The following is a 72,089-nucleotide window of genomic DNA, read 5'->3' as shown; positions in this document are numbered from 1 at the left end:
ATCACGAAACAGCACAACACCGATGACAATGAAGAATAAGGGCGTTAGTATAAGAAAGGGGACTGCGGTGACTTGAAGAATTACAGGCCGATCAGCTTGCTCTCCGTTGTATGCAAGTTCTTTACAAAGGTAATTGCTAACAGAATTACGACAACATTGGAACACAATCAATCAAAGAATCAAACAGGATTTCGTACAGGCTACTCAACAATCTACCATATTCATACTAGCAATCAGTTGATAAAGAAATGCTCGGAATACACCCAACCACTATATAGCCTCCATAGATCATGAGAAGGCAGAGAAGGCATTCGATTCAGTAGAAATATCAGCAGTCAAGCAGACACAGCGGAATCATGGCGCCGATGAAGCGTATACAAACATTCTGGAAGAAATCTACAGCGGATCAACTGCCACCATTGTGCTTCATAAAGAAAGTGACAGAATACCAATATATGAGGGTGTAAAAGAAGGCGTCAATATCATCTCTCCGATACTAATTACCATGTGCTTGCAGGAGGGTTTCAGAGGCCTAGAATGGGAACAGTAAGAACAGTAAGATAAATGTAGAGTACCTCAGTAGCATGCGCTTCACCGATGACATTGCGTTGCTGAGTAACTCAGTGGAAGAATTGCAATTCATGAGTAGTGAATTAGACAAGGAGAGCAGAAAGGTAGGTCTTAAAATTAATCTTAAAAAAACGAACGTAATTTACAAGAACCTCGGAAGAGAACAGTCCTTCGAGACAGGTAGCAGTGCACTTGAAGTTGTAAAGGAGTAAGTCTACTCAGAGGACAGGTTGTAACGGCGAAGCCGAACCTTAAAATCAAAGCAACTGATTGATTGATATGTGGGATTTAACGTCCCAAAACCACCGTATGATTATGAATGTAAAGTCTGGCGTTGCAGGCCAAGGGGGGTGAGTATTCTTTGTCGTAATAGGGCATGCGTCCCATAAAGTCAATTCTCGGGAGACGATAATCTCGGCGTAAAGACGCCCGTTCTGGCAAGAAGACCGCGGTCCGTCGCCGCTTTTGACAACTGGTCCCTGGCCAGCGAAGTGCCGGCGGGCGACGTGAAGACAGCCGGTGTATAAGCACCCATCCATCAGGATTAGAGTCCGTGGGACGGCTGTCACGCTGGACAGCGTAGTCATCTCGCAGTAATGGCAGGGGGCCCGCAGCCGGACGGCAACAAATGTGTTTAGTCTGGCCAATAAACAGACTGAATTGTTTTGGTTGGCCATGAGGAGAATTGGGAGTGGTCACCGAGGGGTCAAAACCTGGCTCCCATTTCCTCATGGTCGTTCTGGTCGCAGCAAAGAGTGCTCTGCGCTATCGGCTCTGCCGAAGCAACATGCGACGGTTCCAACGGTGAAAGAGTCTTGTAAATATGTACATAATTGTTCCTGTACATAAAGTCGAGTTGTTGCAACGTATCGAAACGCGCTGGTCTCCATCCTTTACACGCAGCAGCAGCTACGACAAGACAAGACGGACACCAAGCAACAAACCTTCCACTCCCTTCTTTAGCAACAGCCGCTACGCAGCTGAGAGCGCTCTGCTCAAGGGATCAAAGGGAGTGGGTGGAAGGCTGAGTTTTACTATGAGAGACGCCGTAGTGGAGGGCTCCGGAAATTTCGACCACCTGGAATTCTCTAACGGGCGCCCCAATTTGAGCACACGGGCCTACAACATTTCCGCCGCCATCGTAAATGTTACCGGAACTCGATCTCGCGACCTGCGGGTCAGCAGCCGAGTACCTCAGCCAATAGACCACCGTGGTGGGGAGAGATCAAAGCAAATAGAAGCTGAATAACGGGGTGAAGCACATACGGCAAGCATTCTCAAATAATGACTGGTAGGTTACCACTATCCCTCAAGAGGAAGATATATAACTGCGTCTTACCGGTACTTACCTACGGAGCAGAAACCTGGAGGGTCACAGAGAGTTCTACCTAAGTTGAGGACGTCGCAGCGAGCAGTGGAAAGAAAAGTGATAGCTGTAACTCTAAGGGACAAGAACGGAGCAGAGTGTTCCAGGGAACAAACGGGTGTTAAGGATATGATAGTCGTAATCAAGAATAAGAAATCGTCATGTGCAGGACACGTAGCGTGTAGGCAGGATAACCGCTGGTCATTTTGAATCGCAGACTGAATTCCAAGAGAAGGCAAGCGGGTGAAGGGGAGACAGAACGTTATAGATCGGAAGATGACATTAGGAAGTTTGCGGGTATAAGTTGGCAGCAGCAAGCCCAGGAACGAATTGACAGGCAAAACATAAGTGATGCTTTGTCCTGCACTGGACGTAGTTTGGCGGATGATGATGATCTATATGTCTATCTAACGTCCTAAGTAGGTGTAGATGTAGATGTAGATCCTTAACTTGTGGCTCACACCCACCATGAGGGATCGGTCAAGAATCTGGTAGCTTAACAAAAACAAAAAAGAATGTATATATTTAAATACTGGCGAAATAAAATTAACAGAAATAATTTATTTTATGTATATTATCTTGACAAAAATTTAGATGAATTAGTTCCAACTGAATGAGCAATATGTGATTGATATCAAAGAAAATTTGTCTATAGCCTATATTGGTTAACTGAGAACCTTTTGGTATTGAGGTTATTAATTAAATCCCTTAGATGGTACAATGAAATCTTGCACGGCCTCGAACACTTTCCCGTTGCTGTGCCCTAGGGTATGTGCACCTAGGGACAGTAAATTTGACCTTGTCAAAACTAAGCCAAGAATTCATAACGGTATTTCTAGTGATACCTTTCTTAATGTTCAAAACTTTCTATAAGAAATCAAAAAGTGCTCCACAGTTTCCTCTTCTCCACAAAAACAACAAAGTGGGGAAGGAGTCAAGCCTGCTCCAAACAAATAAAAATTTAATGGAGAAATACGACAGCGTTATCAAGTGATTAAAATTTCCAAGCATTGGTTATGACATGAGGAAGTTTTCCAGGGTGTCATTAGATGGTTGAAATCCAGAGAACTTTTGAAGATGGTGTAAAGAATTCTCGCATTATCATTTGCTTCCGAAATCTAGAAGCTACTATAAAGGCTGTTGCAGGGGTAATATTGTTAGCTGGTCCGTCTAACGCTGCTTTCGCTAGTGTATAAGCTGTTTAACTTAGAGTTCCCCGGCACTCATACTAATCGCACCTGGGTTAAGTGATTCGGTATTAAGGAGTTGAATTCACCTAATCCTTTCGAATCACCGGATGCTGTGAGCGCACTGCTGACCGACAAGGAGTCTGTTATTATTACGGCGGAATTCATTATGGTTGGCCGTTTTCGAAGGGCCAATACTACAGCTAAAAATTCTGCAATAAAGATAGGTGTGTAATCTGGGATTCGGAGGGGAAAAGACCAGTCTATAAAACAGGGCAGAAAATACCGATTCCACTCTTTTTATCTCTCTGGGAAGCGTCCTTCGCAATGATGACATGTTCTCGCATTCCTATCGGGTAGTCCTATAAAGTAGCTCTTAACAAATTACTCGGCAGGTGTTTAGCACCATTAGAGAAAATGTAATCAACGTATATTTGGAGAAAACTTGTCGAGCTACAAATTGGCTGAACCTGCCTTATTTTGCGCGGATAGTGGGTCGAGAAGAGTCTGTACAAACTTTACTGGAGGTGTGTGAAATCTAGGCCAATGACCTATAAAAAACAAACCAGGTTGCGCAATAAAAACTTTCTTTCCGCCTTAAAGGTGATACACGTGCCCTTAAGTACGTTTGTACAGTCAATATTCTGAATCTGGTGAGGAGTGAGGGAATTTTGGCTTCCATATATAAAACGTTATTCACTACAAATTGAGGTAGCCCTAAGCACATGCGCTACACCTGCTTCTTCAGAAGAAGAGGACGCAGCTTATAGGCAGATGCTCCGGAGTATAAGACACAACCAAATTCTAGAACCGGCCTCACATACGTGTGATATATTGATAATAACGAGGCTCTGCGCATTGCTGATCTACTGTTGCTTATCCTCCGTAATAAGCCGACTGCCCGAACTCCTTTTGCAGCAATATATTCGATGTGGTTTCGCCATACTAGAGAGTTGTCGTATATCACTCCTGGATATTTGATGTTTTAACTTGTGGAATGGTATTAGTTTTGTAAGAGAGAGATATATGTACTGGGTCTTTTATTGTAAATACTAATAATATGCACTTGTTTACGTTTAGAGATACACGAATAACGTCGAGCCAGTGCTCTATTCCAGATAAGTACATTTTGAGGTTTTGATAGAGGGCATGAATGTCATGAGCTGACAAAAATAACGCAATATGATCAGCATATACATACGTCTGAACATTCTCATTACACGGGATTCAGCTTATTAAAATATTGAATAGTACCGGAGACAGAACAGCGCCCTGCGCTACTCATTTTTCCTGTTTATAAGTACTTGACGAAACACCAACTAGCGAACAGTAAAACGCTCTATTTCCTAAAAATTCCGCAATCCACGCTTCTAAATAATCCGGCAAATTGATTTCTCTCAGACGACTGACTAGTACAGTACGCTCGACACTATCATGCGCTTTTGTTATGTCCAGGGTAACTAGAGCTGTGTGCTGCCCTTGACGCCGCGCCAGGTGTATGCCACTCTCTTGGACGATATGCGCTGTCGTATGGAACATCCCTGCCTGAATCCAATTTGACATGGGCGAATAACCCTTTCTCTCTCTGCAAATTTCATTATGCGAACGTGCACTACTCTTTCTCTTACATTTACAAGATTGGACGTTAGTGCAATTGGCCTGATATTGTCTAAAACGTAACCTTCACCTGGTTTCTTTTTAGAACAGGTATGATTTTTGTGATTTTCTATTCAGATGGAATCTAAGCTTCTCTTATCGAATAATTTAGTACCTTAAGTATATCCTATACCATGACTCATTGAATAAAATTTTCAGCATTGCTGAAGTGACTTTATCCGGGCCTGGAGCCGCCGTCGGAAGTTTTCTCATGACCTCTGACACTTCCTCCATCGATATTTCGATGAAACTGTCAGTTGATTGTGAGATTACTGAAAGAGATAAACATTATTTGAAAACCGCTTTTCCAAACCTTCAGCTATGTTTCCCAATGACTGCTTCAATTCCTGAGGTGATAAAATTATATATTCAGTATTTACAGCTTGAGGAATTAGTTTCTTATGTCCCACAAATCCAAATAAAGCTGTTTTGTTATTGAATTTTGAATGAAGTGCAAAATGCTTTTAAAATACTCGGCCTTTGCTTTAGCCACCATATTGAAACGCGCTAGCGAAGATTCGACGAAGAGGAGGAAGAGACTCGACTGGCTCGCGAGCGACGCTGTGGATCCTTGGCTGAGCTACACCTCTGCATTACCCATATTGTAAATAAACGCGTTCCATCGTCACAATTGTGGTGGAGGTGCTGGGTAAGCTAGCTACTACCAAGTGATACCGGAGAGGCACCGTCCCCTAACGACGGAACCGCTACACGAGCTTCGCCGCAGCCGTCGACTAGCGGGCTTGGCACCATTACCTCAAGAAATGAACTCGGACGGAGACAACCAGCAACCAGCCGCAAGGACGTCGCCCTACCACTACAGGGAGCCGCGAACCTTCACAGGGAAACCCGGCGATGACGTGGACGAATGGCTAAGCCACTATCAGCGGGTGAGCCGTTCGAACGGTTGGAATGCGGCTAGCAAGCTGTCTCACGTGGGGCTCTTCCTCGATTTCACGGCGCTGGTATGGCTTGAGAACCATGAAGACACATTGACAACCTGGGACCAGTTTGTGGATGAAATTAAGAAATGCTTTGGAGATCCAGCAACGAAGAAGAAACGTGCCGAGCAGACGTTGTCGCAGAGGGCTCAAGTCACCGGTGAGACATGCAGAACCTACATTGAAGAGATTCTGAAGTTGTGCAAGTCGGTGGATGCCCACATGACGGAAGAAGACAAAGTGGGCCATATACTCAAGGGCATCGCCGATGACGTCTACCACTTCCTCATTGGCAAGGAGAGCCTGGAATGCGTGGCCGACGTGATTAACCACTGCCGAACCTTCGAGGCTCTTAAAACTCGTCGCATCACATCGAAGTTCGGACGTCTGGCCAACGTCACGACTGTTGCCACCGTCGATGTCTGCCAGAATTCTCTACCTGCCGACCTTTCCTCCACCATTCGTCAGATTGTACGGGAGGAACTGCGTCGCCATGTCTCTGTTCCCATGCAAGCTGGAGACCCGCAGTGTGATACTCTATCCCCAAGCATCAATGCTGCGAGTTTCGACGAGCGCAGTTACTCCACCCGCAGTCCACGGCTGAGGGCTCCGCCACCACAGGCTACTTACGTCGAGTCGTCTTATGCACCCCGCAGCAGTTATAGCTACGACAGCCAACCGCCTCCGTTTGTGTCCGAGTGGCAACAGTTCCCTGAGCATCCTCTCCACACCGCAGCATTCAATGTGCCTCGGGAACGCCCCGTGTGCTACCAGTGCGGTGTTCGCGGACATATCGCCCGGTTTTGCCCATCGCGACGTCGCCCACGCACGACGTTTTTTGACCGACCAGCGATGCTTGCACGGCGAAGTCAACAGCCCGATTACGCCTACTGGCCTTCGGATTCAACTGCCCAGAAGCACGGGCACCGGCCGAACATCCGCAGTGACTCGCCTGCCTCTGTGAGGAGCTTGACGCCACCTACCACGCGCCAGCGACGGTCCCCATCTCCCCGTCCCCGGCCGCGGCTTTCCTCTCCGCCACCGGGAAACTAGCCGGCGCGGCCGATGGAGGCGAGGTCGCTGGACGTACCGCTTTGCACACAAGTATGCCTCCATTAGTTCACATGCTTCACAACAAGGTTCATGTATTCATTGACGATGTTCCCACGATGGCTCTGGTAGACACCGGTGCAACAGTTTCTGTAATGAGTTTAGTTTTCAAGGAGAGACTTGGCCGCAAGGTTATGTTTTATTGGGATAAATCTTCTACTTTTCGAGCAGTCAGCGGCACGGCTTTGTGTCCAGTAGGTGTGTGCACTGTGTCTGTTCGTGTTGCTGGCAAAGCGTACAAGGCAGAATTCGCAGTGCTCGCTCATTCCACGCATGACGTTATCCTTGGAATTGACTTCTTGCAAGAGTGCCGTGCGACTGTAGACTGCGGGGCAGGCGAGGTTCTGTTGTCCGCCCTCGCCCAGCAGCCTCAGCGTAGCGGAGACGACAAACTCGTTGTAGTTAAAGACACTATTCTACCAGCATGGTCTACTGCCAGCGTGCCCGTTGCTGCTTCGAATGCCGACTCGAGTTTCAGTTCTCCTGATATTGTGATTGAGCCGTTGCCTTTGCCTTGCATGAAGAAAAACATCTTTCTGCCGCGCTGCGTTGTGTCTCTCACCGAGGGAAAAACTAAATTATGGGTAGTTAACTGCTCATCCGAGTCTGTTGTACTACCAGAGGGAATGCGCCTTGCCATGTTTGAAGGGCAGTGCAGTATCTGCATAGGAGCTCTCAGCAATGCGGCAAATTTGAACTATGCTGATGTATCCGGCACGGAATACGAATTTTATAAGATGGTTAGCAAGTCTATTCCCTCGCATAAGCGCAAAGTGTTGGTTACACTGCTGGCCAGGCACGCTAAAGTATTTGATTTTGCACGGAAGTCGCATAGATCTCAGACGCCCAGCACACGCACTCGTCACAAGATCGACACTGGATCTGCGCACCCCCTCAGACAGAAACCTTATCGAGTTTCCGCGTCAGAGCGCAAGGTAATTTCAGAGCAAGTCAGCGAGATGCTAACCTCTGGCGTAATTCAAGAATCGTCAAGTCCCTGGGCCGCGCCTGTTATCTTGGTCAAGAAAAAAAATGGGTCCTGGAGGTTCTGCGTTGACTACCGACGTCTCAACTCTATAACTAAGAAGGACGTGTACCCGCTTCCTCGCATCGATGATGTCATCGACTGCCTGCATTCAGCGTCCTATTTTTCATTGGTGGACTTGCGATCCGGGTATTGGCAGATCCCCATGGATCCGGCTGACAAAGAAAAGACGGCCTTTGTTACACCCGACGGTCTGTTTGAGTTTAATGTTATGCCATTCGGCTTGTGCAATGCCCCCGCCACATTTGAAAGATATATGGACACCGTTTTACGGGGCCTCAAATGGGAAATTTGCCTGTGTTACCTGGACGATGTCGTGATTTTTGGCCGAACATTTGAAGAACATAATCATTGCCTTGACCTCGTTCTAACCTGTCTCGAGGAAGCTGCGCTTACACTGAACTCAAAAAAATGTCGCTTTGGAGAACGTGAAACCTTGGTTCTGGGACACCTGGTGGATAAAAATGGCGTGAGACCGGACCCGCAGAAAGTCGCCGCTGTCAGCAATTTCAAGCAGCCGCAGTCCCCCAGGGAGTTGCGTAGCTTCCTGGGCCTGTGTTCTTACTTTCGTCGATTTGTTCCGAATTTCGCTGATAAAGCACAACCACTGACCGACTTGCTGCAAAAGGATGTCCCTTTCCACTGGACACCGGATTGCGAAGCAGCCTTTAAGCAGCTTCGGTTCATACTGACTTCAGGACCGGTACTACGCCATTTCGATCCTTCTGCTGAAACGGAAATTCACACAGATGCCAGTGGAATCGGCCTTGGTGCAGTGCTCGTTCAGCGCCATGACAATGCTGAACACGTGGTCGCTTACGCGAGTCGTTCGTTGAGCAAGGCAGAACGAAATTACACAGTCACAGAACAGGAGTGCCTCGCAGTTGTTTTCGCCGTGCACAAGTTTCGCCCATACATCTACGGTCGTCGCTTCTCGGTAATCACCGACCATCATTCTCTATGCTGGTTGGTAGGCCTCCGAGACCCATCTGGACGACTGGCGCGATGGGCTTTGCGCTTACAGGAGTTCGACTTCACAGTACGCTACAAGAGCGGTAACCGGCACGCAGACGGAGTGCGATGACGGAGTGCGATGACGGAGTGCGACGCTGACAACTTCGACCAGTATATCGGCGCTATTGCCTCTGAGTTCCCTGATCTCGCGACTTTCCGGACAGCCCAACAAGAGGACCGCTCCTTAGATTCTCTATTCGCCTCCGCAAATGAACACGCAAACCCAAGCTCTTTTGTGGTTCATGACGGCGTCCTTTACAAGAAGAATTATTCCGGACAAGGCGCCCGTCTGCTTCTAGTTGTTCCACGCACTTTACGGGCTCACGTCTTTCGGTCCTTACACGACGACGCAACCTGCGGCCACATGGGCTTCGCCAGAACGCTTCAACGAATCCAGCAAAGGTTCTATTGGCCCAAGATGCGACACGACACGGAAAAATACGTTGCTGGATGCGAACAATGCCAACGACACAAACGTCCCACGGCTACGCCGCCAGGACTTCTCCATCCTGTTCCACCTCCTAACTCTCCCTTCGAGACTGTTGGTGTCGATCTGCTCGGTCCATTTCCACGATCGAGCAGTAACAATCGATGGGTCGTCGTCTGTGTTGACCACCTAACGCGCTACGCAGAAACTGCTGCAATACCTGCTGCAACGGCCATGCACGTGTCGCAGTTTATGCTTCGTTGTGTAATTCTCCGCCATGGTCCTCCACGCGTTGTCATTAGCGACCACGGACGTCAGTTCGTTGCCGACGTCGTTGAAGAGATCCTGCGTCTGTCTGCCTGCAATTTCCGCCATGCCACACCATATCACCCGCAGACCAATGGTCTCGTAGAGCGCACGAACCGGACTCTCACGAACATGCTGTCTATTTATGTCGATTCTAAGCACAAAAACTGGGACGAAGTGCTACCTTACATCACGTACGCGTACAATACCGCGAAGCATGAGACTACAGGTTACTCTCCATTTTACCTGCTGTACGCTCGCTCCCCACGATTTTGTCTCGACACTATACTACCTTTTACACTAGACGTGGAAACCTCGACAGCCGAGACGCTCTGCCGCGCAGAAGAAGCCCGTCGCATCGCACGCCTCCGAACCTTGGCATCCCAGCAGCGTTCTAAGAAACGTTACGACGCCTGCCATCGCTCCGTATCTTATAGCAAGGGCGATCTTGTGTGGTTATGGACACCAGTCCGCAAACGTGGTTTGTGCCAAAAGTTCTTGGCTCACTATTCCGGTCCATTCGTCATTCTTGACCGCCTCAGCGACGTCACGTACGTAATCTCGAGCGTCACAAGCAATGGTCGCCGCTCTAGCAAAACACAACTGACACACGTTGCGCGCCTTAAACCGTGCCATCATCAACCATCTGAGTGACTCGCCCAGAGGGCATCGTCTGCGAACCGGGAAGTGAAACGCGCTAGCGAAGATTCGACGAAGAGGAGGAAGAGACTCGACTGGCTCGCGAGCGACGCTGTGGATCCTTGGCTGAGCTACACCTCTGCATTACCCATATTGTAAATAAACGCGTTCCATCGTCACAATATGTTTAAAAGTACCTACAATGAATTTATAATCTGACCAGTTTTTTGGACACTGATTGTGTAATAGCTTCTTCCAGGTAGCTTTTCTACGCCTTAAATCCCCAGTACAGTTATCATTCCACCATTGTGACACAGATCTTTGTTCAACTGACTGAACCACAAATTCCGCTTTCCTACGCGACTCCTGTATATCTGAACAAATGCTCAATGTTTTCTGCTTTACTGTTGCTTCTGACAGAGACTCCATGAAGCCTCGCAAGTTCCTTTTAAAAGTACTGTAATTTATGCACGTTAGTCTTTTGGAAGGAACATATATTAGTGGACATACAATGTCAAATATCACTGGAATGTGATCGCTATTAGTCGAAGTGTTAGCAGTCGACCAAGATGAAATGCAAAGGCCTGATCCCGAAAAAGTAAAGTCTAAAGATGACGATGACATCCCACTAAAAAAGTGGGGATACCTCAGTTATGACAAGTGAGACTATTACCCTGAAACCAGTCCCATAATTGAGTACCGCACGAGTCGGTCCTTAAGCCCCAAGTTATCTGGTGAGAGTTGAAGTCTCCCGCCAATAGGACATAATTACTGCTAATAGAAATTACACTATCCAAAGAGTTTGTGTCATGAACCCCTGACGGATAATATATATTTGCTGTGTGAAATGTTCCACACGAAGGAAAACTCAAAGAAAGTACTAAAATTTCGTACTCTGGCAACAGAAGCTGCTGTGTTATTTTTGCCTTGTGGCAAAATCTGGTAGATACTAAAATAAGTAACCCACCCCCTCTTGAGAATCGATCTAGACGAAATGACCTATAAATTTTATAACAAAAATTTTGATCTGGAACTAAAAAAGTTTATTGTAACAATAATATATCTTTTTTTTCAGCAATGAGAAAGATAAATCTGTGGAAGCTGTAAAAATAGAACAATTCCATAGTAAGCATTTAAACGGCTCAGTAGTGAGATATACCAACAATCGAAACAACCTTCTCTAGTATGCTGGCCTTTACGATCTTGCTAGGCGGAGGGATCCCTTTTTGATTTTGTCTTGATTGATTGATATGTAGGGTTTAACGTCCCGAAACCACCATATGATTATGAGAGACGCCGTAGGGGAGGACTCCGCAAATTTTAACCACCTGGGGTTCTTTAATGTGCACCAAAATTTGAGCACAAGGGCCTACAGCATTTTCGCCCCCATCGAAAATGCAGCCGCCGCAGCGGCCGCAGCCGGCTGATCCCGCGACCTGTGGGTCAGCAGCCAAGTACTTTAGTCACAAAACCACCGCAGCAGTGCTTTTGTTTTTGTCTGAGACCACACGGAAGAAGGGTTTCAGGGAGATCGGCTACGTTTCTGGGCACGCGAGTCGATTTCAACGTCAGTGTTGACACTCCGATTTATGGCAGGGAGGTGATGTCTTTATGTAGGCTTATTAACCCCCCGAGTGTCTTCTGGGAGCACCCTATCGCCTCTTGTGCGGCACTTTGCTTCCTGCTGAGGTGTCAGCGTACAACTTGTCTGAGGAGGAGCTGCTGAGTTATACATCAGCTGAGTTATCTGAGCGCTCATTATCACATACAGGCATTCTGAGAGGCTGGTAAATAACCTGTCCATTGCTTTTGATACTGCCTTTTCTACTGCGGCCTCAATTGTTTGGGCAAAGCTAGCATGTTCTATTGCACTTTGTCGGTTGGCAATCCCAGCATATCCTTGTGTCCTTTTCTTGATAACTACCATTGCTTCTCTCCTTAAGCATCGTCGCCTCTCCATTACTTCCAACAGTTGTTTCTCTTGAAAGAGAGCGGAACAACTGGAATATATGCTTTATGAGCACCCTCACAGAGGCAGCACTTCTCAGCTTGGACCTTGCAATCAGCGGGTGAGTGACCCTCACCACAAATGCAACACCGTATTCCAGATATACACCCACCAGCGCTATGACCAGAATGCCAACAATTTTTACATTGCAAGGGACGCGATGCTAATGATTCCTCTCTGAATAATCTTTATGAACTGAAAGGAGTAATAAGAAGCGCCAAGATCAGTGTATGCACGTCAGCTTTCAGTTTTGGTATGAGTTTTTTTTTTCTACGAGATGGGGGGGGGGGAGTTAAATGTTAAAGAATTTTTTAATTGGTCATGTGACCATGGACAGCGTATATTTGAGCCCTACTTAAATATATTGATCGTTCAGCCGTTTTGCTGTAGTCTTTTGCATTTTCCTGCGATCATTTATTTTGGCTTGGTATATACTACTAAGTACAAAAGCCCCAGCCAACCGAACGTGTTTTACAAAAAACTGCCTTTCTTTGGAAGGGCGTGGGCTTCTATTCTTTATTTCGTAGCAAAAAAAAACAATGCACAATTCTCCGGCGAAAGTTGCGATGACTGGCTCGGTGGCTACCTTCACGTTGCCTACTACTTGATTGCACCGGTAGATAGCTATTACCCGAGCCAAGGAGATTTTCTCAAGCGTCTCTGATGGGCTTAGTTGCGAGTCAACTCCATGCACAAAGCCTATGGTGCATGAAAGATGGGGTGGGATATAAGCACTCAGCGAGATAGAGGCAAACGATGAGCATTTCAGAAGATCTGCTACACAATCTTTGTCTCGTGATCGGCACACGATACCTCCGCAGCCGAGCTGTCGTACCTCGGTGATGCTTTTATACTCAGAGGTTATCGCCCGCAGCTGCTCCATAACCACCTTAGGGTTGTTCAACAGGATTGATTCATTGCTCCGCCATGGTGGTCTAGTGGCTAAGGTAATCGGCTGCTGACTCGCAGGTCGCGGGATTGAATCGCGGCTGCAGCGGCTGCATTTCTGATGGAGGCAGAAATGCTGTAGGTCCGCGTGCTCAGATTTGGGCGCACGTTAAAGAGCCCCTGGTGGTCGCAATTTCCGGAGCCCTCCACTGTGGCGTCTCTCATAATTATATATGGTGGTTCTGGGACGTTAAACCCCACATATCAATCAATTGGATTGATCCATTCCCAAGGGCACCAGTGCAACGGAAATGCTGCTAACGCCGTTGCGTAGAAAGATATTTAGGGGTATCGCACCTGATCGAAGAGAGGCTGTCATTGCCAAACTGCCTTGCCCAGGAGAATTCCTGGGCACTGCTGCGATCCCTTGATGATCCCTGAAAGTAAACTAACACAAGATAACAGATACAAATAGCCTCAAAAGATACCAAGCTACCCGATCCTTAACAACCAAAACCACCAGAACGCAGTACCACGTCAGGCTACCAGGTCGAGGTGCCCTCGTATAATAGCCAAAATTTGTACCAAAGTTACTATGGGGGAGTAAGAAGGTTTGACAAGTATGTCTGGCTGGTTATGACATCAGTAACGTCAAAATCCTATTGTCTGCGTAGTCAGAGTCGACCCATTCACCCACGTACACAAGTGCCACATACCCGTATACCACGGACCGTGGTATGCGAGTATGTGCCACAAGTGATATACATTTTATATCTATCCTATTTCCGGCGGCACCAGACATTGGTAATTTAAATGCGAGAACGTTAAGAAAAACTTACGTCGACAGCGTTCATCTGAAAGGTCGCAGCAGGAATATAACACAAGCATTCTGCTTGGCGATCAAACGTTCTGCCACAATGTCACGACAGGTCTCGAAACTGCCTCGGAAGAACCGCCTATGCAGGCGTAATAATGGTGAAATGTCAATCGTGATTACAGTGCCAGCTATCTAATTCTATAAACTTTGCATATGTACTCCTAAGGTACGGCCGTCACGTCGGGTTAATGTCAATTTGATAGTTAAGTGTCATCCACTGAAGTTGGTCTACGTATATTCTAAAGCACAAAACGCTACATATGAGGTTACCGCTTCTGGTATACGTAATAAATACCCATCTTGCCGTTGGCGTCAATACACAACTATAAACGACCTGTTATATAAAAGATACGTGACTGTTAAATGCCTTCCTGTGCGTACAAAATATGTAGATGTATTAAGCGTAATTTCGTAACGTTTCGCTCAATAAAAATTACACCCCACTCACGTTCTCTACGATGGTGCGTAAAATCTGCCGAAATTCTCGCTCAAAACTACACTAACGTCAAAGCGAGAGCGTCATCAATTCACTTAAATATAATGCTAACTCTTATCACATTCATGATAATGCTATCTGATGAAAATCGCTCAACATTTATTATAGCTTTATTAAAAACCAGGTGACAAAGTACGACCTTCAGTACTGCAGTCAGTGATATATTTCAGCCTGCAGTTACAGAATATTTGAAGACTTTAGCTGCAGCTCTATACGATCTTGTGTCAGTTCTATTAATTGTGGCATTTATGTAGTTAAAAGCAATAGCAAATTTTCTTTTGTTAAAGCTTGCGAATATTTGATTTAAACAGTATGTTATGAATTTCTCCGACATTCTTGAGAATCGTTACCTTTGCAGTCTGCGGCCGCTTTGAAAATTGGTCAAACAAGCTTAACGCTCGAAAACTATTTGAACACCATTTATTCTTATTCGTATTTGAGGTGGTTCTAAGTTTCACTATTCACACACCTTTGTTATATACTAATACGATACAAATTATTTTTTTAGTGTCCGTTTGAGAAATATAGTAAGTAGGCTAACAGCTGAGAAATATTTAAAGCGCGAACCATTAATGCTGCATTTCACAAACCATTCCAAACTTCTTTGTAACGCAAGTGATTCGCAGTCATATGGCACAAGGGAGAGATATGAAGGAACCTTCATTGCTAGCACACACATATTGTGTGTTTATAGGAACACTGTAAACTAACATTAGTCGTGAAAATAAATCGCTGATCTATAGTCAAGGCAGCTGGTGGGAAATACTGGTTGCCACAGAAGGAGAACGTTCGTGAGGTAAGATTAGTGAAGAAGACCATCCACTTGTAATCGTTACCTACTGTATTTTTTTACACGTATTCCTTGGGAAATGCTTACGTTAGATAGAATCTTCCTTTCTTTCTTTGGTGGGTTGTTGTTGTTGTTGTTGTTGTTGTTGTTGATGTTATTGTTGTTGTTGTTGTTGTTGTTGTTGTTGTTAAAGTATTGACACTCCTGGGCTTCTTCGTGGCAAGCATCGATGTGTGGTTTGTGAGCAAGTGACTGCAGAAACACATCGTTGCTAACTCATTTACAAACACTTTGGTAAAATAGCTGACAAAAAGAAACAGTAAACTGGCCGGTTTCTAAGCATTTACCCACTCATTATCATGGAGCCATAATATGCTAATGAGAAGTCCCCCATCTCTTCTCTCCCTCTACTTCTCCGTGCTCTAGCACGTACGACAAATGGACGCGTGTATGGATAAAAAAAATTCGTTTGGCAGTACACGAACAGTCCCTCGGCAACTCAGAACACGACGCCCGCGACGTGAATCCAGCCTATCGTTGAATGAAAGCGCCATCCCATGCCCGGAAAGCCAATCGAATGGTTTTCCAGTTCCTTCTCATCTCACGGGTGGCAGCACAAACTGCCGCTAGTCTGTCTGCAGGAAAAAAAAGTCTTTTCCTGAGCATCTGAGCCATGGTTACTTAATCAATTGCACGTAAGTAAAATAAATTTATTCATAAATTTGTATTCTGCTGAGTTGTAGTTGATAGTTGATGCATTGGCACAAAACGTACAGTGCCAAGAAGACTATATATATATATATATATATATATATATATATATATATATATATATATATATATATATATATATATATATATATATATATATATATATATATATATATATATATATATAGTGGGAGTAATAATTCAATGGGTCAGTTAGTCTTCGTGAAGGTATGGGATATGGCACAACGGGAGCGTTGTCAACAAGGATAAATATATTTATTTCCCAACAGTTTCGGGAGGGGACCCTCCCGAAGCTGTTGGGAAATAAATATATTTATCCTTGTTGACAACGCTCCCGTTGTGCCATATCCCATATATATATATATATATATATATATATATATATATATATATATATATATATATAGAGAGAGAGAGAGAGAGGAAGCGTATATCTAAGGGATCGTTTTTCCGTGTTTTTACACAATAATAATGAGATCTAACAGACAATAATGCCAAGGAAAGTATAGGGGAAGATATTAGACCAAATTGTAATGTAAGTATGAAGAAAAGTGGGTGAAAAGATAACTTGCCGTGGGCAGGATCCGAACCTGCGACCTTCGAATGACGCGTTCGATGCTCTACCACTGAGCTACCACGCCAGCTATCCACTCAGCAACTTTATAGGGTTTATATGTGAATTAAGCGAAGCGTGGGAATGTCAGTCAGCGCCACCAGTAGCCATGGCGGCGAGTGCGGCACACTCTTTTGAGCCTGTTTGGCGTCACGTAGCACGTGAACTTGTTACGAGTGGGCAGCTGACCAATAGTCCCTCGTGTACAGCCTACCTAAAGGCACTAAGTCTGCCAGTACTATATATATATATATATATATATATATATATATATATATATATATATATATATATATATATATTACCGGAGTAAGAAGACGTTGACGTCCGTGTGTGGCTCATGCTTGCCGGGTTCCTGTCTGTACCAGCTTGTTGCGGCTAACGCTTCTTTAATAATAACAAGTGTTTTTTACGTGAACTCACTCGTTGTATTTGGTGGAAACGGGCTGGGTAACGTCCTGGAGCTCCGCAGCCGTAAGCTACCATCTGATTCTGCGATGACCGAGCGCGTCGATCCCCCACAAGCCTCTTCCACGCCACCGCCTGTCATGTGCCCTGGTGTACTTTGTCTGCGTGACCCACCAGTCTACAATGGCACTGAAGATCGTGATGTCGAGGACCGGCTGGCAGAGTACGAGCGTGCCAGCGCGATTAACAAGTGCGATGACCTGCGAAGCTGACTCACGTCATCTTCTACCTGACTGATTTGGCCAGCCTATGGTTCACCAACCACCAAGCCGACATCCCCTCCTGGTCGGTTTTCAAAGAGACCGTGACCTCGTTTTTCGGTCGTCCAGCCATGCGCAAGCTTCGCGCTGAATTTGGCCTGCGGGACGATTACAGAGAAAAGCCGTCCCCCAAACTTCTTGCCCAACATCCACTCACTTCATACATTCCAGTAACCAACTATTACAAGTAACCAGTTTCGGTTAATACGGTAAATCGGCCTTTCCCACCACTTCGAGCTCCTGTAAAATCTTGGCGTACTCCGGATGACTGACTCACCCGTCTTACAACTGCGATACTCCAGGACATGTCACACGCTACTGTCGTCGCCGTGGATTCTATTTTAATGATGCTCAGCATTCCGGCAACATCCCTCGGCAATCAGAATCGCATGTGGCACCTGATGCACCTGACTGCCGCTCACGTCGACCAGACTTCAGCCCACGTCGATCTCCTTCACCCTGTCTTCGGTCTCCTTCCCCCATGCTTCGCCGTTCCAACCACACCCAGGAGGAAAACTAACAGTCGCAGTTCCCGAGGCAAGAGCTGTGCCACCGACGAAATTTCCAAGGCCTCATCTTTCGCCCCCTAACGAGATTGCCGTGTTTGTGGACGGTTTCGCCACAACTGCTCTTGTCGACACAGGTGCCGCTATTTGTGTAATCAGTGAAGGGTTATGCCGCAAACTGAACAAAGTGACGACTCCACTGGTTGACATTTCTTTACGCACAGTGAATTCGCAGCACGTTTGGCCTTCTGCCACATTCACTGCTCATGTTGTGATTCAAGGAATGCTTTACATCGTTGAATTCGTCGTCCTTCTGCATGCGTCTCATGAAATCATCCTGGGATGGAACTTTCTTTCCGCTAATCATGCGGTTGTCGACTGAGCTCGTGCACAACTCATCATTTTTCCATTCAGCACGACATTCATAGATCGCCATTGCTTACCCAAAAAGGTGATCGTCACCGCTGACGTCGTCATCTCTGCTTTTTCGGTCGCCGTGGTCTCTATTTTGTGCAACTCCGTCCCCGATTCAACTGCCCTCTCTATGCCGTCGCAAGAATGCGCTCGTCGCCGGAACCTTGTCGTTCTGTTTGCCGTCATAGCACTTGCCGATGGCTCCAGTGCCGTGTACGTGTGCAATCCATTCACTTCTCCCGCTACCTTATTGCATGGCGAATGTATTGGGAGTCTTGACACTCACTTATGATGACATCTTTCCTTTCGATGCCAATTCGGATACGACGCCGGTGTGTGTGTGTGTGTGTGTGTGTGTGTGTGTGTGTGTGTGTGTGTGTGTGTGTGTGTGTGTGTGTGTGTGTGTGTGTGTGTGTGTGTGTGTGTGTGTGTGTGTGTGTGTGTGTGTGTGTGTGTGTTGGGGAGGGGGGTAACTACTCCTGTTGTGGTGCATGCGCTCCAATCGCAGATTTGGCGAGAGTGATCCCGCTCGGACCTGCGCACTCCGTTCACAATACAGAAGAGAGTCGACGATCTGTCATCGAAATCCGACATTATAGTGTTTCGTTAACCCACGTACCGGTACAATTAATTCTCATTTTGTGAGAGCTCTAGAGAATCATTACATGTTTTATTTCGAATATGGGCCATATTGCACGTGCATCAACATTTTTGCAAAGGTGTGAGGGCCCGCATCGATTGAAAGAAGCAGAAAAGTCATAACGTGAATTCATTCTTCTTTTTATGCAACTCGATGGGAGCAAAAAAAAAGAACACTCTATTCGATCTACAGTTCAATTTCCTTACTAGCTAATTTCCCTTTCAGTGTTGGCTATTGATGGTGAACCCGGATCTGAGTGTAAGGGTATCGCCTCGCCCATGTATGAGTACTGCGGTTCAACTTAGACCGTAGCAGTGTGATACATAACATGAGAAACGCACAGTAGGGCAAAGATAACAAATAATGGCAAGGCAGTTTGAACAAGATACAACACTCCAGATAAATGGCTCATCAAAGGATACCGGAAATTTGTGGATCGCAGCTTCGTTAGACAGCCGATTCAAATCGTTTATTGTGAGAAGAATAATACTTAATGAAACAAACTCATTGGAAGAAAGGCATCCTTGTTTGTAACTGTCTGATTCTAGTTGCGTAACGTGTACATAGAAGGAAGATGTGATATAGGTAAGTTTTGTAATTACGTTAGTTTTTTACTACATGATAAAAGAACTCATCTACAACAAACACAGTTTATTTCATTAACTGGTGGAAAATTACTGCTTTTTATCAACTCGCTAATAGTGCTAAATCTATGAGTTTTAAAAAGGTCTAATGCTGTTTACTGTTCTTTCCCTCACTTTTTACGTCTGAATATGTGAAGTGGTGCGGTATTATCACTACTTATACTCTTAAATCGAATTTGTGATTGAATTGTAGGCATTGATGATGAACTAATACGTGGGGTTTAACGTACTAAAACCACCATACGATTATGAGAGACGCCTTAGTGGAGGACTCCGGAAACTTCGACCACCTAGGGCTCTTTAACGTGCACCCAAATCTGAGCACACGGGCCGACAACATTTCCGCCTCCATCGGAAATGCAGCCGCCGCCGCCGAGATTTGATCCCGAGACCTGCGGGTCAGCAGCCGAGTACCTTAGCCACTGGACCACTGCGGTGAGGCAACTCCCTCAAGGAATTGGCTACAACATTATGAGTGCGCTGTAGAAAAGTTTGCCAGCAATCTGAAGTATTTATATTACTCGGCCTGGTAAATACCTTGATAGCCCGTAGAATACGTACAGGGCAGTGGTTTCTTTTTCTTAGTGATTCGCATAGAAGCAGATTTTTTTTTAATATTGATGAGCCAATGCTCACATCACAAAAAAATTATGGACCATGTCCGTGAAAGCAACCCTGATGGGGTGCGAAGCAGCAGCGGTGCGCACGGCGTTGACCCGGTTGAAACGGGCATCGACGCAGGTACTGGAAGAACTGTTTGAAGCGAAACTCGGTGTACCGTTTACTCAAGTAAACGTTTGTTTGAAACGCAAAACACGGGAGGTGGGTTGGATTTCGTAATGACGGTGTGCCTAAAAATGATGGTTAACGACTTAGAGCACTTAGTACTCTACAATTGGAGAGCATAAAGCCATCCCTCGTGCCTCATCCATCTCAGAGCAGGGCGTTGTGTTTTAAAAAAAAAAGTGGCTAACGATTTAGAGTACTATATATGTACTTTATGGGAGTACATAAAGCCGTCCAGTAGGCCACTTGCGCTGGTTTTGGTGATTAGGAAAAGTGGGTAACAATTTAGACCACTAGGTACTCTACTATGGGAGAGCAGAGGGCCGTTCCAGAATTTTACATGAAACGACCAGCCATTATCAACTGTTTCCTTTAAACGGCTAATTGCACAAAACTCATTAAGCCCAGGGGAGGGGGGAGTTAGATAACACCAGTACGAATTGCTAGCTTCGTAAGGAACCCAATTGAAAGACACACTGACAGTGATTTGAAAGATAAGCCTTTATTCAACTCCCCCTTTTCTTGTTCTTATTGTCTTCCTGTCCCTTCTCACTCATCTATATAGAGTAACAAACCTGGTACAACGTGGTTAACCTCCCTGGCTTTCCTTTTCTTTTATATGAAGACTAGTGGGAAGTAACTCCCTATTGATAATTTATCCTAGGTTCATAATATTCAAGCAGTTTCAATAGACAATAGGCATTTTGTTTCTTAAAGTCACAGAATTCGCCTTTTAGGTCAGTGTAAAGATATCAGTAGAATCAGCACGTGTTTCTCACCGAGAAAACGTCCTATCACTTCAATAATTGCTACGTAGTACCGAAGCAAAAAACATGTTTTTTAAAGTTTGCCAGAGAAATAGAGCCTTTTTTTTCGCTTTCAAGTAAAATAAAAGTGGTTTTAGTTAAGGACTAGCTTTGGCAATATTGCGTTTAGCCTCCACTATAATTTACTTGGAGTATTTGGCCAGACAGGGGAAGAAAAGCAGTGCAAATGTACGGGCTACTCCCTAAGTTTTTCGTGGCACCTAAGGCACTTAGGCCACATAAGCAATACTGGCCATCGATGGTTGACGTGTGTCGGTGCACACTGAACCATGCCTGTGTATTCAGGCATGTGTCTAACACTGAACCATGCCTGTGTATTCAGGCATGTCGGTGCACACTGAACCATGCCTGTGTATTCAGGCATGTGGGACGGCTTTAAGCTCTCCCCTAGTAGAGTACCCTGTGCTCTAAATCGTTACCCCCTTTTTCTAACCCCCCCCCCCTGTCGGATTTTTCATGTGCTGGCAGAGGTCTCAAGATTATTAAATGCGAAGCATTTCTTAGCGAACTTCGGCGACATTGGGCGTATCTATCTATCTATCTATCTATCTATCTATCTATCTATCTATCTATCTATCTATCTAGCCGCCTACGACTTTTAGCTCTCCTGGCCGGTTCGATAATGGTATCGATACCAAAATTGGTATGGCATATTATGACTGTATGACGAGCATAAGTGACAAGTCATAATGAAAATGACATGTATGTCATAAATGCCATGATTTACATTTCATGGTCTTGCTGCTCTTGCGGTGGTTTCGTTCACATGTAATGTTGCAAAACTATTATGGTATGACATGACTGCATGGCGAACACAAATGACAGACCCTCACATGAAAATCGAGACATGCGTATCATGAAACAACATGACTACATGCCACGCTCCTGATGCCCTCGCGGCCATTTCGCTAGCTTTGCATATACCAAGTCAGGTATTACGGGACGTGAATTGATGACGAATGTGACTAGTACAAACATGATAATCATGAGATGCGTGCCATGTAACAACATGACTACATGCTACGCTCATGATGCGCTCGCGGCCGTTTCGCTAGCTTCACATGTACCAAAATCGGTATTACGTCACGCAAACATACGACATAGGTAAATGACACGTCCAAACATGATAATAATGACATGCGTGTCATGCAACAACAAGACTACATGCGACACTCGAGATGCGCTGGCGGCCGTTTTGCTACTTTCACACATGCCAAATTTGGTATTACGTCACCTGAATGGATGACGAAGGTATGTGACTGGTGCCAACATGATAATAATGAAATGCGTGTCGTGTAAGAACATGACTTCACGCTACACTCAAGGCACCAATACACTTCGACGTGACCCGGTGCGCCTCACGCCGGTGGTGCCGCGCCAGGCGCCGAACTGCTTGCCATATACTCGCAGGCGCGTGCCGCGCTGCGTTGCTTTGACGCATGTGCGTTTGAGCACGCCTGGCGTTCCTCCGTCACGAGCAGACGCGGTGCTGTCTGGGTAACGTAATCTGCGCGAAATGCAACAGTCTGACTGTCGTGCCAAAACACATAGCCTAGCGGATAAAAAATTGACGGCAGATCCACGAGGTAAACGATGATGAGATTGGGTAAAGCTCCTGTAAGTAATACCGTGAAATTTTCTTCCGTTAATTCACCTGGCGATATGCGCACTTCCTCGCCGCTTCCCATTGTCGAAGGTTTTCAAGATCGGCTTCGCGACGTTGACGTGCTGCCTCGGCCTCTCGTTCCCGTACGGAAGGATCTTGCCGACGCTGATATGCCGCGGCAGCTTCTTGTTCCCGTACGGCGGGATCTTGCCTACGCTGCCTTGTTGATGTGGCTTCTTGTTCCCGTACAGCAGGATCTTGGCGGCGACGTCGCGCAGATGCCCGGCGCGCTTGTGCCTCGCGTGCCCTCACTTCAGGGTCCTGTCTGCGAGCGCGCGCCGCCGCTGCCCTGCGCGTCCGCCTTTCGGCATCCTTATCCATACGAGCACACACCGACGGCAACGAGCATCGGCAACTACAAACCTGTATCGATATGGTTTTGATTATAAAACCATTGCTTTAGAAAACACCTGGCGTCTTTCGTTAACAGCTGGCGCCTTCTTTTTGTTTTGCTTTAAAAACATCTGGCGTCTTTTCGTTTTGCTTTTAGAAAACATCTGACGGCTTTCGTTGGTTTATTTCACCAATCAACGGCGTTTTGAACAAAAAAATTTTTTGTTTAATCATGCACAGGAGAAATCTCACCAGGCACTACCTTGGAGGTAAACAATGACTGCTACTGGGAACGAGAGACAGCAGAAGTCGGCTTTTAACACTTTTACTTCTACTAACTTTTCCTACTGGAACATGCCAATGGCTGCTAATGAGGAATGAGAGACAGAAAAATTCGGCTTTTAGTTAACGCGCATGCTGCGATTTTTTTATTGTTCAACAAGGCACAGGAAAAATCTCCCACCGGCACCACCTTGGAGGCCAAAGCGTAAGACTGGTTACACACTACGACTACGACTACGAGGGACGAACGGGTGCCGCTATAAGGAGCTTCGCCCCTAAAAGGGCAACATTAAGACGGCGTCGATGAAAATGTAATGCGACACGTGCCTTGATTCTGTCGGCGGATTGTGGCGGGAATACCTGGGGGACGCGCGCACGCGTCTATTTTCTGCGTGCCCCTCACGGCGAACGTCCAAGACTTTGAGACGGGCAGTGTGAGCAACGCAGCACCCTCTGGTCAGTGTGTGGTGCGTATAGTGCCTAGTATATACTACACCAACGCCTCCTAGAGAAATTATGCCTGAAGCGTGAGCAGCGAACGTGCCGCCCTACCCTCTGATTTTACCCTCCCCCTCCGGTATGGAGGCGAACGCCTGAGGCGGTCGCCCCCTGCGAACACAGCAATGCTCTCACAGTTGCCTCCGAGCACCTGTGATGTCACGTGACAGAGCGATACGATAAAATCACATGATAGCGGTACATAGGCAAGCGGTCCCACGCGGCGGACGGTCACAACACGCAGTAGGAGGCATGGCCTCCAAGACTTTGTGCTGGCAGCAAACTCTCAATTGAAGAAAGCCACGTTCCAGGCACAGTTTTTCTAGGAGGCGTTGACTACACCGCCGAGCCGCGCCGACGGACGCTGGTCGCGTGGTCGCGTCTGGGTATACTAGCGTGGCGTCGCTGCGCCCAGCGTGCACGCGCATCAACGTTACGTCGTATTTTGGGTCCTTCATGATGCGCTCGCCGCCGTTTCGCTGGCTACACATATACCAATTTTGGTGTGACGCGACATCAATCGATGGCGAAGGTACATGACTTGTGCAAACATGATAATCATGACACGGGTGTCATGTAAGAACATGACAACATATTACGCTCATGATGCGCTCGTGGCCGTTTCGCTAGCTCCACATACTGAATTCGGTATAACGTGACGTGATTGGACGGCAAAGGTAAATGAAACGTCCAGACATAATAATTATGACAAGGAAGTCATGTACGGCATAATTTACTTCCGCCTCGCAATGTTGTGCTGACTTTAAAGTGACATATCAACCTTCCTCAAGCGTGCTTCGCATATCATCTATTGCCACTGTACGTGGGATCTGCCAATTTTTGCTGTTGTAAGCGGCACGACAAAGGATATTGTTGCATTCCTCTCTCGGGCCCTTCCACTTTGTGATGTGCGCTGCTTTTTTTTGTGCGCGACTTCGACAGTCAAGTGCGACAAAGGAAGTGCTGTGTGCCCCATTGTTGTGGATACTGCGACTCTGCTGCAGCAACTACGGCTACTTCTGTATGTATTGCTAACGCTTGCAGAGTCAGTGAATAGATACATCGTAATCTTCATCAGAGCACCGAAGATGCCGTGAATATTGTCACGTATTGTTTTGAGCTCGACATGCATTTTACTCTGCTCACTAAATCTTTTAGAGGATCACTTTGGGAGGTTCAAGCGCACTGCACGGGTTACAGTGTAGCGTATTTAGCAGGTATGCGCTCAGAAACGGAAACAAGCTTCACCAAAACACGCTGCCACAGACTGGCACGCTCGCTGAAAACCCAGATGACAATGACCAATATTGAAAGGGCATTTAAGAAGGAGGAAAAATACAGCGATCAGTCCGGAACATCGTTATTACTGGGCGAGCATTATCAAATCTAAAAGTCATTTTGCCAGTTTCGGCGTATGTGACGGCGTACGCAGTGCAAGTTACCCTCAAGAAGCGAAAATGTGACATTGTAAAAGATGTACTAATCGAGAATAGGGCACAAAATGTTTCACCTGCACTGCCGCTGTACAGCCTCGTAAGAAAATTATATGGAGAAGGCATTTATTTATTTATTTATTTATTTATTTATTTCTTATTTATTTATTTATTTATTTATTTATTTATTTATTTATTTATTTATTTGTTTATTTATTTATTTAGAATACATCGCATGGATTCCGAAGAAGCATTGAGTGAGGGGGTACAGAGCACTAAGTATATTAAGCACTAAGCACAGATAATTGAATACAAAAGTAAAGCACAGGCCAAAAGCTGTAAAGCAGTATCAAAAAGGTAATCATTACAAAGAATTAAAATTTCTATCTAGAAACTGATGGATATAAATTTTAAACAAGTGCTTTAAGATGTCTGTTGAGTTGTTCGCGAAAGATTTTACGATCGCAGATTGTGACAACGGCTTCTGGAAGATTATTCCATAGTGCAATGCAATGTCAGTTGTGAATACACTTGCGCAAAACTTTTTTGTTTTTTTTTGTTGCTTTGCTGTGGCGCTGCCACTGGGAGGCTGCACTCACAAGCGACGAGCTGGCCGACCAGCTTTGGGCCTTCCGGCAAGCTGAAGATGCCGCCCGGGTGCAAGGACTTCGAGCGGTCACCTGAGGCACCGCCATCATAACGGCGGAGAGTGGGAAGGGACAGGGGTTTAACCCCTCTTCCCCCACCGCACCCGGTAAGACTGCCGGACTTTAAATAAAGTTCATTCATTCATTCATTCATTCATTGTTGTTGTAGAACAACTTGCAACAGAGTCAGGGCTTTCAGAGACCAATGGCCAGTGCCAGATTGGTTGGTAACAACATTGTTGTGTAAACTTAAAACTTTTTTTAGTAGTCACGAAATTAACGCTGGACTTGCAGGCAGCTGAAGACTTTACAAAAGTTTGACTGCTGTGACTATGGACATGATAGCCAACGAGTGATCAAACATTCACTGTGAGGCAGCAAGATTCTTTGCTAAATAATTCGTATCGACTCCTGAATGACAAGGAACAAGAGGGAGAAAACGAGTTGAGAAAAAAAATGCCACCCGCATCTTCCCACAGGGGGAACTCAAGGAAATGCGTCGCAGAGTATCGCGCAAATGTTACGTAATTGGGTATGGTTTTGGTAAAGCTTAATGGTTATTTTATTTTTTATTATTCTTATTTATTGAATTAAGGAGATGCATTGCCTTCAACGTCAAGTGAAAGCAAGGTAAAGAAGCCCTTGACGACTGAATTCCGAACGTGCGATCCAATATCCAGTGAACGGTTGTGCAGAGTGAGCAGTCATTTTAGGGGCGAAGCTCCTTAAGGCGTGGGTTGGCCGTCACCTGTATGTGTGTACAAAATAATGAGATATTTAGTTACAACCTAATTAACTTTATTACTGAAACTGACACAAAACGACACATTTTCTTTGTTGAAATGTAATACTGAGTGCCTTAGAATCACGCGATGCGAATTCCACGTATTTATGACTGTCCATCCTAATGCCTGACTGAAGGTGTTTTAATTAAGCTGAAGGTGAAATGACAAAAACTATAAAACGTGACCACCCTAAACGCATACAGACACCTTTTAGACCCTGTATCCAAAAAAAAAAAACACCGGCATTCTCGAACACTCCTGGCGCCTTGCCTTCCCAACAAATCCACAACCGACCCACATGATCAAACAAGACAAAAATAAGTGCACAAACAGTGCAGATAGATAAATAGCATCAACTTCCGCAGCGACATCAACGCATAAGTCGAAAACGAAGGCTGGTCCCACGGGAGCCTCCGCCGTCCCACGCTGTGTCGCGATTGGCCCGTCTACTCGCTGGGCCCACCAATAAGCGACGCACTTTTTTTGAAGACGCGCGTGGCCGGATGTTGCGGATCGTGGCATGTGTCATCTCGTGTGTCCCTCGAAGCCCGTCTTCTGAAATCGGGCACTTTGGGACAACGAGCCTGACGGGATTTTTAATTTTTCTTCTCCGAGGTTAGTGAAAGCATTGAGGAGTGGCTGCTCGACAGACATGAGTTCATCACGACTCAGTCAACGTTAAGCCCAAAGTTGGCAAGCGTCTTTCAAAGAAGAAGACCTTGCTGAAGAAATTAACGCATCCAATTAGAAAAGTAGCGGTGAAATATTTAGAGATAATGTGGGAATCATCTGGCACCCCGGGCAAGACTTCTCGAGATGCCGCTGAGGTAAGCCAGGTTGAGTATTGAGATGCTCGTGTTTTCCCTAAGTAGAACAACCCCACCTGCATGATTCACGGATCGTCTTCTGAAAGAAAGATCGATGGATATTGTGAAGTCCTGTAATGTTCAGCACAAAAACTTGTTTCTAATTAGTTTTTACCACGCTGTGTTGCGTGTACAATAATATATGGGCACATTTATTCGAAATTGACTGATTTATGTGGTATCCTGTGACAATAATGATGAATTTTCAGTGAGAGAGTTCCTCGTTGATTTTTACCGCACTGCAATGCCTTATGTGTCACCAATATTTGAGTTTAAGGACATTTCTTCACCTTCCATGTTCGTCACCTTCCATGTTTCACCTTCAGGGCTCAGCAAGTTACGTTCAGACATATTGACATAGAAACATAAAGATTCGCTTAAAACTGTGACCACAGCGTAATCATAAATGGTATTACGCCGCCTTAACTGAACCAGAAGTTCTAGCTGTACGTCAAGGAAATGTTATAAAATGATTATTGTGATATAAATAATGGTTGATTTAAGGGGAGTCCGCTTTCCAGTCTCATTGCGAGTAGAAAAGAAAAAAAATAAGTGAATTCACGATTTCTTTTGCAAGTTATTTGCAATAATTTTATTATTTTTGTGTGTTTTTTTTTCTAAGAAGAATGGCAGGGTAAGTTTGATTGCTTTATTGTAAAACTATCAGAACAAGTTTGTTGGATGTATCGTAATCTGCTCACGGTATAATGCATAGCCACTAGGAGATGTATGAATTGAGATCCGACGCCCGTACTGAGCTAAACTCAAAGAACCAGGAACCTTGAACTCTTGACTATTTTTGCTCTAGAAACGTTGTAGCCAATAATCGGTCATGTTCCAATTCATCATTTAAAGAGCTCAAAAACACGCAAGGAGATTTCTTCTAGTTATCTAGGAACCAGTACCTATATAGTTCTGTATGTCATTTCATATCGGCGCACAAGATTATGTGACGAAGAAGCCAACAATTTTAGTATTTATCACGCAAGCAGCCCTTAAACCTAGCTCATATGATGAGCACTTATAACAGCATCAAGCAACTTTTTTCTTGTGATATAAAATCACCCGCTAGTTCAACTTAAAGACGCGTAGCGTGCGTCTTGTTCGTTCCTTCACTAAACATCTCCGCATCACCTTTGCCACGTGTAGATTTGGCACTCTCAACATGGCGTATAGACAGTATTCAAGGATTGAGACCACGGGAAAATAGGGCAAAATAGTTCAAATTCTTTCGTTTCTATTATCTGCAATTTGTGACGTATGAGCGCAATCTTGACTTAAATGAGAACAAAAACATCAGAACGCTTACATCAGAACAAACGTTACCTTTAGCAGCCAGATTTGTAGTGACATGACGCGGTTATGAGAAGACGCTTACAGCAGTTGTTACACTAAGGTTCCACATCGACTGGTCGTTTTTAAGCGCTCTTGGGGCTCTAAATAGTGTACGCAAAATAGCAACTAAGCACTACCACTAAAATAATAGGACAAATACATAATCAGAAAGAAGAGATATGACCGGCATACCCCCTTGTTCTCGTCGTAGAGACTAAAAGATGCCGTATTCACCATTCTCAAGCACAGTCAGAGCGCTCGCAAACGACCCCCCAAATCTACCGTAAAAAAATATTTCCCATTTTAATTCATGAGCATATACTGTACATTTACGGCATTTATGCATAAATCGTCACATTTGGTCTAGCTCGCTGGGCATACTAATATCTCAGTGCTGAGAAATGTGCGTAAATAGGAGTGACGTGTTTGATTCTAGACAGTTTCTTAGAGACGTCTAATCAGTTCTGTAACAACTTCCATGTCTTAGCCTTATATGTAGGCATACCTAGGCACTAGGTGAAGCAAAGCCTGCCAACCAGTCGTACAACTTGTTGTTTTGAACCGCGCAGATTAAGACCCACTTCAGCCATCCAGGGGTTTTCACTTCATGTCATATCAGCCCTACAGGTGAGTTGTCTCATACTTGAAGATTACACAACGTAGTCACGCGGATACGGCATCAATGCGTATGAAAGTCTTTGGCAAAATGTGCAGAAACGACGAGTGTTTGATGGTCGGATCGTTCCTTTCAGATGGCCTCAATGCCGAATGTCCGCTTTCGATAACCTTTCGTATGTTCACAATGTGCGCTCCACTTTAAAAGTTCACGGCAATTTAGGTATCAGCCATTCCAGAGTTGAAGCACTGATTCTCTATTAAAAGAAGGGAAGCACTTTACAAATTTAATTATTTGTTGTTGTGTAGAATCCGGATATTTCGACCACCTTGGTTTCATTATTAAGCACCTAAATCTAAGTACATGGCCCTTGATCATTTCTGCCTCCATCGGAATTGCAGCTGCCACGGCCGGAATTCCAACCCACGACCTTAGGGACAGCAGCCGAGCACCACGACCTATATAGTCAACAAAACCAAAAAAAAACGATAAATCGGAAGACAAGTGGCGTACGTCGAAGAAACCGGTGCACTTTTCTGGCACGGCTCACGAATACTGTATGGTGACCACGCTAAGCATAAGGTGCAGAGCCAACTGCGCGTGTGACTCATGTCAGTGGTGTCGTAGTTTTTGGTAATGATCAGAGAGTTTTATTATTCGAGCCATTAGAGACGCCGTGGCAACAGTGATTGTTGGCGTGCATTGTTCGTTCTACTTTACACAGAGGAAAGCGGGAAAAGGGAGGTGAAAACATCTATCTCTCCAAATTCTTTGTTCGCATAATCATTATGTGTACTGATGGCTATTGTGAGAGTGTTGATAGAGACGTGGATGACATATCCCCTGAAGTTTAAAGAATAGTGGAAACAAGGCGCACGGCCAGGTCATTGGTTGTGCATTGTTGTGAGCCTAACAGCTTTTACAAGCGCAAACATAAGTCATCTACGCCAAAAAGTGCTTGTTTTTAACAAATCATGCACACGCTAAAACAACTATAGTCTTAAATTATGTCAAAACTCTAATATAAAGGCAGATGTGGAGCTGTGCTAAAAGAAGCAGAGGGGAGCATCCTATACGCTTTCGATGCTGTTGGCAGAATGGTGTTACTAAAACTACTCGGCTATATTTGTACGAGTCCGCCTCGGTGACATATTTGTTGTGCTACGCTGCTGACCCGAAAGTAGCAGGTTGGATGCCGGCCACAGAGGCTGCATTTCAATGTCGACCAAAATGGTAGTGGCGCATGTACCACGCAATGTTAGTACACGTTAAAGAACACCAGTTGGTCGAAATTTCCGGTGCCCTCCACTACGGCGTGTCTCATAAACATATCGTGTTTTCGGTATACGTAAGGCTCCAGATATTACATTTGTACCAGATGTACACAACGAACATGCAAGACGACGATAGTGGACATTATGGGCCTCTAAATAATAAGAGAGATATATAACAAATATAGCCTTCGATGTGACATTTGCGAGTCTAAGTTATTGTCTCAGTGTGCCATATGGATAAAAGGTAGTAAAGAAACACTTGAAAAGTAGGTGAACTAGAATGTACAAGCCATTATTTTCAACCATGTCGCGATTCCCCCAAATGCTATTAGCCCTTCAATACTAATTATTCACAGCACGTTCTCGTGCTATGTAGCAGCAGCAGCTACTTTAGAAGTACGCAATATGTGATGGGTTTGTTGTTTTGTCAACTAAGCTCTTTCAGATATCTTATTCTACCTTAATCGGCGTAGGCTAACAGTCCTGTATCTCAGCCCTGTGGCTGCGAAGAGAATGTAGATGTAGCTCAAAAATGAGGGAATGGAAAGGATTTATAATATTTGGCTTGGTACCCTGCACTAGAGGGAGCGTATATATATATATATATATATATATATATATATATTGGAGGAGCGTTTGTCGCCGGATCCGGGAATAATAGGAGAATAAAAGGAGTTTGACTCACAAGTGAAAAGATATCCCCCCCCCCCCATTGCGCCTATTCGTGCACGCCTATGTGCATGCATACAAATAAGCGTTCATTTTGACAGCACGCTTGCTTATCTTCCGGCATGTTCAATTCCGCCATGCTCCTCAGTAAAAAACAAAAAAAAGAAATCAGCATACAAGCACTTCGCCCACTGATATTTAGGTACTTTTCGCGGCAAGATAAGCCTTTCATAGACATTTGTAATTAAGCAACAGGTGCTAGTTTGAACTGAGACAAACATGGGATGTCTGTAAGTGACATGTACGGGCATATACAGGGCTTCCCACGTAACTTTAGCCAGAGTTTAAAAATATGCAGGAACACGTAATTACGACGCGACCAAATGGATCTTGCTTACCATTGCCTGGAGTTAGGAAGACAATTTTTTGTGTTCTCGAATATTGTTTAATTAGATCTGTTTAATTAACTAACTTCTGAAGGAACAAAGAGGGATAAAAAATTTCAATGAGATAGTTGTATATCTGTTTGCAAAACGTCCAAAGGGATAGTTTTGAACTTTACATTTGCTGAGTATTAGTGTTTTTTCTGGTAATTACACATGTCCTCGAAATACAAAAAAATACCGCTGACAAACGCGCTCGCGCGTCAGTGCGCACAATGATTCGAGTGCTCCCTGACGTTCTGCGTACGAACGACTCGCTTTCGTCGCACTGGTTCATGAAAGCGATCAGCAGTCACAGCGGTTATCATTTTTGTGACCAATAGCAAAACTTGTTCATCGTAAAGCCACCACCATCGTTGCGGCCCTGCTGAGGCAGCACAATGGGGCAAATGCTATAGTCATTCATATGCGGACGGTAGGGAGCACTAATATCATTGTGCGCAAAGACGTACAAGAGGGTTTGTCACGTGGTATTGTTTGCATTTTGTGGACATTTGTAATTAGCAGAAACACACTAATACCTAACATTTATGAACTTCAAAACTGTCTAATCGGACGTTTTGCAAACCGATTTATAACTTTCTCGTTAAAATTTTTTATCTATCTTCGTTTCTTAAGAGAGAGAGAAATAAGTAAAAAGAAGAGACAGGGAAGTTAACCTAGACGAACTGGTTTGCTACCCTGTACGGGGGTGGGGAAAAGGGCCGGAAAGAGGATAGATATAGAGAGATATAAAATAAATTAGGAAAAAAAACACATGCGCACACATTAAGGGAGTTCCGATCACAGTCGTTTGGACAGGCCGGTTGAACGCAGGAAGCGCAGGAGCGCCTTCACAGCCTTCTTCTGCGACATAAAGTCCTGTCGGCAGCGCAGGAGTCTTTCTTCCGAAAGAGGCTGATTGTCCAGTTCATCTAGTGTATTGCAGAGTGACTGTCTCTGCGAGCAGTATTGTAGGCATTCACACAGAATGTGCCAAGTTGTTTCATCACTGCCACAATGGTCACATGCAGCAGTGTCAGCCATTCCTATGCGGAACGCGCACGCATTGGTAAATGCGACGCCCAACCATAATCTGCACAGCATAGTAGCCTCTCGTCAGCGTAATTCCGGAGGAATTCGAAGACTGAGGGTTGGGTCTAAAGTACCTAACCGTGCATGGATGAGATGTGACTCGTTTCATTGTGACGTGGTGTGCTTGCGAGCAAGCATGCGGAGTTTCCGTTCAGCGTCAGTTCTGAAAAGCGGAATTGATATTTCATCGCTCTCAGAATGGGCAGAACGGGCAGCTCGATCGGCCCGTTCATTGCCAATTATTCCACAGTGACTTGGAAGCCATTGAAGGGCTATTTCATGTCCTTCCTCAAAGAATTGGTGAGTCTTTTCTGCAATCTCAAATACCAGCTGTTCGTATGGGCCGTGGCGTAAAGGTGATAAAAGGGATCGCAGTGCCGCCTTTGAGTCACTGAAAATTGTCCATTTTTGTGGCTGTTGATCGCTGATGAATTCCAATGCGGCACGAAGAGCTGTGAGCTCTGCTCCCATTGATGTCGTGAGGTGGGACGCCTTGAATTTTCTTGTCGTGTCTTTTATCGGTATAACAAATGATGCCGTTGAACTCTTCTGTAAAACAGAGCCGTCGGTGTATACGTGTATACAGCCTTGATACGTCTCGTATAACAAGAGCAGAGCAAGCTGTTTAAGAGCAAGTGACGACATATCTGCTTTTTTCTTGATGCCAGGTATAGTTAGCCTGATATTAGCCTGAGTCAGGCACCACGGAGGAGTCGAAGGCCTGGCGGCGGGTGTGAAGCATGTTGGCAAAGAATCGCGGTATGTGGTGACCGTTTGGCAATATGACGAATGTGGTCTGTCTGCTGGTAAAGAGGCTAGGTGGTGGCAGGGTGTCCGAGCAATATGCCTTATATGTGTCGTGATGAAGTGGTCACCGGCGATAGCTATAGTAGCCATTGTTGACGCACTACGAGGCAAGCCGAGGCAAATCCGGAGTGCCTGGGACTGAACACTCTGTAGCGTTCGAAGGCTTGTTTTGCTTGCATTGGTCAATGATGGTAAACAGTACCGCAGGAAACCGAGAAAAAGTGCTCTGTACAGCTGTAGCATTGCGCTTGGAGACATTCCCCAAATCTTCCCTGCAAAGAACATCAGTATATTACAGATGTCCATTAACCGTTTCTTCATGTACGAAGCGTGATTGCTCCATGATAGATTCCTGTCAATTATGACGCCCAAAAACTTGTGCGATCGAACGTACGGTACAGTTTGACCATTGATGCTTATAGTGTACTTATCCATAGGCTTTCGTGTAAAAGCTACGAGGGCGCATTTCTCGGAAGAAATTTCCAAGCCTCGATTTCGGAGGTAGCGTAATGTTTCAGTGGCAGCTTTTTGAATTCTCCCTCGTAACTGCAGGCGTGTTACAGCCGATGCCCAAACGCAGATATTATCTGCGTACATTGATAGCCTGACCGTGCTTGGCAGATGCTCAGTGAGAGCAATTAACGTAAGATTGAACAGCACAGGGCTGAGTACGCCACCCTGGGGGACGCCACGGTGGCTGTAATGTGGAGAGGTTGGACCGTCTTCAGTGCTCACAAAGAAGAATCGCATTGACAAATAACTATGTATCCAGCGATACATCCGACCACCTACTCCTATATGTTCGAGAGCGTTGAGAACAGCTTCATGCGTAACGTTGCCATACGCCCCTTTGACGTCTAGGAACAAAGATGCGCAGAGACGCTTACGGGCTTTCTCGTGTTGGACATAAGTGACCAGGTCGACTACGTTGTCAATCGATGCTCGACCACGCCGAAATCCTGCCATGGCATCTGGATAGATGTTGTTACACTCCAAGAACCACTCCAGGTGTCCAAGGATCATCCTCTCCATAACTTTGCCTACACAACTGGCCAATGCGATCGGACGATAAGATGAGAGGTCCAATGGTGACTTGCCTGGCTTCAGAAGTGGAACTAGGCGACTTGTCTTCCAGCTTGTCGGGAGCGTTCCATCTTGCCAGGATTTGTTGTACAACTCCAAAAGGACGATTCTCGTGCGTTCACCCAGATGACACAAGGCCCTATAAGAAATTCTATCGGGCCCTGGTGCCGACGTGCGTCCACACAAACCTAGTGCTGCTCTGAGCTCCTCAATGGAAAAAGGCATATCCATGCGGGAATCCAGTGTTTCTAGAGAGTTAGTCGAGGGCAATAGGCTATTTGGCACTGCGAGTGCGAGTCTGGCACAGAAGTCTTCTGCCACGTCAATGCCGCGTCTCTGTTCATAGAGTGCGAGAGCCCTGAATGGTGACCACTGAGTGGGTTTTGTGCGGAGACCTTGTACCGTCTTCCACAATTGAAATAAAGGTTTGCGTGGGTCAAGTGACTCATAAAAAGCAGTCCAACGTTGTGACTCGAGTTTATTTATCCAGCGCTAAATCTTCTTTTGTATACGTCGAGCAATTCGTAAGTCTTCTATTGCCTCCGTGCGTCGGTATCTTCGTTCAGCACGCCGTAGGATTGCTCGAAGTCGTTCTAGCTCGATGTCAAATTCCGTTACTTTGGGAGAGCAGGGGAGGGTACACGTAGTATTGTGTATTGTGATTTTAATTATCTCCTCTATGTCGAGGGATATGTTTGCTTCACATTGCTCTTCCATGCGAGACTGGAATTTCAACCAGTCCATTCTCTGAACACTATCGCGTATCTTAGCATGGGACAATCCCTCGATTTTGACGTAAGTAGGAATGTGGTCACTTCCATGCGTTTCTATGTCTGGAAACCACTCAGCATGCCTGACGAGGCCTCGTGAGACAAAGGCCAGGTAAAGGCAGCTGCTATACCTTGAACCACGTAGGAACATTGGACTGCCATCATTTAGCAAGAAAAGTTGGTTGTCGGAGGCGAAGGATACCAACTTTCTCCCTTTAACATTGGTCTTCGAACTTCCCCAGATTGTATGATGGGCGTTGAAGTCGCCAATTATAATGTATGGGTGAGAAGTTGCTGACAGGATACCTTGTAGTCTTGTATGGTCGAAACGGCTTGACGATGAGAGGTAGGCGCCCACAACCATGATGGTAAGTCTCCTTTTCACTGTTATACTTATATATTGATTGTCGTCGTGGGGTGACACGGGATGATGAATGTAGGTGAGGTCGCGGCGAATAAACATCAGAACTTTGCTATTGTCCGCAGTTGTAGACGACATGAATGACTCATAACCAGAAAGTCTGATTTCTTTCTGCAAATTTGGCTCGCAGATGACAATGATGGAGAACTTATTGGTGTACACGAACCGACGGAAATTGGCGATGCGTGACCTCAGTCCCCGGGCATTCCATTGAATAATCGCTGCTTTTCGGACCTCTTCTCTGAAAGACAGTGGCTGGTGAGCCAATATTTACTCAAGCGCTGTGAGTACTGGACTCAAAGCGTCCAGTAATTGCAATGCACTTCTTGCTGATGGTGTGTGCATGTTGCTTAACAACAAGCGGAGGGCGTTAATTAAGGGTCACAAAAGAGCTATCACTTGCTGATCTGTGTTCCGCAAGTCCTCCATTGCAGAAGCTTGCTCTGAAGAAGACGGCTTCTGCTGCGGCTCTTCTGAGCGTTGTGTACGCGTAAGTGGAGGCCACTCTTCTGTAGGAACTGGTCTGCCCATGGCTCTTTTCCAACGTCTGTGTTTGCCGTGCTGTAAACTGCAGCTGGCGATCTTTCCTGATGCGTTGACTTATCGCCTGAAGTTGGCGCTCTCCGACGTGAAGACCTTCGACGGCGACGTCGTCTTCGCCGGATTTTCTCGGCAGCTTCTTTGTGGGTTAAGCTGTCTCGTACCATTTGCTTCAGTATAGAAAATTCTTTCTTTATGTGTCGACATTCTTTCGAAGAAGCCTTGTGAGCACCCCGACAGTTAGCACACTTCAGTGTGGTAGCGCTACAGTTCTCTTCCGCGTGTGGTTCGGCGCACCAGGGGCACGCTGCGGAGCTCCTGCAAACACCCTTTGCATGGCCGATCTTCTGACAATTGAAGCATTGCACGGGTTTAGGAATGAACTGTCGAACTTGTTGACGAAAGTGGCCAACCTTCACGTATGTGGGAAGACAGTCGCCTTTGAACGTTACTCTCACACAGCGTGTGTTACCAAGCCGTCCAACGCCGACAATGACGTTGTCTTGACTCGCCGGTTTTATAAATATTGGAAGGTCTCCGTTTGGGATTTCTGTGTTAATGTCGTAAATGACTCCTGATGTGGTCGCACCTTCGGCTGGTATGATGGACCTAACTGCAATGTTTCCCAGTTGTGTTACTTGTTGCAGCGTGCTCAGCGCACTCGGGTGCCGCACATCGACAGCCAGGATGTTTCTCCTTCGTATTCGGATGTTTCTCCTTCGTAGTCATACGTCTTTGATCTTGTTCGGCACAGTGTTCTCAAAATAGAGCGAAAGCGCTTGCCTGTTCAGGACACGCAGACTTTCGGTAGCGTTCTTTGGCACAGACAGGATGGAAAGGGGCCATCGCGGGGCGCCTTTTTCACGGTGGCTGTACTTGACACCGGCGATGGATTGATTATCCGTCGCTTGGCCTTGCGGTTCAGGACAGGTTGAAAGCCGTCGTCTGAGGACTCGTCGCAAGATGCGGAGTACAGCTCAGTGTCATCGCTCTCACTGGATGTGTTTCCTCGCTTCCTCGAGGTAGTGGCCGCGGTCGAACCGGAGTCGGACATCACCTCGTGAGGTTGTACATCCATTACCGCAACCTACGGGGCAATACACCCCACAACTGCAGCGAAAAGTCCAGAAAAGCACTGAGACGAGTGACATGTGTTCTACAAAGAATCACTTCGTCTTCCTCCCTCTTCGTTTCTTAAAAAGTTAGTTTAACATATCTAACTAAACAATGTACGAGAACGAAAAAAATGGTGTGACTAACTCCAGGCAACAGTGAGCAACATGCATTTGATCGACTCGTAATCGCGTGTGCCGGATTATTTTTAAACTCTGGCTAAAGTTACGTGGGGCACCCTGTATATGATCGCCCGTGTTATACAGGTGCACCGTGTTTGCACCGTGATACAGATGCACCGTGATTGCCCATGTTATACAGATGCACCCAAACGCTTTCGAATAAAACTTGGTTTTATGGGAACATAATTTCTCGCTTGCCGCAGTGGGCTCTCTTCGTCCGTGTAAACCCGTTCAGCAAGGTGGCCCGTTCCGAGCTGGCAGTTACCTGCTGTACGACGCCGACGCGCCGATCACGAGTGCTGAGATCAACGCGAGCCCGTTGTCCAGTTCAATCGGTGGGGCGAGGGTGCAGCAGCACATCGTGGCGCTCGATTCGCACGTGGGAATTGCCGAATCTCTGAGGGGACCTGAAGCACGGTCGCTGATGATCGCAAGGCCACCACCTGAATACACACCTGCGGGGTCAGTCAAGGAATGCGCCATCGAGCACGACTTCAAGCCCTTCGCGGCAACCCCACTACACGGATCTCCGTACGACTTGTGAGTATCCCGCTCTCGATACCTATCCATACCTCATCTCTACAAAAAAGAGCACGTGATCACTGAATTTCGACTGCGATTCCTTCTGGCGTCTAAATTGGAATGTCAATGAAGAAAATAGAAACCTGTCTGTGTCTTTCGTTCTCTGAACGTCAGTCGAAGCGTGACTGTCAGAGACAAAGGACAAGGAATGGTTAGATGAAGAGTTAAACCTAACTTAAAACGGGTGGGAAATGCTAATCGGAAATTCATTTGATTGTATATCTTGCGCAAAAGGAACGGGAAACGCGAATATGAACGATAGCTGTTGAAGAATGGGAAATACGTGCGTGTGATTAGACGGCACAAACCAGTCGCTTTCAAAAAGCGTACAAATGTCATCAAGGTGAAATGTCATCAAAATCTATCTATCTATCTATCTATCTATCTATCTATCTATCTATCTATCTATCTATCTATCTATCTATCTATCTATCTATCTATCTAGCCGCTGACATTTGGGTGCTCTCGTGGTCACCCCTTAACTTGGCCTGAACGAAATTTAGCATGGGAGGGTAAAATGGTTAGACAAACATAACGCGCTATTCAACACATCAATAATGTCACAATTCCGTCGCGTACGTCGTCAAACACTTCCTGCCAGACAGTGGCACATACCCACGGGCGGGTATGTGCCGCTTGTATGCGGGTATGTGCCACAGGTGATTACAACTTCGTATCTACCCAGGAACTACGAGAACACACATGCGTAATTTTAACGCACGAGCGTTAAGAAATACCCGACATTGGTAGCGTCAACCCGACGAATGTAAACAATAAATGCTAAGGTCCTAGCTGGAATCAAACTCAAGCATTCTGCGTGGCAATGAAACAATTTACCTCAGAACTACGCCAGGTCTCGGAACTACTTTTAAAATAGGCGCTAATTTTTGAGAAACGTCAATAGTGGTTGCAGTTTTGCCAACCCAATGTTATAAAGCTTACATATGTACTTCTTTAACACAGCCTTCACGTCGGGTTAAAGTCAATTGTGGTTAGTTGCCATGCGCTGCTATTGATTTATGCAGCAGTGTCAAGGGCCAGCATCCTCGCAAGCATCAGCGCTTTAAACCAGCTTCTGGTGTTGCTAATACGCATGTTCCAGTTGGCACCGCTGCACAAGTGCAAAGAACTGGTTATATAAGCATCTGCAACTCTTCAACCTATGTCTGTGCGTGCAACATTTGTACATATATTTAGCGTCGTTTCATGGCGTGTTACTCAAAAAATGCAACGCGGTCACCTTCCCTCCGAATGCTTCACATACCGTCAATTCCCAGGTACGTGGGATAAAACCCTCAATAAAGTTATCTCTTTCTTACGTTAAGTATGTAATATAGTGTGATAGGAGAGTAAAACAACAGTCACACAAAGCGATTTTTGAATAATGGCATAGTGCACGGCTGCTCCCTAGCTTGAAAAAGCTCGGATTTATAGCGTAGCGAGTGCTTTGCGATTGAACTTGTATCAGTAGCCCCAAAAGAGTTTACAGTGGGTTCTAGAAATGCCAGCAGTTCTTTCTGTACTTGCTCTGCCCTCACCACGCAGGCCCGGCGTTTTTGGCTAGTTGGCACAAAAACTATTGGCCATATAAGAGAAAAGTTGGAAAGGTGTGGTTTATTCTCCCGCCAGGGCACAGCAGGGTTTCATCGAAAGCAGGTAGCTGATCATACACTCTGGCCTTTGAGACTCAATAAAATTAGCTCAAAGGGGGAAAACCAAACTCGTAATACCAAAACAATATTTCTGTCACTGAGAACTTTCACACCAATGTTCGCGCACCAATTTTAATTCTGTGCTAATTTTTTGCCAGCAGAGACCTGGCCCACAGATTAAAGCACCACTCAAGTCCCCGAAGCGACTACGAGTTGATGAACCTCCAAGGTCCCGAAAAGATCGAACTCTGCTACAGGTTTTCAGGCTGTGGTAGCCACGTTCGACGTAGCGTCGATGAGAACACGAGAGACGGTAAGCAATACGCCCACATATATCAACTTTTGGTAATTCTGTGTGTGTGTGTGTGTGTGTGTGTGTGTGTGTGTGTGTGTGTGTGTGTGTGTGCGTGTGCGTGTGCGTGTGCGTGTGCGTGTGTGTGTGTGTGTGTGTGTGTGTGTGTGTGTGTGAGAGAGATAAAAGCGAACAGAGAGATAAAAGCGAACAGAAAGGCAGAAGGCAGGAAAGGTGCAAGTCAGGGAGTCTAACCAGAATCAAGCATGATTTGCTACCCTGTAGTGTGGGGAAGCGATAAAGGACAGCGAAAAGAGAGACAGATGAGAAGGGAAAAAAGATGCACAGAATCACGAGAGCGCCCTTGGGGGAGCACATCCCCTCTATCTAATCACTCGTTCCTTGGCCAATCCCATAGAGTGGGCAGGTTTGTGAAGATAGATCTGTAATATAAGTACCCGATTATTGTTCCCCAAAGTACCAACAATAGTTCGCAAAAAACTGTCGTGCCTTCTCTTCGAATACTGACACCAAATTGAACGTATAATTATCAGCTCGGAGATTCGTGAACAGTAATAGAGGAACGTGGACAATTCTGCCTGCCAAAATAGCAGGCTTTGTTTTCCTGCAGTGAATAGCTAAGCGAACAATCCACGGATCACTACCTTCATGAAAGTGCAACTGACGCGCAGAATGTTCTACAAGATCTAGAAGGAGTAGTGCAACAAATATGTTTACAATCAGTTTTTATCCATGCTTATTTCACGAATCCAAGTGACAGCCCAACCAGGTTGTCGCCACGTTTGGTCGCTACCTAGCAATGTAACAACAAAAGGAATGAAATCAATTGTACTACTCTGGTCAAGTACCTAAAATGTGTCGCGGAGTCTAACAAAAACATATGAACGAAAAATCTGGCACCAATTTCTTTACATATTTGCCTACAGTCTCACTGCTTTCTTTCTTATGTTTGTTTGTTCATTTTTTAAAACTCGTTCTTTTGTTCTTCAGCCCGGCTCAAATACGCATCGGGAAGTAGTAGAAAGTGAAAGTTTAAAAGAGTTTTTAGTGAGAAAATATTCACCATTCACTGATTACTTTAGCGACTTTTAATTTTATTGCATATATTACTGCATTAATTCTTCGCTCTCATAAAACACAATTCGATTTTTTTTTCTTTTTCTAGCTTGATGACAACTCTTCATCCTGCCAATACCACTCATTTTGAAATTAGCAAGTTTTTTGTGATGTGGGACGGGCTGCACAGAATAACATTCGTGGACGCAATTAAAGTCAGCACCAGATGGTTTGCAATTATCGAGATCCTGTCATGAGATATACGTCTGCCCAAATCAACGCATTCACTTCGAAGAATATTCTGTTGCTAAGTCATGTTGTTTCCTCTAGAAAAACCTATACCTCCCACATTTTGAGTGCAGGGCTACTAAAGTGCTCCACCCTTATTATTATTATTTTTTCGAAAAAGATGAATCAGCAAACTCACTGATGCGTTCAATGTAAGATGAAACAAGTGCAGGCTCTTTCGTTCCCTGCCATCATATCGTTTCTGACTTAACCACCACGTTCTGGCACTTCCACTATACTCCGAAATTTCATCTCCAACGAACAGCGCAGGAGCGGACAACGGACCACGAAGAGAAAAAAGAGAAGCGCTATCTTTTTTTTTTGTCCATCATCCGCTCTTGCGCTGTTTGTTCAATATGAACTACTAACAAGCCAAATTTCAAACCTGGCCTAAATATTAACTCCAAAGGTGTGTGTGTACCAATTTCCAAAGGAAACCTCTGCCCTACACCCTGGTGGACCGGATTTGCTAGAGAAGTGATCCCATTAGAACCATATTTAAGGTGTGCAGATTACATCCAGTCTTTGAAACCACATTCTAATTCTGGCTCCAGGGATAAAGAGAAGGCACACGTTTGGTGCATGCTGTATAGAGAATTTTAACTGTGAAGCTGGTCAGCGAATCGTTTCTCGCGGGTCAATTCAGAAAGCTATCATCATCATAAACGAGTACGTGCCACAGAAACCGGGTTAATCCCCCTACTTACCACTGGTCCACAAAAGACGAAGAAGGTGGCATTTAGGCCTACAGAGTTAGGCCTACAGTTAAGCCTACAACAGTTAGGCCTACAAAAGCAAAGCGATGGCGGGGACCCGAAGACCCCCGAGAAAACACTAAGGAAAGGGGAAGGGCCACGACAGCTAGAAGAGCCCGAAACGATGGGAGGCCTGTGACAACGGCAACGTGCCGGTAGATCTAGAAGATGCGTCAACGCTTGCTTTCAGCGTGAGTTCCTGTCTCGGGAGTGTGGACATCCGTGTCTTGTCTGTGAGTGTTTGACTTGAAGCTCTCTAGGCTCAGAGGGAAGAAAGAAACATCCGAGTATAAACTAGCTGATGTCTAGCAACAAGAAGCAAACTAGAAGCTGCATCACCTAGCTAAGGCCTAGACGGAACCTAGAAGCAACCAGATAATAGTCTTCAGAGTCATCGAGTTCTACAATTTAGCAGCAGAGCAGGAAAGCCGTGCGACAAACAACAAGTTTGTTCATTTGTGCATCCCTTATTTTTGTCATTTTCCTCCACTCAGCACTGATGTAACGGGCCAGACAAGCAACACTGTTCTGCTAGTCTCGAGTTTTATCAATGGCCGATCCACCATCGCTGATTTAACTAATTTGCTAGACCGCGTTTCTTCTCACTAACTGTTTTACGGGGCATCAAGGACCTCGCAAGTGCGTGTTTTATGCTCACATTCCAAGAGCACTGCCTCAAACAAATTCTATAGCAATAAATCCAGCCGGTACTATTAAACTTAATGCAAGCTCAGGGCTTAATCCGCTTTACTGGGCGAAAGATATATTCCTCCCTCTGTAATAAAACACTATCCTAGAATAAATCACGCAACATTTATTTTTAATGAGGGTGGGAACCTGGTAGTCTATTATGTACGAGAGTTACAAATGACTCTTTCTGCGTTTTGTTTTGCCACTGATGAGAAAGGGTGAGATGGAATAGATCGGTGAAAAGGTCACTACAATGCATCCCGTAACGAGCAACAGAATATTTTAGTACGTTACGTAAATACAAAATGGCCCAAACAAGAACTGAAATTAAACTACTTCGTAAGGAGTACAGGATTGATAATATTGTTTAAGGCACAGTTCAAAGAACACACTTCAATGAACTAAACTAGTTTGAGCGAACTTGTGCAAGAGAAGGAAACGGCTATAAGAAAGAATCCGCACTATACTCGGCGACAACTTCTCTTGGCATTGGAGCGAAGGCTACAGAGCTAAATCGTGAACATCCTACCACCAGTGAATGTAGTTCCACAACAGCGCCCGTATTTTCACCATGAACTATAGAAGTTCCCCTTTTCAGTTTCAGTTTCAGTTTAGTTTCAGTTTATTGAGCGTAATTGGGTGAGGAGTATTTTCCACGTGGAGCTATTTGAGACAGGACGCAGCTCCTACCATTAAGATAGTCGTATTTAATTAAATTTATTCATCCTGACTTCCCGTTTTTGAACGCGCGAGAAAGCCCCGCCTTTTTACGTGCATCTCAAACGCTAAGCGGCGTCTGCGTGTACATGAAACGCTGATGGTGTGCCCCCGTCACTTTCCATAGCGTTACGAGACACGCGCCAAATCGGACTACTTCTTGTAGTGCTACATGTGCAGAAGCTCACCCTCCGTAGCTTTCCGTTCAGTGCCAAGAAAATTTGTCGCCGAGTTTACCGAGAGAGCAGTTCTCTTCTTTTTCTTCATAATATTCATCCCTTCTCCATTTCTCCCTTTTCTTGTGCTCTATACGTGAGCCAAGCGCAGCTGCTACACAAGCAAGTGCTCTCCTCCACACGTTTTGTTCGCACGTATGCCGTAGACCATAGACTTTCCTCTAAAACATTGGAGAGAACACCGGTGCAAGTGTTTATGCGAGCTGCAACGCGCGGTGCTTCAGCGAGCATGGAAATGATGGATGGTACACGGATTTGTCTCATCTCCGTTCTTCTGGCTTCGTTTCACTTCGCATGGCTTGGAGTTGCTTTGTCACGAAGCAAAGATGAGCAAGTGGTCAGCAGTTTCCATCTTAAAACATTTTAGACCCACCATTTCAAATCGGATCAAAAAGTTCAGAACCGTCCGTTCTTTTACACGAAACAAAAACAAAACACAGCGATAAACAAAGCCACAAGGGTTTTCGACATTCGCAAGACTATAGGCACGAAGACTGTAGGTAGCTGAACGATCGCCGCGCCAGAGTTCCCTCTAGTTGGTTGGTTGCGAAACTTTATTGAGGTCCTGCAAGGCGCACGTCAGCGCGCAGCGGGCGACTCCCACGTCGGGACCGTTAGGCCAAGTCTATCGGCCGCTCCGCGTCCCTCTAGTTAATTTTAGAAAACCCTATGCCGCAGACAGCATAGGAATTGGCTAATGTGCGTAGTCTGAAATCATCTTGTGTCAGTCGGACCTCCCTTCGGCCAAATTGAGGTTAACGCGCTGTCTTGTTTATGCCACTTCTACGTGAAGCTAAAATCCAAAGTCACGAATTATCGTCGATTTCAAATGACGCTACCGCGTCTCATAAAGTAAACAACGCGGTGAAAATTTTTAAAGTGCAACAGGAAGCTATCTTTGCATGAAGTAACCACTAAAGCTCCCCCGTATTTAGCTTCGAGATGGTGCACCATTTTCGAGAAAAGGTTTGGAGCATATCTCCTCTCATATAAAAAAACAGCCATGAAATGGTAATAACAAGAACACGGCTACTGCTGGATACTTAGCTTTTTCTTTCATTTTGGGGATCGGCCAAGAAAGAAAGCATTTGCGGTGCTCTTAGCCTACGGCATACGACGCTAACCGCCACGACAGACCATTACGTACGTCCCCAAGCACCTTTCCATTCGCGAACACGCCTACACAAAACGATCGCTTGGCTTCGGTGCACTTCTCGCCTACACAGCAAGCTACAAGTCGGCTATACCGCAAAACCTCTGGCCCCCGAGGGCCACAAGTAGAGCGTGAGCCTTGACAAGGTGGGCTAGATCCACGGCTCATTATAAAAGACCACGAGCGTCGCAAAGCTGTCTGCTCCCAGAAAAGAAATAGAAAGGGAGAGAGAATTACAGGTAACCAAGGCTTACGTCACATGGCTCCCGTAAGCCAGCTGTATTGTCCCTCCACCCCCTTTTTCTTTGATCTCTATGGGCTCGAGTTTCGGCATCACACCTTTCATTCGCCCCATTGTGAGGCCGCTCAGCACGACACCCAAACGTTGGTACTGGTGCGTCTGCCAGCACACCCTCCCCTTCGTTCAACAGCAAACAGCGCTCATATCTCGCCCTCTTCCCGTTCTCCCGCTCGTTAATAGTGGACCCACGCATATACTCCAGCGCAAACGATGCACCACGTGTCGTAACGCGTGTAACCCCAATTCTGTTCCTTCCTTTCCGCCCTTCGATCCCTTTGGCGTTCCCCCAACTCCCCATCCCCTCCCTTCCTCCTCGCCTGCGTTTATCTCGTGAAGCCCCAAGCTCACACTGGAAGAGGCTCCCCGCTAAGAAGCCATTTTAATGGCGGCGAATCTCTCGTCTTCTTTCAACACCTTTTTGATCTTTTCCCCCCACCCTCCCCCATTTTTGTCATATGTGGACGCTTTTCTCGGTTTGCTGTCTTCATGCAGGCCCCGTTGTTCTGACCGTCTGGATTTGTCACGTCTTCTTTTCGCGGCCGCCAATCGGTAGCCGGCGGCGACGTCTTTCGCACCTGAGGCCTGCTTTTGTAGCCGCGGCAAAGAAAGTGTTTGTGGCGAGGTTCGAAAAACGACAAATTAGGCAAACGTGCCAATGACATATTGATAAATTCTATTTTTTTTACTTTTTCTGTTTCCTATTTTTTTTCTCTGTATCACGCATCACGGCAAGAGCTTTTGCTGATCGTCGTTCCAATGCTAGCGCCGACCATCACCTATGATTAGCGCTCTCGCTCCATGGGAAGTCCATTGCAGACGCGACTGGCGATATCACTGGTGATACTGCGTACACTCCCATTTAATGAGCACACGTATGAGGACAACTTCATTTTAAAAATCTGGTTTTTAAGTGGGATGTCTCGGGAGGCTATTACACGCCAGAAAGAAATTCGGTTTTGCTGGCCCCAGCCTTACGTAGAGGAGAAAAGGGGGCTACTAGTCAATAGACAATGATTATGATGTTCAGAAGAGTTGCTGATCGGGCGAGTTGGTCATCCATGAACTTCTTAGTGGGGAGCCATCTTCAAGTGTGAGTGCCTACCTATCTGTACGTCTGTGTCGTGTCCCTTTCTTTTATGCACTGCGCTAACAGACGCTACGTTCATGAATGATGATGATGGTGTGTGTGTGTGTGTGTGTGTGTGTGTGTGTGTGTGTGTGTGTGTGTGTGTGTGTGTGTGTGTGTGTGTGTGTGTGTGTTTTGGGGGTAGGAAGTGCTCGCCATCCGCAACTCCTCTTCCAATTAATTTACTTACGGAATGAATTGCAGGCTGTATTTTGTGCCGGACACTCAATATACACTGCTAAAAGGAACCTTGCCTACATGTGTTTTTTTGTTCGGCTCTGCTTGCCACAATCAATGTATAGATCGATCCTCATGCAATCGCTCCCCCCCCCCTCTTCCACGGGGGGCTGGTATTCATTTCATTTCCAAAAGTTTTCCTCTCACACGGTGTGGAAGATAAGCCAACACCTCATACTTCCCTTTTCGAGTGCTGCGTTTGAACCGCTATAAGTTACATATATAATCCACGCGATACGGCCTTGCGCTCTTTACTTTACCAAGAAGAAAATGAACTAACTGAATAATGTGAGTGTCTTTCAGCGCGCAAACACAGCAGTAGCTGGAAGCACGCTTTCGAAAAACAGGTAACTGCAGTTGTGCAGACAGGAGCGTGAAAGAGGTGGTAAAACCCATAAAACGGAGAACACAGGAGAGCCACTGCAGAGAGTCATACAGAAGCACGCAGCGGGCCAGTCAAAATCAATGGAAGCCGCGCGAAAGCAGGTTGCACAGAGTTCGCCGTGTGGCCAGCGAAAAACCAACCTTACTGAAGCCATTCTATCAGTTGTATCCCTCCCCTCACTCTTCAGCCTTAAGCGCCTATGTTTATTTTTTGCTTCGCTGCCACGTAAAGACTCGCACATTATAAAAATGAATCATTCCGCGCGCTCAGCCTAAAAGTTTCATGGCATGGCGTAAATTTCTTCGAGGTTGCGTCGGCGTAAAACTAGGGATTCGCTGGAGCGCCCTAACAGAGCCGTGAAGTCATAACGTCGTCTTATGGCCTCGGATCGCGTCTCAAAAACTGTCCCCCTGAACAAACACTGATAACTGCGTTACATTTGCTGCACAAACAAGCGACCACGCGTGGCAATTCACGAAAAGTAAGCTGCGCAAAAAGTGAACCACAGCGTATATTTCGAAGAAAATCGTATATTGTGCTCAAAGATCTTCGCTTGGTTGTTTTTTAAAAAAAATGCCTTTGATTTTGACATCTACGTGTGTTATGCCCTAAAAGTACTTTCTGCAGTCAAACGTACGTGGTTTATGTTCAGTTTTACCCTTTCAATGTGCTACGCTGAGTGCATCCGTCATGGTAGGCACACAGCTTCAGCAAGTTCTGCCAGAGATTCTACGTAACAGGAAGAGAGAGAGAAAAAGAATAATTGAGAGAAAGGCAGGAAGGTCATCCACAATCGTAGCATACGGTTTGCTACCCTGCACTGAGGGGAGGTGGGGAAAAGACGAGAAGAAAAGCGAAGAGAAAAGTAGACGCGCGAAGAAAAAAAATAGGGCGGTTGCTATAGCTTTTTTAGTAGGCCACTACGACGCAAAAAGTTTATTAAGGCTTTGACTCATTTTCTGTGCGAAAATGGATCGTGACGGCATTCGGGCACTGACTGTTCTGATTAAGGTTTGTCATGAATGTAGGCTATAACGCAGCTAGCGGCATTCTGTGCACACTCTATAGCGAGGGCAGTGGCACAGAACGTGTCACTGCCCTCGCTGCCGCTGCTGCAATGATCGCAAACGGCGCTGTCTTCCTTGCCGATTTGGAGGGCAAAAAATTTGGTGTAAGCGACACCAAGCCACATTCTGCAAAGCACCGTTGTCTCAAGTCGAGAGGTTCTGGACGGATGCCGAAGTCGACGAGTCGGGCCCAGCCTATGCAGTCGCGTGTGCCGTAAACTTGCTCTATTTCACAGGGATTTGACGTCTTCGTAAGCAATCTGTCGTATTTTCATGGCAGCGTCAGTTCTTGAGAATGGATAGATTCTTCTACACCATGTTCGTGTACCGATAGTCGGCATGTTCGTAGGCCGCAAGGACTGGCAGGAAGGTGCTGAGAAGTTATGGTAACGGATATTAATCATCATGCATTTGAACCAAAAAGTACTCTCTATTGTATCAAATCAAACATCGAACGGTGTCACATTTTCAAATTTCCGCGAAAGATTGAATTCAATGCAAGCCTCTACTTTCCATGACGTAATTAGCTCGAAGCCTGGCGTAGTTTATTGAGATTTCTGTGATATATTGAACTCCTAGTGAACCAGGAGGACCTAAGAAACATGAAAAGCTGCTACCTTTTTTTCTTCAGTTCCGCAAAAAACTAAGGCTTATGTAAACCAATATGTGTTCATTAAAGGATCTCAGGCACACGAGTGTCTGGCACCTTTTATCCACGTTTCTGCGATACACGTTGCCAACATATCCACGAGACATTGAACAAGATGTTAACAACAAGGTATCAAAGTACATCACGTGCATTAAAACCCAACTCCTGTTCTCCCCACTTCTGCGAAAGACTCAGCTGTACGCGCACGCCAGAGTTTTAGAGTTCTTTGGAAAACCCTGGAAACAGCGCATACATATGTAATCTGGTGCATTCGGCTGCCTTTTCTACTATGGTAATTGACGAACATATGGTGCTACGTTTTAGTGACCTGGAATAAATCGCTGAACCTGAATGTGACCTGAATGGATCACAGGCGCCCCGTGACCTTGAGCCCTTTTTGATTTTTTTTTCTTCAGATGCGCGGCTTATTCAGTGTGATGGTGCGCGCAAGCGTGGACAAGTAGCGGCTTCTCGCGGCGATTTTTGTAACGAGCGAGCGCACCATGTTGAAATCAGCCAATGGCTGATAGAAGGGTAATTCACGAGTGATTTTTGGATATATATCGTGATTTCTCGGGAGAAGAGAAAGCAACTTTTAGCTGACTTTGATAATTTATTGTGAATTCTGGGCCACGTGCTGTGCTATAATATTTGACTCGCGTGCTGTCGGAAGCCTCTACTACCAATCGGCAGCGTTTTCTGACGATGCTTAAAATGTGTTGCAGGGCCCCTTTAAATCGTTTCAACTTTTAGGGCAATCTACGAGGATGTTGAGGCAAGTTTATGAGATTCATCTGCAGTAACTATTATTGGTAGCTTAGGAGTGACTCAAAAGGGCCTCGATTTTCTGGTTGGTGAAATTTAGAGCTATAACTGCTTTTTCCGCAACACCGGATTGGCTACCATAGACAATGGTTAAGCAATATCGATGGCCGCAGGCATTTTAGTTTCACATAATACTATTATTTGGCTGCTAGTTCTTTTTTCAAAACCACCTTCGATGTGGCTTCGATTCAGTTATCGCGATGCGCCAGACCACCGCCAAGAGTTGGAACGAGATGTACATAACCCGGAACCATGGCAAAACTATAAGAACAAGGCAGCTCACAATATGGCTTGATGATTTATCGGCCGAGCCGCGAAGTATGACTCGAGCCCGGAACGCAAAGAGGAAGCTCTTATCAGCTAGCAGAATATCGCGCAGTACTCTTTAACTAGCTAGACAATCGTTACCACTATACGTCACCAAGGTTTTACGAAAGCTGAAGAGGTTAGATGGAGACAACTCCAAACGAATAGTCTCCCAAACTTGGTCAGAATGTACCACATCAACCCGGTGCAAGTAAAATCCGGTTGCTGAAGGTGTAGACGGAGAGGCACAATAGAACACATCTTTTTCTACTGCCCGCAGACCCACCACCCATTGAACTTTGAAAGCTTGTAGGTTCGCAAATGTGGGAGACCCTGCTTTCCTCTGCTCCGGGCGTGCAAGACCGAATAACATCAACAACTAAGTAGGCGACCTTCAGCGTCAACTGAGGACTATCTAGTGGGCTCGCTGGAGTCATCACTCCTTGCACCAATAATGAAGTTTTACGATGGACCGACTCGCAACTAATTATGCAACTTACTATGCGGAAATAAAGGACGTGGTGCTGATACTAAACCACACAGTAGCGTTATGGTTATCCTAGTTGCGCCACTCGAATTTGTGCATCCTTTGTTCCATAAGTTACATAGGCCTAAACTACGCTAAAGACAGGTATAGGAAGGTCGGGACAGGGTTGCATCTTGGCATCAATCTTAACACACGTTGGCTCTCCTTGATGGCATCGCGCACTGATCAGCTATCGGCCGCTGCTCTGTCTACATTAGAGCCGTGGGTATTAAAGCCGCAGTCGACGGCCCAACTTAGCAAACGCAGCCGCTTCAGCAATCAAAGCACTCTACTGTATAATACGCTTTCGACCAAGCTGTTCTTGAAGAGAGAAACAGAAAATGGCCGAGGCAGGGGTGGTTGGCAACACAATTTTGCTTTGCAGTGCTCGCCATTCGACATCAAGCTTTTTGATTGCGACGAGCTTCCAGCCCATCCAAGTGGCCTCCGTTGGCTACACTTCATCGCTCTCATAGTTTTTTTTTTCTTCCGAGCCCTCGTCACGCACATTTGATGCGTCCAGTTCGCTGAGAGTCTATAGCACGCGGCAAGCAACAGGCGATGAAAAGATCTGATCGCACTATACCTTCCCTCTTTTTCTCGGCGCGTTGGCGATTTCTGGCCAGACGGGTAGCTAAGGTCGTTTCATTTTCCCTGCTCACGCCCTCAGCAAGGCACCGTGTACGAGAGGGACGCGGGGGTTTGGGTCGCAGAAGACCGCCGTTTCTGAACGATTCACCCGCGCCTCCTCGGTCCCAAAGCGAGCCTGTTCTTTTTTTCTCCTGGAATCATTGAGTGGGGTGATGATCTCCTTTATGAGATTTTGTCGGGGCAACGGGTCTCCAGACGAGACACTCCGGCTTACCTCTCTCTGAAAGCTGATTAGCTCCTCAGGGTTGAGCATGCATTTTACATGAGGGGCTTGCTACGGCTGATGCTGCTTCTACTGGACAGAGGTCAAGATTCAAAGGCCGAGCCCAAAGTGAGCCGATACACAAACGTACGTCGTGCACCGCTCAGTGGCGGGCCGGCCGCGTGGTGGGTCGTGCGTGGTGAGAGAAAGAGAGGCCTGTAGTTAGGGAATTCATTAATGGATTTTTGGTTCCTATACTGCACAGCGCGCGGCCTGCTGTGCCGCTGCGTTGCTTCTTTTTGCTCGTTAGGCCGCATTCATTTTCTGCCTCGCTTCGGCGACAAAGAAATGAGCGCCGCAGTCGCAGTTGCTTCTGAGCTTCGTCTGTGAAATCAATGTCCCGACCAAAGCCGTTACTTCTCAGAGCGTATGCTTCGTTCATTCTTCAGTGCCCTTGATGTCCCGTTCAAACTTTCTATAGGCGGAACAGACAGTGTTGCCCGAAAGAAGTTCAAAATCCAGCATTCATGCTTGACCGCACAGAAAATGAACCAAGCACGCGACCTTGGAAATAGGCACTCCTAACTGAAAGTATGGGTTACCGGTTGCATAGGCGAGTTACACTGCTTCCAAAGAACAAGCTGAAAACATGAACAAGTTTGCGGCAACGCGAGACAGGAGGCTGCACCAAATCGTCAGGAGAAATCACTTTTCTTTTTTTTTTCTAGTTAAAATCTATTGTGAAAAGCAAGGCTTAGTGAACGGAGATAAAGAGCTACCGCTGAAATAAAGGGATATGTCATATTGAGGACATTCAACTTAATCTTGCTATGTAAATAGAAACAAAACTGAGAAAACATGAGAAAAAAGAGATTAGCAATACCAGAAATTTTGATATTGTCATTTGATTTATAAATGGGGTCTAACGTCCCGAACCCCCCTACGATTATGAAAGACGCCGTAGTCGAGGACTCCGGCAATTTCGACCATCTGAGGTTCTTTACCTTGCACCCGAATCTGAGCACACGGTCCGGCAGCATTTCCACCTCCATCAAAGTAAATTGTTCAGACGTTGGCCACATCACCCTCGCGCGACTGCACAATGTATTCACTGACAAAACAACCATATTGTATCAATGGTCATGTAGAAATGCGAGGCACGCCACAGGCTCAGCATAGAAATGCTCAGCGTGGTGCCACTTTCCAACAATAAAGTGAGACATAACTTCCGTCTCAAAAGGGGAACATCGTGTAACTCTATTTCACATCGAGGAATGCGCGCGAAGTGTTCCAAGTACTTCGGAGTGATTCTAACACTTTACACACAAACTAACGAATGAGTACACGAAAGAAGTCACGTTCTTTTGCGTTCATTTCTCACATACGAGGCAAACACGTCTCTTGGGCAAGTAGAAAGATAGAAACGAAACAAGTACGACTGCTTTCTTTTTTTTTATTTTTTTACAAGGCGATGGGCGTTTTTATTCTGCCATACGTATATGGTGTCTTTCCAACGCATCATCATGTAAAATCGTTCAAGGAGTCTGTATAAAAGCAACTCATCGCATTTGAAATCGCGTTCCCCTGCAATCCTCATGCTTGTCCTCAAAGTCAACACCACTGGACCTTCGACACGGCAGAATATGCTCGGTGCCCATGACGTCAGTATGTGGGATCATGTTTTATGAGAAACCACGAGACTCGGGACCGAAAATCAATTAGCGCCGAAAAAAAAACGCCTGAACTGGAATGTTTCCTGCGGCGGTCGATCGCGAAGTCACCAATGGGAATTTCTTCGCCGAGAAAAAGAAACAAATAAAATTGGACGGAGTCAGAAGACCAAAAAGCGCGCTGATGCGTCCGCGGCGGCATCTTTAAAATGTGTGCGCCACCGGCATCGTCAAATCACTGGGATCAACTCTCGTCACGTCTTCCTTGCATTTAAACTTGGAAGACACGAAGTCGAGCAGCGGGGTCCGGAGAAGCCTGCGGGTCGGCGTGTATGTGATGCTGCGTGGCTGTCCGAAATTCAGCTGCGCCCCTAGCAATTCCGAGCGTGTTGTTTCAAACTGTTCGCACACCTAACAGGGATACGTTTTCTTAGTAGTGGCACGAGTGTTTTTATCGCTGTTGTTCGGTTAGGGACGAAGCGCAGCATTGGAAACACTGTTTGCACCTCGGAGCGGACACACTCTTATATATATATATATATATATATATATATATATATATATATATATATATATATATATATATATATATATATATATATATATATATATATATATATATATATATATATATATATATATATATATATATATATATATATATACCAGAAATGCACACACACAAAACAGGTGAGATATAGAGTGAAGGATTTCGGATTCATCTTTAATGAATCCGAAATCCTGAAGAGAGCATCTAAAACAACAAAAGAAGAAAACAAAGAAATTTTGCAAATGTTGGAGGTGTTCGCACTGGAAACTTCTTTAGTATTCCTCGTAACTTTCTTTTTTCTTTGTTCATATTTACCCTTTCTCACATCTTTAAGTGTAAGTAAAAACAGCGCAAAAATATAGACAAGGACAGAGTAAGAGACGACACCGCGCTGATGTCCTTGTCTATATTTTCGCTCTGTTTTTACTTCCCAAGTATGAACCACCAACTAGCCCAACTTTCGCTATTATTTAAGTGTAAGGTAGCAGACCCACCATTGCGTTAGTTCACATTTATGTACTTTCATATCGTCTCTCTCTCTGTCACTCTGTTTACAAGAGTTGCGTGCTGCACCTGTGTTGCATCTTTATGCTTGCCACAGTCCGAATAATCAGGCTTTACTTAAATAGAGTGCCTCGTTTTATACATACAAAATTTTTACTTGTGAAAGTGTATCGTTTTCGTTTTACTACCATTTGCATTTAGGCATTACGAAGGGCTGAGCCATAACTCCTTATACTCACCGTCATTATGCTCACAATAATTATCCACAGTATCAACATAATTGGCAGCTACGTATTTGCACGTGAATTTTTTTACAGAAGCATGGTGGGTAGGTCGCTGCTCCGCAAAATAGTGAGTTGCCAGTCGTCGGCGTTACCTCCCAACAGTATTTCCAGTAGGCGTCCCAAGGGCGTTTACAACCATTACAACCATACAGTTTTCTAAATACACGCTAGAGGGAGCTCTGGCGCTGGCATAGACGATGTTTAAACGATGTCCTAAATGAAGATGCAGCAGGACTAGCAGCCACACTGGCGAAAGGCGTCGATGACATGCGCGCCACTTCTCCTAAGGTACAGGTAGTGCTATGCACGATACCGGAGGTACCGGTGCGTGATAGCAACCTGCAAAGAGCGATGGTCAACGCAAACCAAGAGATATGGCGGATGAGTCGAGAGAAAGGTTTTGAGGTGGTGGAAATAAACAGACAGGTGCATAGGTGGGGGGGGGGGGGGTTTCAACGAGACAGAATTCACTTCGATGGGCGGCTAGGTCATGAGGTGGGTTGGCGACTTGCAGGACGCGCAGCAGCTTTTTTGGGGGGCAAGCGAGCCCTTCGGGGTGCAGGATAGCTAGTAACGAGGAAAACAATCAGGGAGACTCTTAGACAGGTGGTATAGACAGATACGATTCCAAAGTGGCACCAATATCTAAGATAGGTAGAGTCCGGGGCATAAATAGACGTAGCCACGAGCGCCGAGCCAATTCAGACAGGGTATATTAACATGCAGGGTGGTAGGAACAGGCTGAAGTGGGAAGAGATAGAAGAACAGCTAAGGGAAGAGAGGCCGATGGTATACGGTTTTGTAGAAAACATCTCAGGGACATGGAACAACCTCCGAACAATCCGGACTACGCGTGTGAATATTGTAATAGAACAGAAGGCAGCAGAAAGTGGGGTGGTATTGGGGCATTCATTCGTAAAAGTACAGACTGACAAAGGGTCAAGGAGGAGTGCAAGGAACATTTATGGCTAAAAGGGAAAGTGGCAGGTCAAATGACACTCCTTGGTTTCGTTTACTTGTGGACGGGAGCAAAGGCCAGAGAGGAAAACCAGGCAATGGTAGAGTGTATATCAAAGGACATTCAGCAGTTAGGAAGAGAGAGCGAGATAATTATACTAGGAAACATGAATGCGCACATAGAAGATATAGATGGGTATACCAACCCGAAAGGCAAAATGATCATGGATATGTGTGAAAGGCTTGATTTGATTATTTGCAACAGTACCGATAAGTGTGAAGGGCAAATAACATGGGAGGTAGGAAGGCTTCAGTCAACGATAGATTATGCACTGATGTCACATATGATGTATGATAAGCTCAGGGGAATGCACATAGATGAAGGTGGCTCCAGAAGTCTGGGTAGCGATCACAAACGTATCAAGCTAAGTTTTGGAAGAGCAGTGAAAGTGGGAAGGAGACAAGATGAGCAACTACAGGAAAATTTTTATCCAGAAAGGCAAATTGAAATAGCCACTAAACAAACTGAGAAAGTAATCACGGAGGATAATAAGACAGTGCGGACATACACGAATCTAATTAGACTCTTTGAGCTAGAGCTTGCTAAGACGCGTGACAAGTCACCCCGAAAAAGAAGACACAAACCCAAAATTTGGTGGGATGAGGAAGTTAAGAGAGCCATAGCAAAACGTCAGGAAACCTCTAGGGAACAGAGACATGCTAAGCAGCGGGGTGAACCGACAGATGATGTTGAAAGAAAATGGGCAACCTTTCTAAGCTGTAGAAGCGATGCATCCCTTCTGATCAATGAAAAGATTAGAAGGAAGGGAGCTCAGTGGCTGGCAGAAGTACATAAAAAAGATAGAAAGGCAGCTGCGAAATTTCGGAACCATCTAAACTCCCTAAGAAATGAGACGAGCCTAGAGCTGAGTTTTATAACCACAGCCCAAGGTGGTAGGCTAGAAGGGGACGAAGCTATTGAATATATAAGAACAAGGGTGACAGAAAAACTTCAACAAAGAAGTACTTTATGCACCACAATAGACAAGGACGAATCAAGTGGTGCAATGGCTCCATTTTCACAACAAGAGTGGGAAAGGGCTGAGAAAAGGGTTCCTAGTAGTACATCAACAGGCCCAGATGGCATTCCAATTAGGCTGATAAAGACATTAGGTCCGAAGTCTAAGCAGGCTTTGAGAGAGGCAGTGAGCACAATAATAATCGATGGTGAAGTTCTCAATGGATGGAAACTTAGCAGGATGAGCATGATCTATAAAGGAAAGGGGGACAAAGCTGACATAAACAACTACCGTCCTATAACAGTGACATCAGTGGTCTACAGGCTGACGATGCAGATTATAAAGGAAAGACTGCAGGCGTGGATAGAGGATGAGGGTGTGCTGGGGGAACTGCAGAATGGGTTTCGGAAACACTGGAGGTTGGAAGACAATCTGTTCTCACTGACGCAGTGCATCGAAATAGCAGAAAAGGAACTGTGGCTAGCATTTTTGGATATCAAGGGAGCGTACGATAGCATGGTTCAAGAGGAACTGTGGGGAATACTGGACACACTAGGCGTGGAACATGTAGTCACTAATCTTTTAAAGGGTATCTATAAAGGTAACAAGGTAGTTATAAAGTGGGAAAAACAGGTATCCAAGCCTGCAGAGGTAAAACGGGGGCTCAGGCAGGGGTGCCCCCTGTCACCCTTATTATTCATGATGTACCTACAAGGATTAGAGGCAAAATTAGAGGGAAGTGGACTGGGCTTCAACCTCTCTTTAGTCAAACAAGGAAAACTTATTGATCAGGCACTACCAGCATTAATGTACGTAGATGATATAGTGCTAATGGCCAACAACAAGGGAGATTTGCAGAGATTAATGGACATCTGCGGTAATGAGAGAGATAGGTTAGATTTTAGATTCTGTAAGGAAAATTCAGCAGTCATGATTTTCAATGACAACGAAGGTAGTGAGCTTAGAATACAGGAGGTCACGCTAGGGATAACAGATAAATACAAATATCTGGGCGTATGGATTAGCAACGGGACCGATTATCTGAGGGAACACGAAATATACGTGACGACTAAAGGTAACAGAAATGCAGCAGTCATGAAAAATAGGGCACTGTGGAATTTCAATAGGTATGATGTTGTGAGAGGAATATGGAAAGGGGTCATGGTTCCTGGGCTGACGTTCGGCAATGCGGTCTTGTGCATGAGATCAGAAGTTCAAGCAAGATTAGAAATTAAGCAACGTGGAATAGGTAGGCTTGCTTTAGGAGCTCACGGGAATACACCAAATCAGGGAGTACAAGGTGATATGGGATGGACATCATTTGAGGGCAGGGAAGCTAGCAGCAAGATAAAATTTGAGAAGCGATTGAGAAAAATGGGGGAAGAGCGTTCGGCTAGGAAGGTTTTCAGCTACTTGTACATGAAGAATGTCGATACAAAATGGAGGAAGCGAACCAGGAAGTTGACTGGTAAATACTTAGAAAACAGCAGGTGGCCAAACCAAAAAGAACTATCGGTTAAGAAGAAAGTGAAGGAAACGGAGACTGACATGTGGAGAATGGGCATGATTAAGAAGTCCGCACTAGAGATCTATCGAACTTTTAAGTAGGAAATTGCCAAGGAAAGGATCTATGATAATACTCGGGGTAGTTCTCTACTGTTTGAGGCCAGGACGGGAGTACTGCGAACCAAGACATATCGGGCCAAATACGAAGGTGTAGACACAGTATGCAGTGCGTGTGGAGAGGAAGAAGAAACAGCCGAACACTTGATAATGTTCTGTAAAGGGCTTCACCCTATAGTTCAGGATGATGGCGCAGAGTTTTTCAAAGCACTGGGGTTTAGGGACCGGGAGGGCAAAATAAACTTTAAGCGGGTATACTTAACTAGAAGGAGGTTATCTGATTGGTGGCTAAAGTCAAGGCACGAGTGAAGATTGAACTCTTCACTGCAAAGTACGAATCCTCAAACTCACTTTTTAAGGAAAAAAAATAGATATAGTTTTTGGTTCATTAGGTTTTACGGCTTGGTGGCGCTAGCCACCGCCCGATCTAAAGGGTACAGCCATATCCATCCATTCATCCATTCATCCATCCATCCATCCATCCATCCATCCATCCATCCATCCGTCCGTCCATCCATCCGTCCGTCCATCCATCCGTCCGTCCGTCCGTCCGTCCGTCCGTCCGTCCGTCCGTCCGTCCGTCCGTCCGTCCATCCATCCATCCATCCATCCATCCATCCATCCATCCATCCATCCATCCATCCATCCATCCATCCATCCATCCATCCAGACACTATAGTAGAGTGCCTCGGCGCTCGCTCCTCCGCTGTACGGTGCCTCGATGCGCGCGGGGGCGCGCGCATCGAGTCACCCTACACTATAGTGTCTATGGCAGCTGCAACGCACAGTGTTTCAGTGAGCATGGTAATTATGGGTATGACATGTCTTTGCCTAGTCTTCGTATTTTACGGTCGTAATGGCTTCGCGTGGCTTGGAGCTGCTTTTTTACGAAACAGCAACCGGCAAATGTTCGGCAGTTACTCTTCGCCACCTTATTATTTTAGGCTTAGCACTTGAAATGAGGTCACGAAGTGAAAAACAGTTCTTTTTTTTTTCCTTCGAAACAAAACGAAACAAGAAGACAGCATTAAACGAGGCTACAAGCGCTATTCGCCACCCGCAAGCACGAAGACCATAGGCAAATTTATGTCAGACCCATAATTCCCATGGTCGCTGAACAATAGCAGTGCCAGAGTCCCCTCTAGGTAATTTTAGGACACTATTTTTACAACGGCTATTGCCACACGCGCGGGTGTTCCTTCCCTCACGGCACTGTTGAGGTGTTCAACGCGAAGCGGATAATCACACGGGAATGAGAAGGTAACGCCTACAAAGGTGGAACGCGGTCACGCTCCACGTTTAGAGGCGAAGCTCAAGTGCGCTCCAAGTTCTTGCAAACATAGTTGATCTCACCTACAGGTACACACTTTCCGTGTAGTTACGCAACCATCGCTAACAAGCGTTTAGACCGAAAAAGGAAAAGTCATGCCACACGTCGACATTTCGAATACGCACAGCACCACCAGTCCGGCACTTCCTATTCCGTGCCGAGCGGTTGTGCGCTCGCGATCTCCGACGTCGGCGTAGCTCTGGCCAACTGGGCTCCCCCTACGTCATCTCCTGACGCCGACCTCCGACGACACTGTAGCTCTGACCGACTGGACTTGCTCTAATCCATCTCCTGACGCCGACAAGAGCTCTCGCAAGTCGTGCCCCATCCTCGGACTCCTGTGACCGTGTTCCCATCTTACCTATCTCTTCTATCCCCTCGATGTGTTGTCGCTTTCACGCTTACTTCATTTATCTTTCTCTCTACACCTTTATTCATATCCTTTTAATCCCTCCTCACCCCCACCCCTTGTGAGCTACTGTTGAGGTGTCGCTCCCGGAAGCAGACAGTTACGGGGCTCACTTTTCTTTTCTTTTCCTTCTTACAACATAACCACTTCCCCTACACGCTCCTATTAAAATTGGCCGTGTATTCACGAGCTCCGCTGCAAATGGCATCGAAGGAACCTTCTGCTAGCCAAGAGGCCGTTTATGTTTTACCTTGCCTCAGACAGCACCTCTTCTATGTTGTATCGGCTGCATCTTGCCGGTATAGAGGAGGCACTGCGTGAGATATCGACGCTGTCTGGCAGTGGTATCGGGAAACAAGAGCTTAAGCAGAACCGAGGGCCACTGTCAGGTAGTAGCATCATATCATTGGCCGAGCGCTTTTTCGTGTAAGCGTCACATTTTGAGCGCCGTGTAACAACCACTGCGGTTAACAAAGGGAACATAGACAACCCCCCCAACCCACCCCCACCCCCGTTGTAGCATGAAGCCACAAGAAAGTCTACGAATTTCAGGAAAAGAAAAGCTTCTTAGCTTCTTAGTTGCCTAAAATTCCTCCTGATCCAGGGTCGATTCGTCTCGGTCCAGGCTTCCCTTTTTTTAACCTTTCCGCCACCTTGCGGATTTTCGCAGAACTCATTTGCGGACACTAGGGTCTTTAGATTTACGTATCTATGTATTTTCTAGTTAAGGAACACGTCACCTAATATTTTGATATTGCGCCTCAAATACGCGTAATGCTTCCTTTTTTTATAGACAATGTTCACAAGTAAGAACGCAGCCACCAGTTCGAGATGGCTAGGCGTTCAGCAAGTGCTTAAACTCTAGCCGGGTGGCTGAATCATGTGACAGACATACAGAAAGACAGAGAGGAAGACCAAAATTTCTGCGTTGGGGTGTCCCAAGAAAAACCATCGTCTTTAATGACTAAAACTCTACTCCACTGGCTGCCCTGCAGGATCATTTAATCGATCAACGTCTCCTTTCGCCTTTGCCGCTATCCGAGTGAGCGTTTTCGCTACGTCATTCACACATGCGTCATTGTAAGCTTGTGGTAGAAAAAAAAGTACGGTAAAGGCCAAAGCGAAGACTAATTTTAAGCGAACGCAATAACTTGTGCGAATAACTTTTTGGTTAAACTTTTTGAGGCAAACAGCCTCTGTGCATTTTATCGAAGGAGCAGTATATATTTCTCCCGAAGTTTAGCACGGACTTTGTGGCCAGTGGGACAAAGAACGGCCTCTTAGAAATAAAAGACAAGTGTATGCCGAACACAAGCAGAGGCCCGTCAGTACTGAAACGCTTTCAATCTGCACGTACAGAAAAATACTCACACTGTGCGGAGACGTCTTCGGACATTTTCTACATTGTGTGGGCATGACAATCTACCCCGAACCTTGCTCCAACACAACCACCTCTTGAGCGCGGATTGCTCAGCTGCTCCGACCTAGCAAGCCAGAAGGCCCTGGTCGATAGAGCCTGAGCTGCGGCGGTCGCCAATAGGCTTCTGTAATGAGAATCCCACCTAGTGATTCTGAAAGATGGCCTCTTCTCGGTACTTCACGGAAGGCAAGGTATCGACCACCATATTTGCATTCGCATCTGATGCGGAGAGTGAGAAAGCAGCCGCATTTTGTCGCAAGTCTTGTTAGGAAGGTTCGTTTTGATGTTCGGACGGTAGCTTCTGACAATTATGTTTGCTTGCTGCAATGTGAAATCGTCATGCAAAGTGCGTCGTAGCCGTTGTAAGGTACGCTTCAGGGCACCCTGTTGCGGCAAAACAAAAGATTGTGAAAAAAGAAGGTCATGAAATGCTTTCGTGACTTCTTTATGCCACTGAAGACTAATAACATTGGCATGTTATCATCGACCAACTTTTAAACTTGTATTCGCAGTTTACGGGTATGCACGGGGTGGTTTTCTTTTAAGCAACAATGACACTTTGTTGGCCACATGCGGTCGCAGCCACCGCGACGCGATAGTGCAAGTTTGTCGCCGCCGCTTGTGCATGCGGTTCCGTGCACGCGGTCGAGCCTTAACGCCGCAGCACAGCGATAACTCTGTCTGACAATGATAAGGTAGGAAGACTCGCGCGGTTTCTTCGGGCGATAAGCGGCAGTACTATCTGCCGGTTGTCGTGACGACGAGATTATCTTCTTTCCTTCTAACCCTTTGCTCGGATGTTGCGCCGCATTTAGCCGTACCGTTCTGCGACCTTCGGTCTGTTTTTTGGACATTTATTACGTTGTCACGTTGTCCAGAGGCGGTTGTGATGGAATTCGTCGCACTGCGCCCTCGTTTCGAGAACATACCTCGCAGTGCGAAGAAAATCAATCTATAACATAAGTGTGCTGCCCCCAAACACGGACCAGTCTCAAGACGCAATGAATCGTGCCATAGTGACACACACAAATAACTAAAGCTGCAAGGTCGGCAAGCGTGAGGTACCGAATAGATGGATAGCAAAATGTTGGCTCACGCAAAGGATTGTAGGCTAAGGCTTTCTTCTGCATCGTCTTTCGGTTCGAGACCGTGCTGCCGTACGGGCATTCTTGCCTGTGCCGTCACTTTGTGCGTGTTATATCTAGACCTCATGGTGCCTTTGATCACAAATTCCTGCATAATGTAGCTTGAATAGCAAATTCAGTCACCACGAGATAATTGTGCAAGCGGTCTTTTTTTTTCATTCAAAGGGCATCCACTTCTGGACACATGCTTGTTTTTGCCACAAAGGGTGCATCTTATCGCGCATGTTTTGTGACATACGAAGACTTTGTGCACATAATGGCATCATGAAATGTCTGTCGATTTGCTATCATGTTGCTCAGCCGTAAAATTATTTTTTTTACTTTCCATTTGCAAAGATAGCATCTCGGGTTCGATTTGGCGAATGACCGTATTTAAACTGTTTCTTACTCTAAAAATTAAATGCGCTCATAGTTTTCTGTTTCTTTAAGCCTTTAAGTATTCCTTTACGTGATATGTCGTTGCCTCCCGCAATCGTACTTTATGTTTCAATGCATGCAATTATACACACTCACCTTACACTTGTGTAACGTATAGCATTTAAGGCTATTAGTCTAAGTTATAACACAGCTTACCAGCACTTCACGCCATGCTACTCAGTGCTTCAAAATCGACTTCAATCGTCTTACGTGCGACAATAGCATTAATTGAGCAGCCGTTTTGTCCCGTGGACCTTTTACGCGCTCAGCTGTTTCCATAAATTTCACAGATAGTTGGCGACGCAGAGTATGCCATAGAAACTATTATATCGGTGTACTTCATCAGACAGAGTACGCTTAATTTTAATTATATGCTGTCATCGTACGTCCTACTAGGCATAAGTAAAAGTGGCATGTCCCTACACCTCGAAACAAATATGACGAACAATCATTAAAACATAGTGCGCCAGTCATACTTAATAGGCTTATAAAGGCCGATCTTGATCCTCTGTGCTACTCTAATAAAGAAATAAGGCTATTTTGACAGTCACGCCACATAAATTTCTAACGGTTGTACATAATATATTTCTTTTTCTTTCTTTCCTTACCCTCATGTTCAAATTGTGTAGAACGTATTACCAAAAAGCGTATACACGTGCGTATATAGGCCTGCTTATATATACTTGTGTAGCAGGTTTGAAAATTTAAATCCGCGAAATCCACATTTCCATTCATAGGCACATTTTTTCTCGTGTGTACATATATAAATATATATACTGATGCATACAAACTTTGTTTTTTTTTTTTGGAACTGTATTGTTGTCACGTATTATTTTGTTTTTAATTTGTAGCGCTTATTTTTTCTCTGCACTGTGTTGCTGCCATTCGTAAAAGGGACAGGACCTCTGTCAAGCTGGAGTAGCTTTTAGTCTTGTCCCCTTTCTTTCAAGTGTAAAGTGAAATAAAAATTGAATTGGATAGAACTGTATGTTGATATTTGGTAACGTTTGCTCATGTGTGTGAGAGGTCTTGAAGTGGTCACCGTTTATGCTTGAAAATAATGAATTGAGGCGATTTCTGGAAACGATTACTACGTATTTCAAAGGGTAACTGCTTGCTGCGCTCGAAACCCACCTCTCACCGTTCCTCGTGTTCGCCCACTTCCACTTTTCCCTTTGTTCTTTGAGATGCGCAAAATAAAATGTCGTATATTCATTCGCAAAAGGATTCAAGAACACATTCACTGAACAAGCGGCAACAAGCATGTCGCAGATTCACACATGTGACCTTGCCGACTACACTGCACAGCAGGCACTTTAAACGCCTTAAAGCAACGAAGGCATATATATATATATATATATACTTAGATACGGAAGTACCGTAGCAGATGACGTGCCGTCTTGCTATGGACCTATTCAAAACTGAAGAAAACTGCGAGTAGAGGCATCTATGCAATAACAAAAAAGCAAATATAAAACCTCTTCTACATCATCGCTGACCATAATTACTCGAGATCAACGAATAGAACTGCCTCTCCCAAAAACGACACCGATGGCATGGTCGCGTGTTTTCTAAAGCCATAATGGCGATGAAATAGGTTTTTGGTACTTCCACTTGTAGCTTAATATTTGCTTTCCCCAAGATGCCGTATTTTCGAATATGTGTGCGCATACGCAGTATCTACATGAAGGTCTACAGGTGTCGCCCATATTCCTTGTTCACTGAAAAAATATGTTCTCGTACCCTTTCGTTCTATCTTTTGTGAGTTGGCACGGATCAAGTGATTTTGCTTTACTAAAAGGTAAACGTTCATTTCTGCAACTTGGCAGGAAGCTATTAGGCTGCACACCCATCGAAGCGTCCTTGTAGAGCAAGCACGGGCTATCAGCGAGACAATAGCCGCAAACAAGCACATCTATAGCACGTCATGGCACGTTCATATACTAGTAATCACTAGCACTGATCAAGCTGACCGCATTGACACAAAACACGTCCCCATTGGTCATCAACGACACTGCGGCCAGCAAGTACGCAACACGTGGTTCCAACGTTCCAAATGAACGGGTTTTAAAACGACACGCTTTTTCCTTCGCGAATCCAGTTACGTCTTGCAAAAAGGGCAAATTTTGCTTACTCTGAGCGTTGCCTTGAACAGCTTAGCAATATTTGGTGTTTTACGTTCAAAATCGCGATATGATAATGCGAGACGCCGTAAGAGTGGGCTATGTTGATTTTGACCATCTGGCGGTCGTTAAGGTGCACTGAAACCGCACAGCACACGCGCCTCTGCCTTTTGGCCTCGCCGCTCCCGGTATGAAACCCGCGACATATGGGTCAGGAGCCCAGCACCGTGTGACCGCTACACCACCGCAGCGGACAACAGTTTAGAACGTGCAACGAGAATGCTAGAAGGGGGAACACACCAAGAGCGGTTTTAAGTATGGCCGTACCAATTACTTCTTGATGTCTGTCTCTGTTCTTTCATAACGTTTAATTGCGTTACTTAATGCCATGCTTAACGTAAACCTACGAGCCCAATTTCGGCACATTTAAGTTATGTTACGTACCTTTTTTTTTTCCGCTGGAGAGCTCGTCCAGTAGATCGGTTCCGCAGTACACGTTGTCACGCGAGCACAGACACATTCGTCCGCTTTCCTCGTTGGGCTCAGCAGGTCTGAGGATCCAACCGGTCCAACATTGCTGAAGTGACTCGGTGGTTTTGACGAGAAACTTGAGTCACGCGACGTAACGTTTTGCTCGCGGACGTTGTACAACCTGTACAGCCACGGCGTCTTTCCCTCGCTCTCGTCGGCGCTTCCAGCCCACCCTCATCCTCATTCATACGCGAGAAAGTCGGCGGTGCTCGGAGTACGTACTGTAGCCGCTGTAACGCGTGAACGATGCTTGATAAAAGAAGCACCACCTTTGCCCGTTCGTAGTCGCAGGCGCAGCTTCTCTCAACACGTCGAAATTGATGAACCACCACCGAAGATAGATAACCAGTGAATCCGAAACGTGTTATCTCTGTGTTTAACTGCATTATAGGCAATGGTTCAATAAAGTCTTTCTCAATCACCGATCGTGTCTGTCAACAAATTCAACTTGGCGTCTGTCTCTCGCGTGTTTCTTTCTACATTTTTGAAATAGAAGGCGGTTAAGCTATTCGCAATGTTACCGACCCTGTCTGAGGAAAAAAAAACAAAGAAAAAAACCTCGATGCGCCGTTGCCTACTCGCCTCGCACAGCTAGTGTGACGTCACGTCAAGTGTATGCTGAGATAACAGTGGCGCGCCGACCTGCCCAACCTCGCCGGAGCACTCGTGCCAAGTCGAACAACGCTATACGCGCCAACTCGAGTGACATCATGCAGAGTCACGTATGCACTGGGCAACATTTTACCCCACTTAGTTTTACCCAGATAACACCGTGCCAGCTAAGTTGGCTAAAAAAAAATAGGGCATCTACACGACGTGAATCGTGACGAGTGGGCAAAACTAGGTCCTAATGTCTATAATATATACTTTGAAATCGCCGACTATTATAAAGGGTTTGTGTGGCGAGTGCGTGCTTTACGTTGCTGCTATTGATATTAGTCTACTGCTAAACATTCTTTTGTGTCTCACGTATGTTTCGGCTATACCGTACGTTACCCGAGCGTTGGCCCATGTAATGTAACGGACACACTGGACAAGCGTTGCCTTTAAAGTGCTTTGCCCTAAAAACAAAAAACAGCCCTCCGTGTCGAGACAGTTGCGGCCATGGGTCGCCATAAGAAGGCGCGGACTACCAAGAGGAAGGCGCGTTTCACGAAGCGTTACTTTATCTATAACGTAATATTCACATACTTTATATATTATGTATGCCCACGTGCACGCCTGCAGAGTGCGTGTATATACGCGCACGCAAGATTGAAAATTTTCGGGACAAACATTGAGTCCTCCACCGCCACCCCCTCCTTGGCTACGCCCGTGCAGCGATGAAAACAGTCGTGGAAGTAGGGAAGTAGGTTATGTTTGGGACGAAGGGCTGAGGCGACATTTCAAGTGAGTTATAAGTGAGTTTTAAGTCGGTTTGTAGTGAGTTTTGAAGTGAGCTCGGAAAGCTATAACGTAATAACGATCGGCGCTTTGCAGGACACCAATCACCGGTGAAGTTCGAGCCCCCTCCTTCGCCCCCCGTGTCCCCGGGTTGCCCAGGCACCCTGTCCGAACCATTGACGCTGCAACCTCGGGCACTGTCAGCCCCAGTAGGGCCAATCGGCTTCGCCGAGGAGCAACACCAGCAGGCCATGGGCTGCTCGTCCGCAGGTCGGGGTTCGCTCCAGCTGTGGCAGTTCCTCGCTGCACTGCTAAGGAACCCGGGAAACGCGCCGTGCATCACATGGACGGGTCGGGGCCTCGAGTTCAAGCTCACCGATCCCGAGGAGGTAACGATGGCTGACAGGGCATGTTGGTTCAGCACATTTTCGAGTGGCATGATGACGACAGAGGATAGAGGGATGGATGAAAAACAGGGAAGCGAGGAAAGGCGGGGAAGTTAACCACTTAAATTGTGTTAATTGTGTAGTATGTATAAACAGTTTATTATTTAAATAATGCATTATTATTTAACCCGGTATGCTAACCAGCTGTTTCAGTGAAACATCGATTGTGTTATATAGATTTTAGTTATCCTGTTTTACTACACATCTTTCCGCTTGGCGTGTATGTTGCAGCAAACCTCCTTGATATGTTGTCACTTCTTCACAAATCTTCGCCTGCGCAGAAGTTTGCTTGCACCCTTTGCTGTCAACAAACAGTTGGTAGTTGGCGCACATCTGTCTTTCTTGTTTCCCGTCTTCATGTTCCAAACATTGCGCCATGAATAAGATGTTCAGCAAACTTACCGCACCAATCCTCCCCGGACAAAGTTATTCTGCAATAACTCGGCCGGGGAGTGCTTTCTTCATCCCCTCTTCCTCTTATGATTAACTATATAGAAGAAAAGACTTGCTCTTGGCGACGCACATGAGAGAAATGAGTATAGCAGTAGTATGTTTATTCCATCTGTCACCTAATAACATACCGTATAAAAAGCTCTATGACAACCGTCTGCATTGAGGTTGACATGACGAATTTGCTATGTAGACATTTTTTTTTTCAATACGTGTGCCATGCATGTGCTTCAGAATGCATTAAAAAAGAAGCACGGATTCTTTTTCGACAGGGCCTCATCAAGTCTGAGGCCCACAGCATTGCTTCATGCTCCCTCATAGTAGAGTACCTAGTACTCTTAACACTTAACGCATTAACAACTTTTTCTAAACACATGGAACGCATAAAGGTAACAGTGAGAAAAAAAAACTGAGATAAAGAAGCATACAGAAGCAGAGGGGGGAGAGAGGTCCTTGTTAATTAAAGGCATGCTATACGTAACGCCATGCTAATGAAAACCACGCTAATAATCTACATCGGCCACAAGCTCCGCTGTTAGTCAGGCCTTGCAGCACTTGTGCAAGCTGCCCAGAATTTCTCTTTTACAGCAAAAGCTGTTATGAGATCACTTTTCAGTTTATTTTTTGACAGTGCCCCGTCAAGTCTGAGACCCACGGAAATGCTTTATGCTCTCATAGTAGAGTACCAAGTACTCTAAATCGTTAACAATTTCTTTTAAACACGCGGAACGCATAAAGGTAACAGTCAGGAAAAAAAAAAACCGAGAGAAAGAAGCAGACTGGAGAAGGGGGGGGGGTGGAGGACCTTGTTAATTAAAGACTCTCTAGGTAACTCCATGCTAATGAAAACCACGTTAATAATCTACATCGGCTACAAGCTCCGCTGTTAGTCAAACCATGCACCCCTTGTGCAAGCTGCCCAGAATTTCTTTCTTTTACAGCGAAAGCTGTTATGCGATCACTTTCCGGGTCCCGCGATGTCATTGTTGTCCACCACCTCCACCGGTGTTCGTAGCCACATCGAGCAAAAATAGAAAAAAAAGCTTTGCACCAATGACAAAGTAGGGCTTGAACCCAAATCCGCTGGGTACCAGCCCGATATTCCACTGAAATACGCCAGTGTTTGTAACTTGTCAAACTTGTCTTAGGTAGGCATGATCTCGCACCAATGGCACAGTGCGGCTCTAACCCAGGTGGGCTGGGTGCCAGCCCAGTATTCTACCACTGAGCTACATCATTTCCTGTGACTTGTCAAACTTGCCTTAGGCAGGCTTGTTGTGGAAAAATCAATCGTGTTAATACGACTTATAAACCGTTTTACAACAGCGAAAGAACAACCAGTCATCGCACAATGTGAATAGCGTAACAAGTGGGCTATCCAATGTTCCAAACCATCACGAAACCTTGTTCTTGTTCCCCTAATAACGGTGGCGCATACCCACTTCAGCCATAATTCCTCATTGTCGTCAGGCACTGCATGGGCAATTGGCACAAAATTCCTTGAAAGTGTTTAGCGGATACCACGCTTCTCAGAAGAATGACGAAAAATAGCATAGCGAATGTTGGCCTACTACCCAAAAGTTTATTGTTAATGCCCTAGTGAGTACCAAGCAAGTGTGCTTGCAGTAGCTACGCAATGAGTGTTTTGAAAAAGGATCTGAAAGGCCGCTCTTCTAGCTATCGCTGCGACTGTGCTGCGCCTACCGCAAAGACCTGGTGTTTCTTCTTTTTTTTTTTTTGCGACAACGGACATAATGATTCATTGTTAACAAAGAGTAACTAAAACAAAACTTAACATTTTTACCTCAATTTTGACGACCTTTGTTCCACAATCACTTCTATTTTCTGCTGTTGCTCCAAATGGATGTCACATGCAATTTGTCGGCCTACACTTCGGAAAATTTTCCCACATTCTGCCAAACACACAGTTAGAACCTCGCTACAGCGAACTGTAGATCATTAGCAAAATAGGTGCTTGAGTGTATGCCCCAAGTAACATCCCCTGTTTCTGGCAATTCAAGGACTAACATAGCTCTTTCTGGCAAAATCGCATAACTGCATGAAGAATCTTTAAAAATGGTATAATCAAATGCTATTATGGTCACAGTGCATAAGTCTGAAGAGAGTTTTGTTGCCGGCGCTCTTCCCACAACTAACGGCAGGTCGCTCGCCGGTGGGGCGTGCAGAAGAACCGGCCAGCCATGAACTACGACAAGCTGAGCCGCTCGCTGAGGTACTACTACGAGAAGGGCATCATGCAGAAGGTGGCAGGTGAGCGCACGGAGCCTGTTGGCGTTGGACACAGGCCCTAGAGACCACAATTGTTTAAGCATGCGTACAAGACGCGAATATTTGGAAAATGCCGCGATTGCGATTCGATGGTGACTAACGATGCATAAGACAAACGGCCCGCACCTAGTGGAGGTGATTCGCCGCACTTGCTACAGGTGAGGATATATTTTGCTGTCTGTTGTACAAAATGCCGCTGAGTTCCTCGCTCGTTTCGTTTGAGATGTTTGGCAACGGTGGTGGTGCTGTCTACTTTACTTTTTTCTCTCTCTACTTTTTAAAAATTACCATTTGACATTTGTCCTATTCATTTTTTTTAAATTCGGTAGCCTGCAATATTTCGGTGCAGCAGGTAGGACATTGTTAGTTGTTTTATGTTTATTATTTAAATATTGAACTTTACCCACACGAACTTCCTGTCTCTTTGGTGACGTAAAGTATATTAAATCTACAGCTGGGAAGGACGCACTTTTCGCTAGTCGATTTATATATATTAATTAGGCTATGTGACCCGTCTCTGAATCTCGCGTGTGTACGACAATCGATTTTAGCACTGGTCGATATCTAGAGCAGTGTGTATCCTCAGTCAAGATGATGGAGACGCAATTCCGAGCTTCAGTATACGATCAGAGGCAGTCTAGGCTTTAAACCGAATAAAGCTAGGGTCAGTGGCCTAGTACGCCCACGATATGAAATGCTCCAGTGCGTCTCAAGCAGCTATGCTTTTGCACTTCCTGAGCACAAATATTTATTAATAATTTAGTCATACTGCCAACATTCAACTGGTGGTAGTGGCATGGAGGGCAAAACGAATAATATTTTCGTACACACATTGCACGGCAGTCAACTTACAGATACTGTCACTCGGACGCACCATTTGCATGAATACGTTAAATATTTAACTGGTACATGAGTATATAGAATCACAGGCAAGACGGAGAAAGAGAGGAATACGAACCAAAGCAGCCCGGATTCGTATTGGTTGCAAAATGAGGGGGTGGGTTGTTCGCAGGCAAGGTTTTTCTACATTACTTAACGTGGAAAAACTAGACAATGAACACTTCCTTGTATTAACGTTTCTCTGTAATGCACGAACTCTTTTTTTTTCACATTTCTCTTTCTTTTCCCTGAAGGGCAGGGTACCGGGCTGAGACGAATGAACTTCGTAACATTATTTCTTTCCCTCTTTTCTTTTGTGATATCTCTCTCTCTCTCTGTCTTCATTTAATGCCGCAGGTGAACGGTACGTGTACAAATTTGTCTGCGACCCCGAGTTGGTAGGAAACTCGTCGTCAGATCCGGCCAAGGCTAGGTTCCACGACGTGCCATCGGCTGGAAAGGAGTCATCTATGCCGCACCATTCACAGCCAGCGCCGCCCCCGAGCTGGCACGTCAGGCCGGGTATCGCCGTGCCGCACGAGTACGGTCAGTTCCCTGCGTACGGCACCGACTACACCGCCACGTCCATGGCTCTCGAAGGCTGTTGACGGTGCGCCTGAGTGCAGGACGACTGTCGTGTCCAAGACACGCATTAAACCGATTTGACGACGTCTCTACGCTACGCAAGAGGAGCAACAGAAGAAGAGGCCGTGGCCTCATTCGTCGGTTATATATATATATATATATATATATATATATATATATATATATATATATATATATTAGCAATTATGTATGAAACTATCGCTTGCAGAATCTTTCTGTTAGTTTAGCTGCGACGGCAATAAAGCACTCTGTCTACAGCCTCCCCAATACAGTGTGCAAGTGTGGCCGCT

General features: G+C 45.6%; 1 protein-coding gene across 1 annotated transcript; it reads left to right on the top strand.

The window, feature by feature from the left end:
- Positions 1–40,452: 40,452 nt before the first annotated feature.
- On the top strand, positions 40,453–71,870 carry LOC142813940 (uncharacterized). Its single transcript, XM_075891894.1, has 4 exons — positions 40,453–40,594; positions 67,226–67,518; positions 70,188–70,296; positions 71,551–71,870. The coding sequence occupies exons 1-4, from the start codon at positions 40,498–40,500 to the stop codon at positions 71,799–71,801; spliced, it is 750 nt and encodes a 249-aa protein (XP_075748009.1). The 5' UTR covers positions 40,453–40,497; the 3' UTR covers positions 71,802–71,870.
- The last annotated feature ends 219 nt before the right edge of the window (positions 71,871–72,089 follow it).

This window comes from Rhipicephalus microplus, chromosome 4, assembly GCF_043290135.1.
Source record: "Rhipicephalus microplus isolate Deutch F79 chromosome 4, USDA_Rmic, whole genome shotgun sequence".
In the NCBI taxonomy this organism is placed as follows: Eukaryota; Metazoa; Arthropoda; class Arachnida; order Ixodida; family Ixodidae; genus Rhipicephalus; species Rhipicephalus microplus.
This window is presented reverse-complemented; position numbering and strand designations above follow the sequence as displayed.

Bases quoted from the DNA above. Each gene is read 5' to 3' on its own strand.
- LOC142813940 (XM_075891894.1), top strand. From the start codon at position 40,498: ATGAACCTCCAAGGTCCCGAAAAGATCGAACTCTGCTACAGGTTTTCA. The intron at 67,519-70,187 runs GTAACGATGGCT...AACTAACGGCAG, and splicing joins AGCTCACCGATCCCGAGGAG to GTCGCTCGCCGGTGGGGCGT. The intron at 70,297-71,550 runs GTGAGCGCACGG...TTAATGCCGCAG, and splicing joins CATCATGCAGAAGGTGGCAG to GTGAACGGTACGTGTACAAA.